We start from the raw sequence: 71,686 nt of genomic DNA on the forward strand, positions 1-71,686 counted from the left end.
ACGGAGTAATTTGCTATACGACGTAAACTATTATCTTTGTTTCTGGAACAATGTATTTCCTGAATGTGTTCTAGTGTATTCTCTATGCAGTTCATAAAACAGTTTCCAAAGTACGATTGTTGTAGCAAAAGTTTAAGATATGCGTCTTGCTTCAGACAGCTGTTTTCCGTCTGAAATAAGATGGACAACATGTTATCATTTTACAATAAAATGTTGCTATTTTCTGATAACATATTATTTTTCACATCATTTTCGGGGTAAAAAGTGACACCTCTAGTTATAACATTTTCTGGATTAAATGGTTACATTCTCTCTATGTTACTCTGACACTTCACTTAACTGCCGTGTCGCGTGTCAGACACATGTCGGTGTCCGACACGGCACGACACTTCGACACTTCAATTTAGACCACAAAAGAGGAAAATTAACCCCAAATAGCCATGTCCGGCACGTCCGAAATAAGAATTTGCGAAGAAGACTTCTTTTTTTTTGGTTAAATACTCATTTATTACTATCAATAAATAATATAGATGGTGTAATACATAGCCATATTAGTCAAAACGTCGTAGTTGTAGTAAGACCACCTTACACAAGTATTTGTATATCATGAAAACGCTGTCGTATGAAAAAGGACTTAACTTGATAAAACCATGAAATTCGAATGGTGCTCTATGAAGGCGGAATTATTTTGAGATTGTTGTCTGAAGAGGCAGAATACTCTCTATTTCCTGTCGGTCAGCAGCAGCTGCTCTCTCTGAAACTACTTTTGACATTCTGAACATCTGATCATAAGAACAAGAAGAAATTAAAGGGATTAGAGTGTATAAATACATGAACATCGAAAACAAATAAGCAAGAATATAATATAAGAATACCGACCTTCTGAATGGTCTTTGTAAAGCATTCCTTATGTTCATCCATGGAAGCATATATAAACTCATCGATATGCTCCTTTACATCCTCTAGGAAAGTTGCCTCTTCGTTTTTCTTTTTTCGACAGGAAGTTACCGTTGGAGACGGGGCAACAGTTGATGAAGTCGGTTTAACTTCTGTTTGCTCACTCTTGGATTCCATTGTCTGCGACCTTCAATAAAGATCGTAAAGTAAAACTTAAAGTTCACTCAAAAATCTCTAATTATTCCTATTGTCTAGTAAATAATTGTTCTCGAAAAGTGGGGAGAATAAGAAGGAAATCACAATCCTCGGACTACCCAGTGCACGAAAAAACTTGACTGTGTAAGCCGATGTATACCCGACACACCATCTAAAAGAAACTAGGTTTAATGATATAACAAACAAATTCATAAGTAAACAGCCGAAGAAGGGAAGTCCCACATCAACATGGCCAACATATAAACCTTCAAGTAACAGGAAGCGATTACTACTCCAAGTAAGACCTCTTTGTAGGAATAAACCCCTCCCCAAATTCCAAAAATTTCGTTGATAAAAGAAAGGAGGAAGAAAGCAGCGTTAAAAGAAGAGGCTCGAGCTAAAGAGTTAAGACCTGACTTAAAACTATGCACACAGAGACAAATTGCATAATATGAAATACTGATAACCAAAACATCAAAATCATGTTTGGCCAAGCTAAACAAAGTCGAGTGACTCGAGTCTCATTTTAAAATATGAGTCAGCAAATTTGGTTTAAAGGTTTAATCAAGGTGTCAATATGGCGGTTGAATAGCAATTAGCATGGTGCATTCATGCATTGGAACTAATTCCTAATTCCAAGCATCTATATCTTAGTTAATCAAAGCGTGCCTAAGCCCATAGTTAAGTGTGGCACTAACCATATGCCCATATCGCGACGCCTTGTTGGGCCTTAGGCATGCCTTGTAAATAAGGCGCAACTAGCGAGTTGCACTATTGTGCAATTTTAATGCCTCTTGGAAAGCATATTTTACCACAAAATAGGACGGAGTATATTTGTAGTTTAAAATAAAATTGTGTTTGCAAAAAAAGGTCCCCTTGTGTATATGAGCACGCGTCTTGCACCACGCCCTTTCTTAAAACTAAGATATGTATGTGTTAGTGTGTACCTCTAAGCCTTCATTTCATGCCTTGATTCCTTTTTGAAAGTTTTTTTGGTCAGTGTAACACTATTGCCCCAGCATTCCGCATAATGCGTTCATGTGGCCTACATAGATTAGAAGCGAGGAATTTATATGTTCAGTTTTGGGGTAGACAAGGGTTACAACACACTCGTACATGGGTTAATCAATTCCGGTACTGAATAAACACGGCTCTACAAATCTTCGGGATTGAAGGTTTCATCACAATACTACAAGTCTACAAGCATATCTTCCTCCTAGTTGCCTAATCTTGGAAATACACCTCTATAATACATCCAAAACTATATATGCATCAGAAATTACCGCGAAACAGCCTCGCAACGTCTTAATTCAACAAAAACAAAACAAAGACAGATATAAGGACAATGGAAGGGGAGAAAGCCCAAATAGGATGTTGATAGCAGCTCTGATAAATCAGTTTTTCTACCAACAATCATCATCCATTATTCTCCTTTAGTAATGCAGCTAACCTTAATATAACCGTAGCGAAATCGGCACCGGGTTATACAAACACAGGGCAATCATCAGTAATTAACACAATACTTCTACTTCTAAATTCCTCAATTTCATTCCAGACTAAACTAAACTAACATTTTCTTGCATCAAATGAATTAACATCACATCTAAACAACCCAATTAGATCATAAACATGAAATTTAAACAAAAAAATGCAAGAATTAAGAAAACCCATTACATAATTAAACCTAAATACACAGAAAGATTGAATCTTTTCATCAAAGATTGTAACTTTAATAATCCAGAATCATAATGACAATCAATTACTAATAACCAAAATCAGATTCTAAGAAAAACGAGAGGAATGAGAGATTGGAAAGCAATAATGAGAAAATTAAAAGAAGAAGAAGAAACCTGAAATAAAATGTGAAGAATTTTGGCTGCTCAAATTCTTGTGCTATGTAATGTTTTTGGTTGACAGTCAACTTTGAAGAGTTTTCTCCAAGTTACCCGTTTTTTTTTTTTTTGGGTACGTCTAGAGTCTAGACCTGGTATACGGGTCAACTGAATCAGTATTTCGGATTGGCAATTGTTCGGGTCGAGTCAAGTCATTTTGAGTTCGATTTGTTATCAAGTTATTTATGGATAATAATTAGTTTGCAACAATATACATTCAGGTCAAATTATATGAATCAGATCAAAATCGAGTCTTGAGTTCGGTTGTCAGATCGAGTTAATTTTGTCAGGTCCGTCCTTTTTTTTTCGGATTTTAATATATACCAGTGTTTTTCAAAATATCCCTAAACTCGATGATTTGTTTTAAAAATAGACAAATGATTAGAGCTTGGTTTTTTAAGGGTCGGATTTCATCGCTTAAAGTTGTCTGTTGATGAGTAAACAATAACGATGATGATATACTCGATAACTCTCAAGTTTTTTTTTTTTGTGTGTAGATAAGTCTTGCTCATAAACGTTGTAACTTACTACGAATCGGTGTTATGCACCATCTCCCAAAAACGGTGTTGCATTGAACAATTTTATAATCTCGCTCTAAATTATTCTCATTTACTACGGTTGTAAATGAAAATTAGAGGTAAAGTTGATAAAAGTCTATATGGGCCATGCTAAGACGCATAACTTGGGCCAAATATTATGCCCCTCTATGTCTAAGACGTACTGTCTTCCTTGGGCCAAACATTATGCCCCTCTATGTCAAATTGAGTAATTGAGTAAACTATTTTACACTCTCGTTCTAAATAATTCTCCTTTGCATTTTCTTTTGTTTCGTAGATAAATGAGTTACGCATGTTAGGTTGTGACCGTTTTGTTTATGTATTTAACCAAAGTCCTAAATAAAAACTTATGATATACTTCCTCTATTTTTTTATATATGACTTTCTTACATTTCGAGACACTCCCTTCTCTCTTCAATATCTCTTAAAATATAAGACTAAATATTATGATATGTATACTCATATGAAAGAGTTTTTCATAAGGAATTTAATGGTACCATTTTTATATTTTTTGAACAAATATATTTTTGTAAAAATTAAAGTCAAAGACTTACCTCGTAAATGCAAAACGTCATATATAAAAAAGTGAAGGGAGTAAAATACAAAGGTGTTTAGGTTCACAAATCAAGATATGTGAGTTCGGTTAATCGGTTGATGAACTATATGTAGCTGCGATAAACACAACACTAGTTTATTAGCTACTTAAGAGTTAAGTCTAAAGTATTGTTGAGAAAATTAAAATTTACGATTTACGATGCCCGGATATTTGAATGAATCTCAATTGCCCTAAAATTTCAGTCTAATAATTTGCCAATTTTGATGATCGTTTTAATTCGGATATTTAATATTAACTTGGTACTCCGTATTTACAATTTCTATTTAATATTTAAACCTAGTTCATCTCTCTTTTTTCTCTCACGATAGTATGTGGAACTAATTTACCTTCTTTATTCCTCTCACAAAATTAAGTGGGATTACATTTAGAGTATAGTTTTCTTATCGTATTTTTCCTCAATCGACGCAACAGTCAAAATTTTAAACACTATGATAACGCAAAGGTGAAACCGTGAAATAATAAATGATCTCATCAAAGTAAATGAATCTCCATTTCTTTTAAAAAAAATGATGCATCCTAATTAGATCGCACGTTGTATTCCATATATATGTATATACTAGGTAGTACCAAAACAGATACGAGGTGGTTAGTTAAAAGGAGTGTCTGTGCTGAATAGGTAACATAATAATCAATTGGTCTCCCTTGTGACGGGTTACCATTTGTGACGGATATTTTGTGAGATAAAATGGTAACAAAATGGGTTAGTGGAGAAAGGGGACCACATGAATAGTGTTACAGAGAGAGAAAAAGTGGGTACATTGTGAGGTAAAATGGTATCCGTCTTCAGTTTGTGACGGATATGTCATGTCTTCAATGAGAATTTGTGCATAATAATATTGGTGCACCTATAGTAAAGGAAATAAGGTGTAAAGTGAGGTTAAAGCAACAATGCAATTCCTATAGTCCCTAATAATTCCATCACGTTTGTCTAACTTTTTGCTTCCCTTAAATTTTGCTTTATATGATTATTAAGTGTTGCTCTTTGGACCTTTGCTGTGACGCAACACTTGTAGGGTACTTGCCATTGCTAATGCCATTTTCCCGTAATTTACCTTCCATTATGAAATATGATATGCAAAGCAAACACGCACGTGTCAACGTGTACTATGATGTAAATTTAAGGTAAAATAGAACAAATAGATCAATAAATCAAATTATTCGGTTTTTCCGCGTTTTATGTTCTTTAAATTTCTTTTTTCTAATGTGTTACACATTAGAAAAACTGTAATAAACAAAAAATTATACTTGCAAAATTATCGAAGTATGGAATTTCTTAATTCGCTTTTCACTAGTCTCTATGTAGTTGTATAATTTTTTTAGGAAGTTTTCCAACATATGATTAAGTAAACGAGTATTTAACGAATTCAAGTAAAATAAAATTGTCATTCCTATACGTGAGCTCAGACATTATTTAGCTTAAGGTGAAATTTTGCTTAGACTTTACGTAATGTACTTATGTGCATGTGATATACAATTAAGTATTCCTTTTATTATACACATGCATGTTTCCTTTGCATATCCTAAATCCTAATTAATTATTGGAAGGTAAATTATCAAATTAATTTAAGTGTTCGGTGGAACAATGTGCCAATTATGTAGATGATCAAATGTTTATTATTATTCGTATCGTAGGGGTAAATTAGGGGCATCTAAGGCCGTATCCAGCCACTAGTGCGGAGGATAAAACATACTCCCTCCCATTCAAAATAAACATCCCTATTTTTTTTTCCGTCTATTCACAATAACCTCCCTATTTCCTTTTTTGGTAAGTGTTTGTGTGGTCCAAATTTAATTGTATGGTGGGGTAGTGTATTTGTGTGGTTCAAATTTAATTATATGATGGGGTAGTGTATTTCCTTAATATTTGTGCCAAAATGAAATGGGAGGTTTATTGTGAATGGGAGGGAGTATTTTATTTGGTGATTATAACATGACTCCTTTTGTATCAAATTAAAGGTTGAGTGGCTATTAATTAATTAAACTCAACGCATAACTTAAATATTCGTATAAAGAGTTGTCACGAGACACGATGTAAGACTAAACCTCTCATCCTGCTATCCCATCTCTAAAGTAGTCTAACTTATTAACCCTCTTGTCTATGAGCCAAAAATCCATCATGGACAAATTTAATCACATCTACCGTCGACAATTTTATTATTATGTATATTGTATACGTTACTCCATTTGTTACTTTATAATAATGCAAATAATTGGTGGTAAATGATACTCGTATCATACAAGACTTGTTATATAAACATAATTATCTTTGGTGCAAATTAGTTATTATGTGATTACAATAAAAAGTTGACTGAAAATTGAAGGTCAGCGGTCAAATGTTGCACGCTTAGGATAAATAACGCAGGTAAACAACTTCAACAAAACTTGTTTTCTAGTCTTTATCGTTTCTGGAAGAATTTGACTTTTTCAAACCTTATTTCTCCGTCCTTAGACTTTAAGACTATCCCTTATACATCGTCTTTACTCTTTCCATCACGGATTCTTCTATTCTTTCCAAAATGTGGATATTTGCGGAGTAATTTGCATTAGTTTATTGTTTACATAGTCAATTAGGAAAATTCATGCTTGTTTAGGGGAATACGCGTTGAGATCATTCCAACACCCATTTTAATGCACTTACATTAAATATTATGTAGATTCTTGTCACGACCAACTAATGACCTAGAGCTCTTCGCATACATATCAAGTTATAGAATAATTTGTCTATATATGTCAGCTAATTTAACTGGTAATTAGTAAAATCATGAGAATAGGTATAACCTGAGGGCTGAGAGTCTGAGACCTTTAAATTAAACTACAAAAAAATTTGATATTTTTCATAGAATATTGAGCTTGTTGTATTATTACTTTTCGAGTAGAAAGTTATTGATTCGCGATTAGAAATACTGAAATAGTACGAAGTATGTTGGAGTAACTTAAAGTAGTGCAGTAGATATATATCATATTCATTAACACAAATTCTTATATATAAGAGTCAGAACCACAATATAGTTTTAAAATTTTCTTATTTCATCTTTTTTTCCTTTTCTATTTTTAACATTTATAGTGTATACTTCTTAATTTATTTGTCTCTCATTATCCTAGTGGGAGACGGTTTCTTAGAAAACTAAGTCTGAATCACAATAATTAATCACTGATACTTCGTATATTTTAAGTCGGATGATTCAAACCCACAAATTAGTGATTATTCTTCTAGTAGAAGTATGAGGTATCATAATCCTTCTTGTTCCGGGTGTAATTCCAGAGCAGATATTCGTTACCACTCGTAGCTTGTAGAATGTCGTCTTTGGTTGAATCCTTCTTTTCTTAATTGTTCCTCTCGGCCTCTCCAGATGAATAGTTTCTTTTAGGTTAAGTTCTGGATCCTTTCCTCAATGAAGGTTGAGGAGTATTTATAGACCTTTCACCTTTTGTCACGTAGTGGCCAAGTGGCCAAGTGGCTAGCGGTGGAAAGATCGATCTACCCGGGTGAGGGACCTATGTCGGCCGGCGGGCCTGTTGACTCACCGCCGAGGGATCTTGGATATGAGTACGCGGGTATGTGCCCCGCCGGGCAAGTTGCCATGCCGAGACCAGCCGACCGGCCACGGGTCATTGCATCGGCAGTTGTCTAAGCCGTTGACTTCTTTGTGGATATCTTTGACCTTGCTCAATATGTTGACTTGGTCGGCGGTGCAGAATATGCCCCATCAATTTGCCCGGGCGTAGTCTATCTTAGTGGTATGGGCCCGATGTACGTTTGAGCGTATATTCTGCGCAAGTAATTTGTAAAAAAATTTCGATCGGCTCTTCTGCGGCGGCTTCTTTTACCTCGCTGGTCTTTCTTAGGCCGTACCATATCCCCCTCCACATGGATGCGTAAAGGGCATCCGATGTGGAAAAGAAAGTGACGCCGCCGAGACCGGGGTTGAGTGTGCGGTTGTTTTTGATTGCCCCCGTGGCGCTACCTAGCTTGGTTGATAGAGTGGCCGGCGGAGAACAGATGCTTGGGAATTTTGTTCAGGAAGGTGAATAGGCGGAGAGATATGAATGGGCGTGTTGAAGACGCTTGGTCACTGTTGCATTGATTGACGCCCAACTGTTGCAACGATTGACATCCCGTGGTTGCATGTCCGACACGTGTCTGCACGCTGATTGGTTGACGCTTCATGGGTCATTGTTGATTGGTCCTTCTTTATGGGCTTTTCCCTATAAATAGGCAGTTATTCCGTGAAATTGGCCACCAATTTCATTCTCCAAAATTTTTCTTCTCTCTAAACTTTCAAGGGCTTCTTTGTCTTCTAATTTTCAGAGTTGTTACTCCGGCGAGTGTTTTTCTTCAAGGTAAACAAACAAATTTCTTCATTTTTTATTTTGTTAAATAATTATTGTTATTATGTCTTCTGCTGACGCCGTGACTAGCACTTCTGCGCCGGAGGGTTCCCCGTCGCGTCTTGATGGGGAGGGGATACTAGATGCCATTCCGATAAGGTTTGGGGGCCCTAGGTCTCCTGGGCGGTTTCCGCCGCTCTTGTCGGCGTGACAGTGTGAGCAGGCGTATTACTAATTAGGTCCAGGAGCATTTTCAGTTTTGCTACGTCAACCACATGTCCCATGATGGTGACCTGGTTGGCGGGCAGTGGCGTGAACCGGGGTATTATTGGCATCCCGAACTCCGGTTGGATTACTCCGCCGGTGGAGGGCTGCACGACTCCAGAATTGTTGAAGGTATCATCTTGGTAGAGTGCGGTTTCGTCGGTCACGACTGCGTCTTGTTGTTTCGACATCTTCTTAGCTTTTTGGGTGGGTTTTTGTTGTTTGTTTTTTTTTTTTGTTTGGGAATGAATGTGACTAGCTTCTAGTAGCGATTTCCCACAGACGGCGCCAATTGTTCCGAGTGTAATTCCAGAGCAGATATTCGTTACCACTCGTAGCTTGTAGAATGTCGTCTTTGGTTGAATCCTTCTTTTCTTAATTGTTCCTCTCGGCCTCTCCAGATGAATAGTTTCTTTTAGGTTAAGTTCTGGATCTTTTCCTCAATGAAGGTTGAGGAGTATTTATAGACCTTTCACCTTTTGTCACGTAGTGGCCAAGTGGCCAAGTGGCTAGCAGGTGGAAAGACTGATCTACCCCTCGACTGAGGGACCTATGGCAGGCCGGCGGGCCCTGTTGACTCACCGCCGAGGGATCTTGGATATGAGTACGCGGGTATGTGCCCCGGCTGGCAAGTTGCCATGCCGAGACCAGTGACAGCCGATGGTCAGATCGGCTAAGTTGTCTTTTTCGCCGATTGACTTCTTGTGGATATCTTTGACCTTGCTCAATATGTTGACTTGGTCAGCGGTGCAGAATATGCCCCATCACTTCTTTTCACTCGTAAGCTTCCTCCTAAAATTCCAAAGTGAGGACATAATTTCTAAAGTGAAATCATGCAAATAGTTTGGTAGATCACAAATTCTCCCTTATGACGGCATGTATCCGTCGCAAACTTGCGACGGTACCATATCGTCTCACAAAAAACCCATAAGGGTGAGAGAAGGAGCACATGGGGTGGGTGTCCACCTTGTCCCCTCTACCCATTTTCACTCACATAATACCCGTTACAATATCCGACCCGTCGCAAGGGAGACCTACTGTTGGTAGATATATCAAGTATGATGCGAGCGAGTACTACTAAAATTCGACTATTTTCTTGGAATTGACTTTGAATCTATGTTTGTAACTAAAACGGGACCCTCTTCCTTTGACATGTTCTATGACTCGTATTTACTATTTTGCTCCACCCATATTGTTTGCATCCCAATTGTTCATCAAATATTCCCTTCACCAACTTTGTTATAAAAGTAATTTATACTCCCTCCTATTCTCCATTTTCTTCACTTTTTCCTAAAACGGATTATTCAGGTTTTCTTCTCCTTTCCTTTTTTGAAAACTTTTAGGGTGTGCTTGGATTGAGTAATTTGGAGGGAAAAGAAAGGGAGGGAGAGTATGAGATTTAAAATCTCTTGTTTGGATAGCAAATAAGGATGGATGGAAATAAAAAGGGAGAGATTTGGAGGGATCCATTTTCCCTCCTTCAAGGCAAATCAAAATCTCTCCACAATAGGCAAGATTTGGAAGAAAATTTTATCCAAACACTCACTCCCCATTTGCCCTCCATTTCCCTTACCTCCCTTTCTCTTCCCTCCTTCCCCCTCCCCTCCCTTTCCCTCCACTTTCGCTATCCAAACACACCCTTAATCTTATTTTATTCATTCCTCTTCCCTATCACCAAACCTCACACAACTCACAATTCTTTATTTATTCATTTCTCTCTCATATCTCCAAAGTCCACCCAACTCCAATTCCTTATGATGGGGCATATTCTGCACCGCTGACCAAGTCAACATATTGAGCAAGGTCAAAGATATCCACAGCAAGTCAACGACTTAGATAGCCTAGCCGATCGACCCATCTACTGTCACTGGTCTCGGCATGGCAACTTGCCGGTAAGGGGCACATACCCGCGTACTCACATCCAAGACCCCTCGGTGAGTGAGTCAGGCCCGCCGCCGCCATAGGTCCCTCGGCCGAGGGGTAGATCAGTCTTTCCACCTGCTAGCCACTTGGCCACTTGGCCACTACGTGACAAAAGGTGAAAGCCTATAAATACTCCTCAACCTTCATTGAGGAAAGGATCCAGAAAATACACAACTAAGCCTAAATACACTATTCATCTGGTAACATCTTCCTTATCTCTCTACAATATACATTCAGCTAAGTAACAACTTATCCTTTAAGTTTACTGACTTGAGCGTCGGAGTGAGTACGCTTGGCACAAAGCCAAGCCTCGATTCGTTCATTGTTGTGAGAGGCCGAGAGGAACGATTAAGACCAAAGGAGAATCCAACTCAAGACATCATTCAACAAGCCACGGGTGGTAACTATACTTGCTCCGGGAATTACACCGGAACAATTGGCGCCGTCGTGGGAATAGATACTAGAAGCTAGTCACATTCATTCCCAAAAAAAAAAAAAAAAAAAAACAACAAAAACCCACCCAAAAAGCTAAGATGTCAAAACAACAAGACGCAGTCGTGACCGACGAAACCGCATTCTACCACGATGATACTTTCAACAAGTCGAGTCGCGGCCCTCCACCGGCGGAGTAATCCAACCGGAGTTCGGGATGCCAATAAGGCGGACACGCCGCGCCCCAACCAGGTCACCATCATGGGACACGTGGTCGACATAGCAAAACCGAAAATGGTCCCGGACCTAATTAGTAATACGCCCGCTCACATCGTCACGCCGACAAGAGCGGCGGAAACCGCCCAGAGACCAGGGCCCAAAACGTGACTCCGAGAAATTTGAACGGAGCATTGGGAGAAGCTGACCCAACCAAGTCGCCGGGGGAGCCCAAAGTGGGCGTGGTAGACCTAAGTCCTTCCCGCACTCATGGGAGGACAGCGTCCCCGCAACACGAACGAGGCTTACCCCGAAGGAACCAGAGGAGTCCGACTCAGCAGAGTTGGAGAAGAAGTCCGAGTCGAAGAAGAAGTCCTTCCCGCTACGAGGAGAGGAGCCGGATTAGGAATGCGAGGAGCCGATCGCCGCGTGTCGTTCGACACGTGGTCGACAAACCCCTCAACGCCACGTCCTAGAAGTCCGGTGCCAACTAAGCTCAAGTTGCCACCCCTATCATACAAAGGAGATAGTGATCCACCCGACCACGCTGAGGCTTTCGAGTCTTACATGTCGGTATGGGAGCGGCCCGATGAGGTGCAGTGCCGAGTCTTCCCAACAACTTTGCATGGGATGGCTCAAAGTTGGTACAAAGGGCTTCCCGACGGCTCGGTATACTACTACGCCGACCTAAGGGACGCCTTTCTAGCCCAGTACTCTTGCAACAAGAGAAGGGCCGTGGAGACGTCGGACCTCCTAACTATCAAACAGGAGGGGGGCGAGTCTCTGCGAAGCTATGTGAAGAGGTTCGACGGAAAGGTCCAGCAGATTCGAGAAATTAATCCCGAATTGGCGGCCTTCGCGCTGATGAAAGGCCTCCCAAGGGGAGACTTGAAAAATGAGCTCATCAAGTGCGGAGGCCTAAACTTGGACGCCGCTAGGAAGATGGCCGACCAGGCCATCAAGGTAGAGGACTATCACAAGACCTGGGTAGGCCCCAGCGAGGCCGAACACTCAGAAAAGAAGAACCGCCGGGAGGACAACCCGGATGAAAGGCGCCGTGACAACAATGGATCACGGTCCGATGAGAGACGCCGTGACAATAATAGATCACGGTCGGACAAGTCTGCCAGGAAACAGGACTCGACAGGCGCCGGGTGGAGTTCGGGAATGTACCACCAGAGGCGGTATAGTGATAAAACCCCTCTCGTCGTATCAGCCGCCGAGGTCTTCGCCCGAGCAAAACGAGGGCCGGAAGTGGGAGAGACCCCCAAGCCAAAAAGTGACGGTGACATGAGCCGATCGTGAGTACCACGGCCACACCGGCCATTTAACAACGATCACGAGCATCGAAGAATGCCATTGAAGAGCCGATCCGGAAGGGGAGCCTCGGCAAGTACGTCGCCAAAGGCCAAAAGACCGACGCCGACGATTCGGGAAAGAAATCCGTCTTCGAACGGATAGGGGTAATTCATGTTGTCATCGGGGCAACGAGAACGGAGGGTCCGCTCATGGGCACAAACGGCACCTGAACGAGCTATATCAGGCCATCAACTTTGTGCCCAACACAGCGATCCCTGCTTCCAACATCCCCGATATAACCATTGGAAGGAAGGACTACGAAGGAGTCATCGCTCCTCACAGCGACCCACTTGTAGTCAATTTGGACATATCCAACCACCTAGTCAAGAGGTGCCTGATTGACACATGCGCCTACACGAACATCATGTTCGGGAGTGCTTCCTCGGCCTACCGAAAGTCAAGGACTTGAGCCCCGCACCAACCCACCGTACGGCTTCTGCGGGGCGGCCTGGTACCACTGGGATCAATCAGACTCCCGGTGACATTCGGCGAAAAGAATGCGGCTAAAAATCTCCTAGCTGAGTTCGTGGTCATCGACGGCTCGTCCGCCTACAACGTTCTTATAGGCCGAGTCACCCTGAGTGAGGCTGACGCAGTGATGTCCATCCTGGCCCTAACACTGATGTATGTCTCGGACCGGGGGGAAGCGCATAAGCTCGTCTCCAAAGACGAGAATGACGAGGTGGTCAACGTCCAGATAGCCGCCAGAGGATGCAACATGCAATCCCTCAAAGTGGCAAAGAAATCAGAAAAAGGGAAAAGTCTATCCTTACAACAGGAGGACGACCTCATGGATGTAACTAGCGGCTGACTAGGACAGTGTGCCCTTGATAGGCCATTAGGACGCTGGTAATCTCGGGAATACTCTATGTAGCGGCGGAGGTGTCCAAAACAGCTGTGGGCACCCCGACGCATGTTTTTACCTAATGAAAAATCGTCCAAGTCTTCCGTCAAAATGTTCATCTTCCCCCTAGTCACTAGGAAGCAAAGACGCCTGACTCACTGTCGTCATACCGACAAGAGCGGTAGTCTTTATCGATAGCGATATGTCGGCTCACACACGCCATACCGACAAGAGCGGCAGTCTCCATGAAGAAATAGGCGTCGTCGCAGTCACCCCAAGTAGTAGACGCCACGGCAGTCACCCCAAGAGGTTTGACGCCGTCGCAGTCACTCCAAGTGGTAGACGCCACGGCAGTCTCCATGAAGAAATAGGCGCCGTCGCAGTCACCCCAAGTAGTAGACGCCACGGCAGTCACCCCAAGAGGTTTGACGCCGTCGCAGTCACTCCAAGTGGTAGACGCCACAGCAGTCTCCATGAAGAAATAGGCGCCGTCGCAGTCACCCCAAGTAGTAGACGCCACGGCAGTCACCCCAAGAGGTTTGACGCGTCGTCGCGATCACCCAAGTGGTAGACGCACGGCGATCTCCATGAAGAAATAGGCGCCGTCGCAGTCACCCCAAGTAGTAGACGCCACGGCAGTCACCCCAAGAGGTTTGACGCCGTCGCAGTCACTCCAAGTGGTAGACGCCACGGCAGTCTCCATGAAGAAATAGGCGTCGTCGCAGTCACCACAAGTAGTAGACGCCACGGCAGCCACCCCAAGAGGTGAGACGCCGTCGCAGTCACTCCAAGTGGTAGACGCCACGGCAATCAATAACAAGAAGCGGATGCTGGCTCACACTGTCACACACCGACAAGAGCGGCAATCACCACCAGGAAGCAGACACCTCGATGGTAACGACCAGCGCAGGTGATACTCGCAGCGTTCAAAATGCCTCGAAACGTTAACACATTGAGATACGCACTCTAGGCCGCCTCGGCCAAGCCGAGGCGGAAACAAAAGAGACACTCAATTAATAACGTAAGGAGACAACCCAGGCGAAGACATAGACGCTGAAGTACAATTGAGACGCTCAAATACTAGCGCAAGAAAAAGAAGTGAGGTAAAAACCTCGGCCAGGCCGGAGGCAGAAGAAACGAACTCTTATTAAAAATGTTCAATGAATTACAAGAAATTACAAGGGTAAGCCAAAACACAAAAGGCTACAGATATCATCTCCCTATGTCCGTTGTTGCTCGCCATCAGCAGCGGCAGCGGCACCTTCTTTGATGGGTAGCCCAAAGAGCTCCTCCTTAGCTGACCTCGGCTTCGGCAGCCTCGGCCTTAGCCTCGGCGCCTCGTTGCCCTTGCCCGATCGGCTTCCTCCCGGCCGCTTTAGCCTTCTCAAGAAGAGTCGCCTTCTCCGCGGCCGCCTCCTTCTCTATCTTCGCCCTCACCGCCTCCTTGGCCTTCTCCGCCACGGCTTTCTCCTTGGCTTCAAGCTTGTCATCAAGCAGCTCGTCATATCTGCCCCACGGAAAGGAACCATCAAGAGGGAAGAGCTCCCCAATCACTTCCCTAGCAGCTCCTTCGGCCAAATCCCGGAATTCAAAGCACACATGTTAGGGAGCATGACGGTTTGGAGCATCTCAATGTCCTTCTCCTTTTGCCTGGTGACGGCCTCTTTGCTCCGAATCACCTCCGCCCGGGCCTTAAAAAGGTCCCCGGATTCGTTCCTCGCTGGAGGTAGAGGTCGGCGTGCCTCGAACAAGTTTACACTTCTCCCAGCCTTCGTAGCCGGTGCCGCGGCCTCGGCCTTGGCTCTCTCAAGAAGGACCTCCTTTTCAGCGTCCCGCTCGAGTTTTCTTTCACCAAGAGAGCCTTCAAGATCTCCCCTAAGCCTCGCTCATTGAGAAGATCCAGCTTCGCCTTCGCGGCCACCTTCTTAGTGGCATTTAGCTCAAAAGCGGATTGAGCCACGGCTTTCTCCTGCTCAGTGATACGAGCACCGGTAAGATCGTTCCACCTCGCCAGCTCCTTGATCAGCTCCGTGCCTTCCTCTATAAGCTGGGAGACGGAAACCTCTCGGGATGAGGGAACAAGTGGTGACATTTTGATCACCTACCAGCCGGGAGGGGAAGCCTTCTGGGATGAAGAAACAGTGGTGACATTTTGATCACCGGCCTGTAGCTGGGAGAGGGAAGCCTTCTGAGATGAAGAGACAACGGTGACGTCTTGATCACCAGCCCACACAGAATTCCCCTCCACTTGCTGCCCAACAAGAGCGGCGGACGACTGCGGCTGGTCTACAAAATTTAAAGTAAGCATCAGTATCAACATACACAGACATGCCGGAGAGCCTGTCACCGGCAGCGCCTAAGGAACCGGCTAAGTCTGAGCCACAGGATAGATCAATACCGTGCTTGGCCTTCTTGGCCGAAGGGCGCATTTCCTCGTCAACTGTCTGCTTTCTTTTACGGACAAGGGGCGACCCCTCCTCTTCATCGGAGTCATCCCCATTGGAGATATAAACGATCTCCACCGTCTCCTTCTGAACAGGGGGGGTGGAAGGCGGAGCCGATGTCGACGCCATCACCGCCGAAGGCTTTGTTTTTCGCGTGCGGCGCGGCATGTTACTTACAACCCTCGCCAGGCCTCCACCACATTCAAGCTTTTCACCGCCGATCCATAAGTTCATTCGGCGACGTCCTGCGGTCATGGGCTAGAGCCTTGGGATGCAAGTTGGCAACGGTTTTATCTTTGTGCAGCCCCATTCTCCGGAGGATATCCTCATGTGTCCGGTCCAAAGTGGTCTCGCGAAAGAGACAGAGCAAGAGTTAAGTAGAAGAAATAAATCAAAGTTCAAGACACAATGAGAACGGTGATGGGCCTCACACCGACCCCACTCACCCTGCGCTAGGGCCGGTATGAGGCCGACATGGCAAAGCGGCTCATCCTGAAGAATGATCTGCGTTGGGGGGATCCATCTTTTCGGCAGCCCACTCTTGTCCAACTCAAAAGCCTCATCGCGACCTCTCGTCCTCCTTAAGAAGGACCTGCGGCATCCATTTTAAGCTTCTTCCGCCTGACCCATCCTGTCATGCTCCGCCTTAGTCTCACACCACAAATTCACTTGGTCCGAAAGGAGAGGGGCGCGGATAGTCATCCAAGCACCTTAACATACACCCACCGATTTCTCCAGTCTTTGCAAGAAGTAAGTTTGTCAACAGAGACATAACCTTTCTCCGTGTGCACACTGTACCAACCGACGCGCCAGAGATTGACTATTTGGAGATAATGAAGCCGGCGGAATAAATTTACCGTCGGGGCCTCCCCCTTGAAGAGACAAAGCCACACAAAGCCGACTATCGTCCTCATGGCCAACGGATGCAGTTGGGCCACAGCGACGTTCATAGCTTTAATAATGGCCATGACGTACTCATTCAGCGGAAACCGGAGCCCGTACTCCAAATGTCGCATGTATACGCCGGTATGGCCCGGCGGAGGGCAACAGACGGCCTGGCCCTCCTCAGGGATAACAATCTTGTATCCCCTGCCAAAGAAGAAGTGACCCTCGAAAAATTTCTCACCAGAACAACTGGCAAACTTATGTGTCCAAGTTCGGTAAACACGTATCTTGCAGACGTCACCGTGATCCATAACGTACCGCCTCACCTCTTTGGGACGAGCCTCTTCAGCATCATCACCAAAATCGTCTGCGTCATCATCGACATCAGAGTCATCCTCCCATTCCTCCAAAATTCGAGGATCGACTTCGGGAGAAGGAGACCTAGGGCCCCAGTGCCTTATCGGGGGCGTCCAACCTCTCCTCCTCATCAAGGCGCGACAGGGGAACCCCCGCGTCGGTTTGCTAGGCCCGGCATCAGAAGACATGTTTACAATAATAACTTACGAGTTAAGAAATTGGAAAGTTTGTTTACCTTGAAGAAAAACACCACGAGTAACAACTCGAAAATTAGAAGACAATGAAACCCTTGAAAGTTTAGAGAAAATTTTGGAGAATGAAATTGGTGGCCAATTTCACGGGATAACTGCCCTATTTATAGGGAAAAGCCCATGAAGAAGGACCAATCAGAGAACAGCCCATGAAGCATCAACCAATCAGCATGCAGACACGTGTCGGGCATGCAATTACGGAATGTCAATCAATGCAACAGTAACCAAGCGTCTTCAACACGCCTATTCATATCTCCTCGCCTATTCACCTTCCTCAACAAATTCCCAAGCATCTGTTCTCCGCCGGCCACATGATCAACCAAGCTAAGTAGCGCCGGCCGGGGGCAATCAAAAGCAACCGGCACACTCAATCCTGGTCTCGGCCAGCGCCACTTTCTTTTCCACATCGGATGCCCTTTACACATCCATGTGGAGGGGGGATATGGTACGGCCTAGAAAGACCAGGCCGAGGTAAAAGAAGCCGCCGCAGAAGAAGCCGATGCAGAAATTTTCCGCGAAACACTTACGCAGAATATACGCTCAAACGTACATCGGAGCCCATACCACGGCATAGACTACGCTGGGGGCAAATTGATGGGGCATATTCTGCACCGCTGACCAAGTCAACATATTGAGCAAGGTCAAAGATATCCACAAACAAGTCAACGACTTAGATAGCTAGCCGATGCAGCCCATCGGCTGTCGGCACTGGTCTCGGCATGACAACTTGCCACCGGGGCACATACCCGCGTACTCACATCCAAGACCCTCGGCGGTGAGTCAACGGGGCCCGCCGGCCTGCCATAGGTCCCTCGGCCGAGGGGTAGATCGATCTTTCCACCGCTAGCCACTTGGCCACTTGGCCACTATGTGACAAAAGGTGAAAGCCTATAAATACTCCTCAACCTTCATTGAGGAAAGGATCCCAAAAATACACAACTAAACCTAAATACACTATTCATCCCAGTAACATCTTCCTTATCTCTCTACAATATACATTCAGCCAAGTAACAACTTATCCTTTAAGTTTACTGACTTGAGCGTCGGAGTGAGTACGCTTGGCACAAAGCCAAGCCCTCAGTTCGTTCATTGTTGCAGGAGAGGCCGAGAGGAACGATTAAGACCAAAGGAGAATCCAACTCAAGACATCATTCAACAAGCCACGGGTGGTAACTATACTTGCTCTGGAATTACACCCGGAACACCTTATTTTATTCATTCCTCTCTCTTATCACCAAACCCCATCCAACTCACAATTCATACTTTATTCCCTCCTTAATTATTGTGCCCCCAACAAAGGGGAAGAATATGGAGAATAGGAGGGAGTAAAATACTACAAGTTTAAACTCGGTAATGTTCATTGGACGTGAAATGTGGATTCACTACATGCCTTCCATACGAAATGCTGATACTCTAATACCCGTGACTTCTTGGCCACACTAGCTATAAATATGTCATGTGAAGAAAAAATCTCAGCCAAAATTAACAGATAGTTAAAATCCTATGATCGATTTTATATATTAAGGCCATGTTTGGTACTCAACAGATTAATAATGGCAGAAGCAGATTATAAATGACCGATTGAATTGACATGTTTGACCAGTATGTTTCAATTAGCAGATTTAATAATAGTGTTTGGTAATTAACGGATTTAGGTTAATAGATTGTTGTATCTATATGTAAATGGTGGACAGATTCAATTTTCCCAAACTACTAACGTGAATATGCTGGATCGAACAACATATTGGAAAACAGTAGATTGGAGCTCAATCTACTGTTTCAATATACCATTTACCAAACACGTAAATTAGTAGATTGATGAGTCAAACATGCTAAAAGGCTATACTGTTTACCAAACACCCCCAGCACTACCAAATAATACGACCCTCTTCATAAAATAAGAATCAACTAATCAAAATCTCCAATTTTTTTCTTACTTGCTTACCAAATTTGTGTAAAAACTATCACTACTCACATCAACTAATAAACAAAAGAGTGTACTTTTCATACTTCCTACCAAATATTAGAATATAAAAAAAATCTAACCCCCTCTCATTATATTGACAACACCCCTTAATCTAACTTTTATGAATCTTATATAATATAAAAACCCAAATTAAAATACATTGTCACCAACTCCTTTATACACCTTCATCTCTTCATTTCTATACCTCCCTTCATTCATTTTTTGATCATACCATAAAATTCAAAAATTCCAAAATTAATCGATAAAATTGATCAAAAAATATGGGAAATTGTCTTGCATGTATAAACCCACAAGAGCTAGCTAAACAAAAACCTCCTACCCCTAGAAAAAACAACGTTAAAAAAACTCGACCCAACCCGTATTCACTAACACAAACTCAACCCGCCCCGATCAAGGTCTTAAAAGACCTACCATCGACCGGGCCACGTATAGGTGACAAATACGTAATAGGACGTGAACTTGGACGTGGCGAATTTGGTGTTACGTATTTATGTACGGACCGGGAAACTAAAATAAAACTCGCGGTTAAGTCAATTTCTAAAAGAAAATTGCGAACCGCGGTCGACGTGGAAGATGTAAGACGTGAAGTTGCTATTATGAGTACACTTCCGGTTCATCCTAATATTGTCCGGCTTAAAGCGGTTTATGAGGATAATGAGGCGGTTCACTTGGTTATGGAGTTATGTGAGGGTGGAGAGTTGTTCGACCGGATTGTTGCTCGTGGACATTATTCGGAACGGGCCGCCGCTACCGTGGCGAAAACCGTTGCTGAGGTTGTTAGGATGTGCCATGAGAATGGTGTTATTCATAGAGACCTTAAACCGGAGAATTTTCTTTTTGCTAATAAAAAGGAGAATTCTCCTTTGAAGGCTATTGATTTCGGTCTATCGGTCTTTTTCCGGCCTGGTAAGTATTTTATTTTTAGAACTTTTGGTTTTTTTTGGTTGGAGTAGACTAGTAAAGTATTTTGAGTTAGGTCGTTGTTTGCGAGTTGTGTGTGACTTTGATTTGGTATTTTTACTGTCCTGTTGGCCCATAAAAAGTAAATTAGTTGGTATTTACATTTTTTTTTTGTAATCGGGTGTCTTAATCATTTCTTTATTAATTGTCGTTTTAAATCTATATAAGTTGGCAATTTTCGCAATGTGTAATTGCGTCAAAAATACTACTATAAAATCAGTTGTATAATGAGTATTGTACAACCCTATATATTAATTCGAGTTTATGTGTAATTTTTCTGAGTTTTGTAAGAGAGTATTTTTTTTATGTTTAAGTGTGTGAGTTCAAAAACTTTACAGCATAGCTCAGATTCTTTTAAACAAAACTCGAAAACTTTAGTACAAAGCTCGGATTCGACATCATACAGCTGCATACAACATGTTGTATAATCTACTCATTGTAATTGCGTATGTGTTTAAATTTTGTATTTTTGTAAACATGTATGAACTTGGTTTTCGTGATTAAAGCAAATATAAAAATTTGATCAGGACGAAGGGAGTATAACACAGTTTAATAACAATAGACTCAATTATACATATCGATAAGCTAATTTTCATGACGATGGTCGACATATTTAGGTACGTTGTCATCATCAAAGACTTAACTATTAATGCACATAAATATTGTCATATATTGAGTTACCTTTTATTGAAATCGTGTCACAAATTATACTACAAACGTGTTCTGTAAGAGAGTTGTTGTAATCGACAATGTAGAATTAGGTTATTAATCTATAGTCTATACTATACACAAGTGTCCATGAAAACCTCAAAGCTAGTGTTAGTGGGTGATGGGTTGGTGAAGATCACCTTTTTTTTTTTTTTTTTTTTTTCATGCAATCATTAGTATTATTCCCTAATAATTGTACCCTTAAATTGTGTTAATGTAGTCATATTTTATGATTGTTTGGTAATTCGGATAAGTGTTTGTTGTAGCTTATCTTTGGGTTAGGGAATTTTGAATATTCAATCAAATTTATTGGTGGGGTGGTTGGTAAAAGAGGACTTATTAGGTGCACCTAGGGGACTAGAAGTATACCATTGTGTAGTTCAACTAATTTTATAGGGTTGTGACTACTTTGTGTTACATAAGTGGAGGAAGTGTGCTCTTAGATACCTAATTTGTAAATATTAGTAAGTCCTTCTTGAGACAGACATATCTGTTTTCCAATTAAAACGTGTTAACTAGTATCTACTAATTTTAAATAAATATGATGATAAAACTTTTGTTATTCTCTAAATGAGTATTACTTAACCCGTTTTAATTATAAACTGGATACGTCTGCCTTGAAAACAAGAATTTGTGAATATGTTAGTACATGGAGTAACAATTTACAAGCATGCACAATTAGTCAATGGTAGATATGTTTTGTGGGTTTGAGTCAAAATTCAAAGGGTTTACTTTACCATGGTTGATTGGCTGTCAACACATTGAATAGGTATGGCAAAATTGTAAGGCATTTGTTTGTTTATGAATTTTCTAGATTCTCTTTGAATAATGAAAATTGAAAACAATTACACATGAATTTTAATATTCTGAGGTCATTGACCAAATCCATTTGTAAAATAATACTTCTAGCAATATGTAGTTCTAGATGATAGGAGTAGGTGCAAGGACTTGTAAACATGACCAGTATGACACTCGCACATTTCATTTGGATGTCACAATCGGCCATACTAATATTTAGAGTATGATTTTCGTTATTTTGATCGGGTCAAATCTATTCACCTGGCTGTAGACTGTCGATTTTTTTTGACATTATGTGACATTGATAGATTCATTGTTGTCTTTCGATCTGATCCCTTTACCTCGTCATGGAAACGAGCCTTAATGATTAATGAATGACCCTTTTTACCCCGTTATGTGAGATAATCTTTAAGACACTCGAGTAATCCTGTTGTTATCGATTAATTTATTCCGTCTTTTGAATAAATGTGGTAATGATTTTTTACAGGGGAAAAGTTCACAGAAATAGTTGGCAGTCCATATTACATGGCCCCAGAGGTTTTGAAGAGGAATTATGGACCTGAGGTGGATGTATGGAGTGCAGGAGTTATTTTGTACATTCTTCTTTGTGGTGTTCCTCCTTTTTGGGCTGGTACTTTTTCAACCTTCTTTTTCATCATGTTCACTACTACATTCATGTTCAATTGCCAACTTTTCGAAAAAAATATGAATTTAATTTCCTTACTAAAGCGACGACAAATGACAATTTTCTTTCTGGAACAATGAGTCTTGTATGAGACGGTCTTACCTGTGAAACCAACCAATTTCTCAAGTATATTAGTCTAATGGGTTGGTTTCACATCTAAGACGATTCTTTTTGGAAGGACAATGATTCTTGTATGAGGCGGTCTTACCTGTAAAACCAACCAATTCCGCGAGTATATTAGGCTAATGGGTTGGTTTCACATTTAAGACGATTCTTTTTGGAAGGACAATGAATCTTGTATGAGGCGGTCTTACCTATAAAACCAACCAATTTCGCGAGTATATTAGTCTAATGGGTTGGTTTCACATCTAAGACGATTCTTTTTGAAGGACAATGAATCTTGTATGAGGCGGTCTTACCTATAAAACCAACCAATTCCGCGAGTATATTAGGCTAATGGGTTGGTTTCACATCTAAGACGATTCTTTTTGGAAGGACAATGAATCTTGTATGAGGCGGTCTTACCAGTGAAACCAACCAATTTCGCGAGTATATTAGTCTAATGGGCTGATTAAACTCTTTGAATGTACAGAGACGGAACAAGGGGTGGCTTTGGCGATTTTGCGAGGGAATCTAGATTTTAAGAGGGAACCATGGCCTCAAATCTCTGATAATGCTAAAAACCTTGTAAAACAGATGTTGGAACCTGACCCTAAGAAGCGATTAACTGCGCAGCAAGTTCTTGGTGAGTCTTTATATTTGCTGTTTTCTCGTTACTTCGAAGTATAAACTTGGTCAGGCGCCAACGTGCCAGTGTACTCTATATTGACTGTTTTCTCCTCATTTTGTAGAACATCCGTGGATACAGAATGCAAAGAAAGCTTCGAATGTGCCTTTAGGAGATATCGTGAGGTCAAGACTTAAACAGTTTGCAGGAATGAACAGATTCAAGAAGAAGGCACTCAGGGTAGGAATTTAATTATTTCGCATCAACAGCACGATTACAGTTCTGAACAAAAAAACTGAAGTTACAAAACAATGTTTTGTAGGTCATAGCCGAACATTTATCAGTGGAGGAGGTAGAAATCATCAGAGATATGTTTACCCTAATGGACGTCGACCATGATGGGAAAATAACATATGAAGAATTGAGAACTGGACTAAAAAAGGTCGGTTCTCAACTAGGCGAATCTGAGATTCAGCTTCTCATGGAAGTGGTATGTTCTCGCAACTTACTGCTAAATTCAGAATTTTAAATAAGACAGTCTTACATTCGGGTTGGTATAACATCAGAAACCGTCTCATATGTGCAGGCTGATGTTGATAGAAACGGGTACTTGGATTACGGGGAGTTTGTAGCAGTGACAATCCACTTGCAGAAAATGGAGAACGACGAGCACTTCCAAAAGGCATTCCTGTACTTTGACCAGGATGGAAGTGGTTATATCGAGCTAGACGAGCTACGAGATGGCTTGGCTGATGAATCAGGGGAGACTGATTCCGAGGTTCTCAATCAAATTATGCATGAAGTTGATACCGATAAGGTAAGATGACTGACATTACTTAACTAACCACTAGGCGAAGATCTCATCCGCAGGCTTATGACAAATTGTGTTGTACTGTTTGTTGTGTATGGCAGGATGGTCGCATAAGTTACGAAGAATTTGTAGCAATGATGAAGACAGGAACAGATTGGAGAAAGGCTTCTCGACAATACTCGAGGGAAAGATTCAAGAGCTTGAGTCTTAACCTAATGAAAGATGGATCATTACAGTTACAAGATGGGATGACTGGCACATCTGTTGTGGTTTGACAGGACTAACCCAACATTTTTCTTTCTTTGTTTTTTCATACTTCTTGATTTAAGTATAAACCAAGCAGCCTGTCATCAGAAGTTGATATAACAGATTCCATGAAATGGGAATGGATATCGAAACTGTAAGCAGCGATCGGAAATTGAGTCGAATTTCGTTGTTTATTGAGAAGAGATCATCAAAGTGTGTTTGTTAGCAGCACAGAACCTTTATGAGGAGTGCTGCAGGTGGTTTCTTTCAGATTATGTTTGCACAGAAGTTCCAATTTTTATTGTATATCTTTTTTTTTTTAATGATTTTAATATATAGTTTTTTTTTTTTTTTATTTGTGCATAAAGATTCAAGTTTTTTTTTTTTTTTTTTTGGCATGTGTAACAACGTAAGTTTATTTGATGTGCTCTTCAAGTTAAATATAACTTGATCTCATTTTATGTCTTGCTTATTTTGCTCATCTCTTAATCATCAATTTAATGTTTCATAGTTACATGTTCAACCCTGATAAAAGATAGAAAAGTACTCGGTAATATAATGCTAAAAATTAGGGATGTCAGTGGGGCGGGTATAAGCGGGTACCGCCCCGCACCCGTCCCAGTTGGGGCGGGTATAGGTACAGCTTTTGCGGGTGATGGGGTGGGTACGGGTAGAAAAATTCCACCCGCCATAGGTGGTGGGGCGGGGATGGGTTTTACCTCCTACCCACCAAATACCCGCCTACCCACCAATTACTAAAAAAATATACTCCCTCCTATTCTAAATAACTGTCTCATTTGTCATTTCCGTCTATTCACATAACTGTCACATTTGCCATATTTGGACATGGTTTTTTACCTTCCTACCCTTAGCTCTTTTCTTTATTTACCATCCCAACCACCCATAACCCATCATATTCAGTACTTTTCATTATTTAACTCATATATTCTTACCCATATACAATAATTTTCATTATTTTAACTATATTCCTTAATTTGCGTGTCATTGTTCAAATGAGACACTTATTGGGAATATGAGGGGTATATTTTATTATGACTTTCGATAATGTTATTTACTAATTTTATTGAAAATCTTAAATTAAGATTATAAATATGAAAATTTACGGAAATTCATAGTGATTAAATTACATTTTATTTTAAAAAGTATCGACAAAAAATTATGACATAGGTGGTTGTTAGGTAAACGGGGCGGGTACGGGTCTAGATTTTCATTTGGTGGGGCTGGTACGGGTATGGAAACTCGTACCCGCCATGGGTGGTGGGGCGGGTACGGGTATGGGAATTGCTTAGTGGGTACGGGTACTGGGGAGGCTATATCCACCACCGCCCCGCCTCAATGACATCCCTACTAGAAATAGAGGTGGTAATCACGTCACTTAAGTCAGTTATGAATCGAGTTAAAGCGGGTTGGTCAAATCGGGTTCTGCTTGTGTTGGGTTGATGGCGGGAGGTCGGTTATGTTGCGTAATTATTAGGTCGGTCATCATGTGGTGACAATATGGGTCGAGCTGATTCGGGTCGGTACTAGGTCAAGTTATCGAATATATTTTATCTTGTACAGAGTATATACTTGATAGGTAATTTTATAAAACAATGTATAGATGTATTAGTTGTAGTTTAAAGTGAAAAATAAGTAAAAGATAAATGTCAATTTAGTTTAAGTTGTACTGTTATTAAGCTACTTCGTTATATGGTCATACATGAGGTTGATTCAATATCGAATCACGGGTCGGGTTCAAGCTGAAAGAAATACATTTGCGGTCAGTTATTGTTGGAGTTTGAGGTTGCTCCAAATTTATGTGTTTAAATTGTCCACCTATGGAATAGTGGGGAACTAGGGATGTCTTCTCCTTATATATGGAAGTGCTCTCTAGTGTTAACTAGATTATAGAAAAGGGACTGTAATCTCCTACGCTCGTGCCGCCACTGCCGGCCTGCTTGTGCTCGTGTCACGCGCGATGGGGCTCCCTTTTTGCTGCTAGTCTGAACTCTTACATGAATTCTTTACTAACCGTTAAAAATTTTTAAATTTTATTACATAATAAAATACTCTATGTACTTACTATACGATTTTATTACCAATTTCATTATCAATAAATATGGTATCTCTTTGTGAAATTAGAATCTTTTTACTATTATAAAATCTTCTCATCTTCTAAAATTTTAGGGTATAGAAGAGTAAATAGATTTCGAATTCAGATTTAAACGATTATAATATGCATAACTGTTAAAGTGAGGCTTAGAGTCGGGCTCGGGTATAATCAATAGATGACAAAAACGAGAGGCCGTAACCATCACCCGAAGTCCCGAACCTTTCATTTCCTCTCATGTCTCCTCCCCTGTCAATTACAAACCCCCACGTCTCCTAAAATTTTCCCCAAATCAAACAAAAACCCTAAATCGAATGCAATTCCACCCCCAAAAATGGGGGCAGATTACTACAATATCCTCAAAGTAAACCGCAACGCAACCGAAGATGATCTCCGTAAATCCTACCGTCGTCTCGCAATGATCTGGCATCCGGATAAAAACCCTACCAATAAACGCGAATCTGAATCCAAATTCAAACAAATTTCCGAAGCTTACGACGTTTTATCCGACCCGCAAAAGCGTCAGATCTATGACCTTTACGGTGAGGAAGCGTTGAAGTCGGGTCAAGTTCCGCCACCGCCTTCCGCGGCGCACGGTGGTGCTAGTGGGCGGAGACGGCGGCAAGGGGAAGCGACGTCGTTTCGGTTTAATCCGCGTGATGCGGATGATATTTATGCGGAAATTTTTGCGGAGGGGAGTGGAAGAGCGGAGAGTAGAGGGAGAGGAAGAGGGTTTTTTCGGACGTCGAATGGTGAATCAAGTGGAGATGGTGGCGCGAGTTCGAGTGCGAGTGCGAGTGGGGGGTTGAGGAAGGCGGCGCCGGTTGAGAATGGGTTGGCTTGTAATTTGGAGGATTTGTATAAGGGTGCTAAGAAGAAGATGAAGATTTCTAGGACTATTACTGATTCTTCTGGGTATGGATTCTATCTGTTTTTCTACTCGTTTCGCGCAATTTATAGGATAAGACGGTCTTATAGTGTGAGACAGGAGGTCATTTTATTGGTTCAACACTGATTTATTACTATTAATGTTTGTTTCACGCCTTTTGTATTAGACTCTTTTGCATTAGACTGTCTTATACAATAATTAATGCTTGTTTCGAGAATTTAAGGTAGGAGTAATAACTAATAAGGTAGCATAGGATATATATAGGTAATATTAGCAATGGAAATTAGGAGTGTGATGGGAATGTACCTTTGATATTATGGAAATAGTTGTGGAAAAGTGGGTGGTGATTCTAAAACCAGCTAATAGCGGAGAATGGAAGGTGTTTTGGACATTTAGGAAGTAGGTATATATGTATGTTATGTGATATTTTCTTTAGGGTTGTTGCGGTGATCGTTTGAGAACCCTTAAGGTTGGATTTGGGGAGGAGGGATATGCAGGGGAAGAAATCTTTTTGTTAATGAGCAACATCACATGCTGGATAGGAGGGATTTGGAGAGGGAAAATCCAGTTTCTGTAGTACAAGCTAAATTAAAAATTTTGTTGGCGTAATTGAACATTTGGATCCTTTTTGATCCTGCTCATCCTTCTCTCCGCAATGTGTATTGAGACAAAGGACTCAAGGTTGATGTATGATAGATAATACTACGTAGGTGTTACGATTATGCGTGTAATGCAAGAGTGTGTCCGTGTAAGGAACAACAGAAAACAGGATCATATGACTTGAATTGTAATTTTGTCTATTGATGAAAGGTGGTACTGAAACGGAGGGATAGAAATGTATGTTCTGTGATATTTTGTTTATGTTTGATGTGGTGATCAATTGATAACCCTTAGGTTGGATTGGGGAATGTAGAGGGGAACATATCTTTTGTTAAGGTAGCAATTTAACATGTTGGATTGAAGGAATTTGGAGAGGTGGAATACATTTTCCGTTGTACAAGACAAATTAGAATTATTCCACACATTTGTGATTTTGAATCCTTTTTGAGCTGCTCTTCATTCTCCTGTTCTCTCATCTCTTATCATCGATGTGTATCGAGAGAAAAGACTCAAGGTGGATGTATGATAGATAAAACGAGTAGGTGTTTAAGTTTATGGTAGTAATGAAAGAGAGAGATCCTTGAAGACACAACCAAAAGTAGAATTATAAATTTTTGAAGTGTAGCTTAGTCTATTGACGAGTTATGTAGGCTAAGTGCATGTCTAAGTGATTCCTTGACTTCGATCACCACGAAATCACCATTATGGTTGTCAACCACCACTAAGTGATCCACCTTCCTTTGATCTCCTTTTCGCCATTTCTAAACCAGTCGACCTATTCCCCTATCACGTATCAGATGGTGGTTTGATGGGCGAGATGAAATGGGTGGAACACAATAGAATAGAGGGACTAATATTTTTTAGTATATTTCTTCATTTTTAGGTTAAAAAACATGTTCTAGTACTGGTTTTTGGTCTTTTTAGTGCTAAATCTGGTGTTTGTGTTCACATATTATGAAACTTGTGAAAAATTGTGGCTTTGAAATAGTTGCTCATTTAATGGAGGCTACACCACTGCATAAGTTCTGGTTCAGTCGTAAGTCGTAACTTGCTCCTGGGTTTGTTAGTAAAAAAGTAGAATTAAAAGCCTATGATACCATCCTAGAACTTACGTTTCTTTTTTAGTTGGAAAAAATCATAACTCTCCCTTTTAAAACTATGTTTTCAAACTCCTGCCTTTGGGGGAAAAAAAACTTTAAAGCTCCTACCATATGCTTACCTTCATTCCAAAACTACTACTGATACGATTCCTAATGATGACGTATAAATTAATTAAGTACACGGGTAGGGATCGAACGCAGGTGAGCGAGTTCATGTAGCAGCATTCCTTGGACTCTAGTTAGTCAATTTAGACGAATAGAATCTAATCATTTGATAAGAATTAGTTAGTTAGCTAGTAGCTTATTGGTTAGGTTTAGTATCTTAGTTTATGTTATCTTATTTAACAAATAATATCTTTAGGGGATAGTTTGTGTGATTTGAAAGACAACCTTATTCGAGTCCTATAAAAGACCGAATAGCTGCCAATGTATTAGTCAGATTATGAATTTTGAAGTTTGAAATAAACAAAAACCGTTGCAAGCTTTTGATCATTCTCGATCAGTTGTATACAAAACTTCGAGATTGTATTTCGAATTGGCGTTTGAAGATTGGGCTCCAATCTCATCGTTATTAGCACCGGGTTCGAGGTAGAACTACGGACTAAATATCCCCTTAAGTTCGTTAAAATCCGCTACTAGCTTCCGCTTTTGTATTAACTACTTGTACTAGTTAACCTTTCCGAACAAAAAGTATGAAAAATGTCTAAAATACCCTTCATTATCGTATGTTTCCTTTACCCCAATTACACCCCCCCCCCCCCCCTCACCAATCACCAACCACCACCTCCACTGCTCACCTATGCGACATGCGCCAATGCGAGAGACAACCAATCATTGGCGGTACCACCCGTCTGCAACGTGCGTTCCCTCACCCCTATTTGAAGCCACCACCCCTCAAAATATAGAAAACCGTCCCCACCCTTGGGATCCCCTTCTCCAAACTTGAAAGTTGAAACCACCCAGTTGGGGTGTTTTCGAAGGTGATGAAGGGGATTCCGGGGGTGGGGAGGTTTTTTTTAGGGTTTGTGGTGGCGATTGTACGGTGGGTGGTGGTTTGAAATTGGAGGATGGATGGATGTTGAGGACGGCGTGGGGATGCCGGCGCCCGGCGGTAGGTTTGGGCGAATTAGCTTGATATTTGATGATTTTTATTTTGGCAAAGAGAACTTTTTTATGGCAGTTTTTGAGGAAGTTGGTAGAAGAGGTGGAAGTTCGAAAAATAAAATAATAAAAGGGGAGAGCTTTAAAATAAGGTATATAAAAGGTGAGAGTTATGAATTAATTCTTTTTTCGACAGTTCCAAGTTTACAACTAAACTGATTTGTACTGAACCAGAAAATTTGGTGAATTAATACCAAACTAATACCACAACATCGCATAGAGAGAATTTTTGTAATTCTGCTTCCACGCCTGCTGCTCTTGAATTTCCTTATATTTGGGATGCCCGCATTATATTTGGGATAAATTATGAAGCTTGATATTTGATGACTTTTATTTTAGCTAGACGACTTTTCGATGGGAGTTTTGGAGGAAATTGGTAGAAGTGGTGTGTTCTGAAAATAATAATAATACACGGTGAGAGCTTTGAAAGTGAGGTATATAGAAGGTGAGAGTTATTAATACCAAACTAATACCACAATCGCATAGAGAGAATTTTTATAATTCTGCTTCCACACCAGCGGCTCTTTCATTTACTTGTTCTATAATCTTTTTTTCAATTACAGTTGTCTAGGTCATCTGACTATAGGTCTCCATCTCTCTCACTCTATCTCCCGTCTCAGTTTTCTGCCCATTTGTGCGATTTATTATGAATGCCACTTTGTCTTTCCACTTCTGTTTCTCTTCAGCAGTACAAAAGTTCAGCTAGCAGAGAATGCAGAATGGTTGGTAGTTGCTATCTTTTGAAATTTTTGATACTTTAATGGTTGGGGTTGCGTGTCAAAAATTCTCTCAGGTGAAGTGATGGTTAATTGCGGTAATGCTGCTGAATATGCAGTGTTAGCAATGTGGCCTTTTCAATGTTAAAAGTATTTTTAGCCGTTGGTTAGAGCATGTAGTTGGTGCATTTTTCGACAAGAAAGTCCTGCAAGTAGAATACGGAGTATATCAAAATTTATGCTTTTCCGTCCGATTTTATAGGGTGTTCCATTCTGTTGGGTTTCTCTTTATTATCTCTGTTTTTATTACTTTTTGGCTTGTTTGAAAGTTTATAGTGTCTGCCTTTTATGCAGCAAGGTTCGGACAGTAGAGGAAATACTGACTATTGATATCAAGCCGGGTTGGAAAAAAGGTACAAAGATCACTTTCCCTGAGAAGGGTAACCAGGAGCCTGGCATCATCCCATCAGACCTTATCTTTGTAATAGACGAGAAACCCCACACCCTCTTTAAACGAGATGGAAATGACTTGGTTGTGGATCAAGAGATAACCCTCTTGGAATCCTTAACTGGGAAGAAGCTTGAACTGACAACCCTCGATGGAAGAAACCTCATCATACCCGTAAATGATATCATCAAACCAGGGTTTGAAGTAGTGGTTCCTGATCAAGGGATGCCAATCTCAAAAGAACCTAACAAGAGAGGAAACTTGCGAGTTAAATTTAATGTCAGATATCCAACAAGGCTTACCGAAGAACAAAAGGCTGATCTGCGTAGAGTTTTGGGTGGAGTCTCGTGAAATAATACCAGTTACCACGCATTTCAGAGTAAAGCTACCACTAATTTGCTACTGCATGTAAATACTGAAAAGATGCCAGTTGTGAATACTAGCATGACGGTGACTGAAGTAGTAGGATTTCCACCAAGAGAATAGGCTAGTAGTCTCGTTGGAGGTGGTTTCATAGAACGATTGGGATTAGGGTTTATTCTTTTACCACAATTTTTGTGCATTTGGGCTTTGCAGTAGTTTGTGTCCCTAGCCTTCTATACCCAGAACATATTTTAGATGGGTATGATACTATGATTAATGTTATTGTTTTATAACTTAGGACACGAGAACTTGCAGCCATAATCATATTTTGTCGTGGACATTGAATGTTCATCGTCAGCTTTGTTCGTCTGACGTAAGTTTCTTCTTCCTTTCCCGTCTCCCCATTGTAATATTGGTTTAGCTCTCTAATTGAAGAGTACGACAAAGGGTCTAGCCGTCTAGGACTATGATTTCATTTTTTCCCTTTTTTTTCTTGATTGGCTTCTGTTGGTTATCTTATAACATGATGCAAGTAATTGTAATTTATATATAGTTGTTTATAGTGTCTTCAAAAAGCTTAAACGGCCTCGATCGTTTACCCATCCAAACCTCGCCTGCTTATCGTGTGGGCCACGGAAGCTATATCAAGTCTGGTATGTGTTTATGTTGTATAACATGAATGGCTATTTGTACACAATTGGCGAAGTTGATGGAGAGGTAGTAGATGGTGATGGACGACCTTTAATTGCATCACAAAATCTCATTATAGACGGAACATATCCGTCTATAACTAAAGACGGGTCAAATACAATACCACATTCCTAATAGGACAAACAACAAGTGGGGTGGTGGGGGCAAAAAATATTACCACTTTCAAGCTATTTGACATGTCTTTGGCTATAGACGGATATAACAAGACTAGCTGTAATTGCATACTCAAGTTCTCGGTCAATTCGGAACTTCAAAGAACAAGCCTCATTAGGTTTGAATAGTTTTATGGGTTGTAAATAGGGTTGGTTACCGTCGACAACAGAAGTAAATCAGTAATCTTTTTAGGTGCTCTTAAAAGAGTTAATGCACTGGCCATGAAGTCTCCTCCATTCTCATTGATATGGATTAAATCCTAATGTCATGGCTACGAAAACCCTAATGTCATGGCTACGGAATAAGGTGAACAACTAGCATACCGAACTGACTTTCTATGTTCAATCTATTCCGGATCATTTCGAACGGGTGACATTTTGAATTCTAGTCACTTATGGAAGTGTTTTAAAACAGTGAAATAGTATTGTGACAAAACCTAATCACATGAGATAGTAGGTAAGCTGATTGGGGAATGATGAAAAATAGCAATAAAAAATGTGCAACTAATGCAATTGCTTTCAGTACATGACATTTGGTTCCATACAATGTTGTAGAGATTGTTAGGAAATACGATTGCCTACCAATAATTTAACAAATAATTCACCATCAAAGTTATACAACAAAATTAACAAATAAAAGTACAACACGTCTTATTATGCCTACCAATTTCTAAACTGTTGTAGACTTGTAGTAGTGATTGTCAAAGAAGTAAGAGCCACGAAATCAACTCACCATTAATCCATTATCATGAAAGATCAACACAATTTTGACAAAGAGTTTCCTTTAATTGCTTAGGCATTTTAAATCAGTGTAATTAGTTTGGTAGTGTGTCTACTATTTTAACTAATTAATCAAGTCATTTGATGACTAAGATTTGGTATTGTGTTACTAGTTTGGGTATTAAGGCCCTGTTCTTTTCGGTTGGAAAGAGCTGAACTGAACTGAATGAGGCTGAGTTAAACTGAATGGAGCTGAGCTAAACTTAATAAAACTGAAATAAGAGTTAATTTGGGAAGAAATTGGCTAAAATGAACTGAAATAAGTTGAATTGAACTGCAATAAGTTGAAATTAAGCCAGGAAGAACATAACCTAAATGAGGTAGAGGGGACAGGATTTGAAGGAATCAATATTTCCTCCGTCAAATCTAAATCTAGGGTGGTGGAGGTCGAGTATGAGTGTTACAGTTATGATGAGGAAGAGTCATCGGGTTTAAGTGAGATTTTAGGTGAGATGGATAGTGTAAATAAACCTGGAACTGGGACGATGGACTGTGGTGATTAGAGAATAGGATGGTCCTAACTCTTAATGATGCCAATGGTAGGGATGTGGGAGTTTCAGCAACGTTGGCTGGTTTGGTTCTAGTTGGTGGGGGGAGCGAGGGTTTGTAAATTAACACCGTCATTGACACGTAGTATTTGCAAAGTTTCAATGACATTATTTACATATAAAGTTTTTATTTATTTTATTTTATTTTATTTTATTTTATCTTTAGCAAGTGGATCAGTTACACAAATATGTTAATACTTTATCTTATATATAATGATTCACGCACTATGTTATTTTAAGTTTTAATATAGAGATAATGCAGTAAGGATCATCTGTCCCACTCTTGTGTCTCATTGTGTGTGCCACTCCACTCATCTTTTGACACATCACTTGTTGTAAAATAAAATATTGCAATAATTATATTAATTTGTTGATGTGTTAGAAGGTGATTGAAGTGGCACACAGATTGGGACACCAAATGGGACAGAGGATCCCCACTGAAGATAATGATATTTCAGTTATATGTCCTATTTTAGTATGAAATTAAGAACAATGATCTCATTACCCTAATTGTTTATGTAATAATGTTAATTCAAATTGCAAGAAATCCCATAACAAAATCACTAATTAACATCTCACTAACTTACACTATCTCTACGGTTTTGGAATGATATTTCTAAATAAGATCATTGTTCACTATCAAAACTTTTAGAATATTATCTATAGCCATAATTGATAATTATTTTAGAATGAAACTTTCTATGTATATTAAGATGAAGAAGATAAAGGATATTGTACCACAAATGGAGTACTAGTTAAACACGTTTAAATGTGTCTAAAAATATACAAAATGCACTAGTATGTGAAGATACTTGTGTGAGTGTGTTATCCCTGAATTTTATTTCATTTGATGTATCTTACGATTTCTATATCCATTTTAAATATAAAACGGGTTAAGTACTACCTCATATAGATGATGTGACAAGTTTATTGTTAGTTTCCACGCATTTTAATTTTTATCTTATCTATCTGTTTGTAACTTCCCGACCTAACGTGGAGCGAAAGCAGTTACTCACGGTAGCTCGCTAGGCTATGTACATGGCTCACACGTATCAACAAGGGTCTTGTCATGAAACCATTTCAACCAAAAGTTTAAGCTAATGGTTGAAGTTCCAAGATCGGTTTTATACTCTAACAACTCTTTTCCATCGTATTTTGTCCTCACTCATGCGCATCCCGGGAATCATCCATGAGTTCACTCATCCTAATACTACTCTCGATCAAGCAATTATGAGTATTACTTTCAATATCTTTAAGCACTAGTCAGTTAAGCTTATCTATCGTCCTTTATAATTATCTTTACAATTATCGTGGGGTGTTATACTATTTGATCCGTTTTACATTTAAGACGGAAATTTCCGTCTCAGACAATTAATGCCACTTGTAGTTGCATAGAGAGTACGGACAAGTAGTACGGGTGGGTACGATGCTAAAATGAGAGTAAATGTGTGAATTAGGTGGGGACTCGATTTCATGTGGTGTTGTAAATGTGATAGTCTGGCATTTCTATCATTTTTTGAACATGAATATTGAATAGTTTCAATAGTGGAGCAAGATTTTCCTAATCTTTACATGCAGCCAAACACATTGTCTACAAACTTACATGTACATGTGCCCTCCTTTTGCCATTATTAGGTGTATTTCCACTCACTTCATCACTTTCTCATTTCTATACATCATACCTTTAATCACAAATTCTCCTTTAAGACAGTACTGTTCATTTTAAGCTTAAAACAGGTCAAAATCCAAGTAAATTACATGGCAAGTTATCTAGAAAATACCAAAATGTTTGTCTTTATTACCTCTATGTGATGATATTTGACATATCTTAAACTTAATGTATGTCCATCTTAAACAAGACTAACTGATCTTTAATAACGTACCTTAACAACAACTACGATTACGTAGTCCTACAAATCTTAGTTTTCATGTAATTTTACAATAACATCATCCAACAGAGGTATGGATAATAGGTCTCAGGTTCGAATTACCTTACTCTGTATTGTAATGAAACTAAGTGCGCGCTTCGTTAAAAAAATAAATTAACATCATCCAGCTATAAGATCGTTTTTAAATTCCAATTTTTTGTTTAGAAGGGAAATTGGAGGAAAGAATGAAAGATTGTCTTTGAAGGGCAAGTCTTGTCAAATTTTTTATAACCAAAATATTGTAACCAAATCATATAATAAAAATAAAACCAGACTTTATGTTTATAAATTTTTTGTGTAAAATCGTTATATACAATAATGGATTATTAATAATCAAATACTCCGTATTTGCTACATTTGAGGGAAAAATTGTCTTTGGAGGAAAAGTTTTATTGAAAATGTTATTCGGTGTAAGTTTATTTATGTCAAAAATATTATAATCAAATCATATAATAAAAATAAAATCAGACTTTATGTTATTAAAATTAAAAATCTTGGGTAACACCGTTATATGCAATCGTTTGTATATTTGGTTAATGGATTCTTATTAATCAAATATTATACTAGTTAAATGATTTGATATTCCAACTAGTTGATTTCACGACTCTGCTGTACTTTGTACGGATAAGAAGACAATGGTCACCAACAAATCAACAATTGACCATTTATGCGTCATTCTTATTTATTATATAAAGTATATAGGTAAGTCTACTTTAAGATGGTATTTTCTATTTTACGCTTAAAATAGGTCATCAAATATTATACCACTTGTGTAGTGAATAATGCATAGAGAAAAGTACTCCGTAATTCATTTGTGTTATATACACGAATATATTTGTATTATAGACACAGTTGTATAATATTTGACCCGTCTTAAGCTTTTAAATTTAAAATGGATAATACCGTCTTAGTAAGAGTTTGTGTTACGTGATTAATCCCTTAACTTTTAACACCACTTTTTATTCTCTTCAGGTTAGTCTAAATTAATTAATTTATCCAATAGTTCTTTTTGGAGATTCTCTATAATTCAAGCAAAAAAAATCTAGTTAAAAGTTAAAAGTTAAAATTTCAAATTTTAATTTAATTTATCAATATTATAAATACAGCTCTAAGGGCTGTATTTAAGAAGTCAAAAGAGAAAATTAATCTTTAATATTGTTGTTAATTGCATCATTTTTTGTGCAATTTTGTCACAAATTCCTTTTTTAATACCTAAATTAGAAGGTTTTAACTCCTTAAATACAGCCCTTAAGGCTGTATTTAACATTACCCTTATATTATATATAAAACAAAAAAAATGATATTAATTCTAGAATGAAGTGGATTCAATTGGGCCTTTATTGAACAAGAGTAGAAGCACATGGGGTTTTGGTGGGTTCATCACTCTCTCAAATTTCACTCCTTTCATTAATTATTATTTTAATAATAAAAATAATATATTATTTATAAATATAAATATTATAGAGGAAATTTATTGTGAAGGGAAGATAAGAGAGTAAGGAAGGTAATGTAATGTTATCAACTGTTACATAATACAGTACTAAAGGTATCGTTTCGTAGTCTGGTAATATTGATGGGAGATTAATTCCGTCATGGCAACCAAACGACACCTAATAAAAGTCGAATAAAAGTGTGTTTTCAGTTGCTAGGAATTCTGGGTTTTGTTAAAGATTTGTTTTTTTGAATTGGGTATTCCTTAATTTGTGCTACTTTCTTGCCAACCCTAACTAATTTTTACTAAAGATTGGATTTTTTTAATTGGGTAATCTTTAATTTGTTTGTTAATCTGCTATATTTCTGGGGTTTTGTTTGTTTATTTTTCTCATGGTCTTTCTGTTGCAGTTATTCTTTTCCTTTCTTTTCTTTCTATGATCTAAAGTTTTGGTATTTTAGGAGAAGAAAAAGGAGGAATCTTTGAGGTTATAGAGAGAGAAATTAGAGAGAGAAAGTCGAGTAAACAATAATGGCTGCTGAAAACCCTGAAGGTCTTGAAGCTGTACTGAAAGAGGCTGTTGATTTGGTGATGAATCTTTGCTTTTTACATCTTTTTTTGTATTTTATTTTGTTATTACTCGGGTTATTTACCTCGCAATTTGCGGGAGCCATTGAGGCATCGGGTAATGTTGTTGTTGTTAAGTTATTTTCTGATTTTGTTATTTTTGTTTGACGATTTGTGGGTGCAGGAGAATATACCAATTGAGGAAGTGTTTGAGAATTTGAGATGCACCAAAGAGGGTCTTACCAGTGAGGCTGCTGAAGAAAGATTAATAATTTTTGGGCCCAATAAACTTGAGGAGAAAAAGGTTGTAATTTTATTACCAATTTTGTTTCATTTTATGCATTGCAATTTGAAGTGTCGATTGACGGTTCCAAAGGATGATTCATGTTGGCGGAACCCAAATCATTAGGGATTAACGGTCTGTGATGTTGTTGCTATTTTTTCTGCAGTGTAACATTTCAAGTCTCAACATTTTGCATCCTTGTAAATTTTGATAGAAAGTTTCGAAATTGGCAGTTTTTTCATCTTGGGGATGTCTAATATTGTACCCATTTTCATTGTTAATGTTGACTGGTAGTCCTTGAAGTGTCAAATATGTGAAAATATCTGCTGCAAATTGTAGAAGATTTTCAACTTTGTTGGTGATGTTATATACAGTAATAGAATGTGAAATAAAAATATTGACTGTCTTGTAAAACATCTTATTTGGGTGTTGCAGGAGAGCAAATTCTTGAAATTTTTAGGGTTTATGTGGAACCCTCTATCATGGGTCATGGAAGCGGCTGCCATCATGGCGATTGCACTTGCTAATGGAGGGGTAAGGATATTTATTCGAGTGTCCTTTTACTCCTACACTAATTGTTCTGTTGTCGTTAGTGATGTTAAGTTCTGTCTTATTGTGTTCAGAATAAGCCTCCTGACTGGCAAGACTTTGTGGGTATCATTACCTTGTTGATCATTAACTCAACTATCAGTTTCATTGAAGAAAACAATGCTGGTAATGCCGCAGCAGCTCTTATGGCTCGTTTGGCACCAAAAGCAAAGGTATGCATCACCTACTTTCAGTGAGTCTTGTAAGAGACGGTCTCACGTACAAGAGTAGCCTAAATTCTTATGTATTCTGATTTATTAAGAGGCCTAGTGGGTTTGTCTCACATGTATGACCATCTCATATAAGTGTTTGTGATTTGCTTTATAAATTGCGTGTTGTGGTCTTTAGTATTTGCAGTTTTCGATCCTTATTTGTGCTGTGTGTAGATTTTACGTGATGGGAGGTGGAGCGAGGAGGATGCAGCAGCCTTGGTTCCTGGTGACATTATAAGTATTAAACTAGGAGATATTGTTCCAGCGGATGCTCGTCTCTTGGAGGGAGATCCTTTGAAAATTGACCAGGTAGATTAATTACCACTATCAAAAGAGGTATCAAATACTCATGACATTCTAAAGATGTCTTTAGTTTACTGAAGTTGTAACGTTTGCAGTCTGCTTTGACCGGGGAGTCTCTCCCAGTCACAAAAGGCCCTAGCGATGGTGTTTACTCAGGCTCTACTTGCAAACAAGGAGAAATAGAAGCTATCGTCATTGCAACTGGGGTCCACACATTTTTTGGAAAAGCTGCTCACCTTGTTGACTCAACCAACCAAGTTGGTCATTTCCAACAGGTAATGAATTTAAACTCATAAGTTGGCTACTTCTCTGGAATTCTGGATCCCCATTGTATTCATTCTGAAATGTTTTGTTTCTATGCAGGTCTTAACAGCTATCGGGAACTTCTGTATATGTTCTATAGCTGTTGGGATGTTGGTAGAAATCATTGTCATGTACACTATACAACGCCGTGGATATCGTCCTGGAATTGACAATTTGCTTGTCCTTCTCATTGGTGGAATTCCTATTGCCATGCCCACTGTCCTGTCTGTTACCATGGCTATTGGTTCCCATAGACTCGCTCAGCAGGTTGTTTTTTTCTCTTAGCCCCAATGGTATTAAGATGCTCATTGCGTCTTGTATACGTCCTTCTCATACTGAATCATACTTCCCTTGCCCCCATTTAAATATATACATTTTTCCAAATTCCCCTTGTATTTTGAAAACATATACAGTCAAATGGAAGGTTGAAAATATGTGAGACCAACCTGAATCTTTTTTGTATTCCTTATATAATTATAGGGATAATGAGTTGATTCCACATGTAAGACCGTTTTATATGAGTTTGTGTGTAAGGTTTTTGATGTTGAGGTCTAAAACCATTTATAACTGTCTTTAGGGAGCTATCACCAAAAGAATGACTGCTATAGAGGAAATGGCTGGTATGGATGTGCTGTGTAGTGACAAAACTGGAACTTTAACATTGAACAAGCTCACAGTGGACAAAAATCTGATTGAAGTAAGTTGTTTGACTTCCGACTTCTATCTATCTCACTTCTAGCGCTATTCTATTAAACTGTAGGCAAACTCACTTGCAGGTCTTTGCGAAAGGTGTAGATGCCGATACTGTTGTTCTAATGGCAGCTCGAGCATCTCGAACAGAAAACCAAGACGCAATTGATGCAGCCATAGTTAACATGTTAGCGGACCCTAAGGAGGTTAGCTGTTTGGTCTGTTATTTTTTTAACAGTTTACTTTATCTTACTTGTGGCTTGATTTATGTGTCTTCACATTTTGTAGGCTCGTGCTGGCATTCGAGAGATACACTTTTTGCCATTTAATCCAACTGACAAAAGGACAGCATTAACTTATTTTGACAGCAATGGTAAAATGCACCGTGTTAGCAAAGGTGCTCCAGAACAGGTACGTTGTAAATCTTATTCTCCCTTTGTCGAATATATTGTCACCATTTGACTTTGGGGTCAGACGATGTTGACCGTGACCGATATTTCCTCACAGTATAGAATAGTTACAACTTTTTTAATGATGATATGAAAATTGTCATTTTGATAAATGCAGTATGAAATTTTACAATGTGGAGTAATTAATGGTGAAAGTTGACATTGGTTAAACACAAGTTACATGGGGAATAAATTTTGGATGGAGGTAGTCATATCTTGTTTTATAATTTGTACTTCTGCTGTTTGTGATTTGCAGATCTTGAATCTTGCTCATAACAAGTCAGATATAGAAAGAAGAGTACACGCTATTATTGATAAATTTGCTGAGCGCGGGTTACGTTCACTCGCAGTAGCATACCAAGTGAGCCTTTACAATCACATAAAGAACAGGAAATGTTGGAAGTTGATTACTTGTTTTGCAATGAGAATATTGATATGTGCTTCTGAATTCTCAGGAAGTTCCAGAAGGTGTGAAAGAAAGTCCTGGTGGCCCTTGGCAATTCATCGGCCTCATGCCTCTGTTTGACCCACCAAGACATGACAGTGCGGAAACTATTAGAAGGGCTTTGAATCTCGGAGTGAATGTTAAGATGATCACTGGTATGTCTCTTTTAATGTTGTAGGCACTTTTCTTCTTTTGCGATGTAAATGGAAGCCAATACCAATGGATACAACCTTTCAATCCCCGCTAAGAACTGTTTTTCTGTCATTAGGGGATCAGCTGGCCATTGGTAAGGAAACTGGTCGTCGATTGGGTATGGGTACCAACATGTATCCTTCATCTTCTTTATTGGGCCAAAGCAAGGATGAGTCCATCGCTTCTTTGCCTATTGATGATCTGATTGAAAAGGCGGATGGATTTGCTGGTGTCTTTCCTGGTAAATAACCTCTGTTACTTTTGTCAAACCTATTAAATGACTAAAACAAGGATTTCAGTTGGTCTGACATTTGAGATTGTTTCATACAACTCTACAAGACTAGCTGATTTTTATTTAAAATTCTGTTAGTCTGAAACTCTGAATGTGTTTTGTAGAGCAGGCAAATTTTAGTTTCTGAAATATAATTGACTGTTTTGACCTTGTAACACGATCCAGAGCACAAATATGAAATTGTCAAGAGGTTGCAAGCAAGGAAGCATATTTGCGGGATGACAGGGGATGGTGTCAATGATGCTCCCGCCCTTAAGAAAGCTGATATTGGGATAGCAGTAGCTGATGCAACAGACGCTGCTCGCAGTGCTTCTGATATCGTCCTCACCGAGCCTGGTCTAAGTGTTATTATTAGTGCTGTTTTAACCAGCCGAGCAATCTTTCAGAGAATGAAAAATTACACGGTAAGTTATCTATCTGATGGCAGAATACGATGGTATTTCTGTTTTCTTATGCAAGGAGGCGACTTATCAGTATGATAAATGTTTGTATTGTTGCAAAATATCAATCCTTACTTTTTCATTGCTAATTATTAATTTTTTATTTATTTTTTTGCCTTTTCAGATTTATGCCGTTTCTGTTACTATTCGTATTGTGGTAAGTTAGCAAATTTTCAACAATATCAATATGGTTGTTACTAAAACTGGTACAATGACATCAGACTACAGTCCTTGTGGCTGGTGTATACTGGCTATAAGCAGAATGTCTTATTCACTGCGTTTCTTTTTAAAATGGCAGCTTGGCTTCATGCTGCTGGCTCTCATATGGAAATTTGATTTCCCTCCCTTCATGGTGCTGATCATTGCCATTCTCAATGATGGTACTCTTATCTTCTCTTCATATCTTTACGGTTGCATATATCTTTATCTTGAAATGTTACTAATAGGTCTACGCTGAGACCTTGTCCTTTTGGTGTATACGCCTATACGGTCAAAGCTTATTCCCAAATTCCAACCACTTTTAGAGCCTGGTCTCTTATGTTAATGTTACTTAAGACACTCGTACTGGTTAAAACGACATATAGGCTCTATGCATTGGCAGATCTACCTAGGAGCCTCCGTAGTCGAGAGATACCCAAAAACCTAAATATTTTTGTGCATTTTACCCGTTACGTATTCCAAATAAAAAATGTTACTGTAACTTTTTCTTACCAAAATACCTCGAAATTTTTAGGGATCACTAAAGATTTTTTCCTAGATCAAGCCAATATAGTGCCCCAAGGCTTTAACTTGCTTTCCTAGTCTGATACTGTGATCATTGAACCACTGTTTTCCCAATTATATTGTATAACAATCTTGGCCCAAACGTTTCCTGCTTATGACATTTTTCTTTGGATTTTTTCCCATGAAAATTTCTCATACATTCTATCAGCACCTCAGTCGTGCGATTTCATTGTCATACCCTCCTACGACATTTGTGTATGATGTGTTCGTCAATTTACATGCATGTTGGTGTTGCAGGTACCATAATGACTATATCAAAGGATAGAGTAAAGCCATCTCCTATGCCAGATAGCTGGAAGTTATCCGAGATTTTTGCCACAGGAGTTGTCATTGGAAGCTACTTGGCCATGATGACAGTTATATTTTTCTGGGCTGCATATGAGACTGATTTCTTCCCGGTATGCAGATTTTCATTACTCAAATACTGACTTGGATGATCTGAGCCAGACTGCAGTTGTTGAATGTTGCAACTTGCTTTACTTGAATTAATGATGGTTTTGCACTGACCACCCCAGACCTCGCAAACTTGATCCAACCACTGACTAGTTTGATTTCTATATGAAGAGCCATGATCAACATGACCTGATTGTAGGCAAAATTACCTTACAATAACGCGCCTGAAGTGAGTCAGACTTGTAACGACTCTTCGAATCCGTTGACTTGTCTAAACTCACCTTTAAATAATTTTTGATTTTTTTTGTGCTATAGTTGCCTACAGTTTTTGTAGTAATTTTATAGCTGTGATGACTAATTTACTTCCTGGTTATTTTGCAGAGAATATTTGGAGTTGCACACTTGGGCAAGTCATCCGCTACAACTCCTGAGGCGAGTCTGGTTATCACACACAAGCTTGCCTCTGCAATATATCTTCAAGTCAGCACCATTAGTCAGGCTCTTATATTTGTCACTCGATCTCGAAGTTGGTCTTTCGTTGAACGTCCTGGCCTATTTCTTGTTGGAGCTTTTATTATTGCCCAGCTGGTAATTTCTCATACAATCTCCTTTTTCTTCATACTCAGAATAAATACTTTTTTTTTTAGTATTGTAAACTCTCAAAACAAGCGGTCTTATTATTGCGCAACTGGTAATCTCAGAGAATCTCCTTTTCCTTCATACTCAGAAAGAATACTTTTTTTTTTAACTATTGTCAACTCTTAAAACAAACCGTCTTATGCGGTATTTTTTTTTTGCCGGCCTATTTACATAAATCTAATTGAGGCCCCATTATTAATCGTGCTACTCGCAATTTCTGTATTTGAGACTGTCTCTTACGTGGATCGTCCACTTTGCAGATTGCTACTCTCATTGCAGTATATGCAAATTGGGCTTTCGCAGCTGTTGAGGGGATCGGCTGGGGTTGGGCTGGTGTGATTTGGCTGTATAATCTCATCTTCTATATCCCACTCGATTTTATAAAGTTCTTCATTCGCTATGTTCTGAGTGGAAGAGCTTGGGATCTTGTAATTGAACAAAGGGTATGTGTTGGTTTAATTGTCTCTACTGTGAACTTCCACGGTTTTGTGACCATTTTAACTAATTTGTCGTTTCTTTAGATTGCCTTCACTAAGAAAAAGGACTTCGGAAAGGAAGAACGTGAGCTGAAATGGGCACACGCACAAAGAACCCTTCATGGATTGCAAATGCCTGAGGCAACAATGTTCACAGAGCGGACAAGCTACCATGATCTCAACCAAATGGCCGAGGAAGCCAAAAGAAGAGCTGAAATGGCCAGGTACTGTTTGCGCTCCTGTCGTCTCAATTAAATTTGGCTTCGTGGCACTAGTTTTGCTGGTCGGGCTTCTAGTGCAACCCGATCCAATAGTTTATCCTGTAATGTTTGGGGTACTATAATCACCCTCTTTCTTTCTGACAAAAAAAAAAAAAAAAATTACTCTCTTGTGCGGTCAATCCATTTTGCATACAAATCGTCTTGTGCTTACATCTCACATAACTTGGCTTCTTATAGGTTAAGGGAGCTTCATACACTGAAAGGGCACGTGGACTCCGTGGTGAAGCTGAAGGGGCTTGACATCGAGACAATCCAAGGAGCATACACAGTCTAAGTCCTACGCGGAGTATATGATTGCTGAGGGTAAAAATTAGTTCAGCTTGTAGTTGTGAGTTAGCTTTGCAAACAACTTTCTCGTCTTCGTTTTATATGCTTTTGGTCTTTTGATACAAAAAGTTTGCATGGGTGCCGATATTCATCATCCACTTTTCACCGATGGCCAATTGCATATATTGTATAGGCTTATTATTTATTACGGAGTACAAGGCAAGCTATTAAACCTTCGTCTATTTGTCATTGTTATGCCCTAGAGGAGTTGTTCATGGACCATCCCGCCCCATCTTGTCCTGCCCATTTTTTTTAGCGGGATTGGGCAAGTGTTTTATGCCATAACTTCTCATAGGCTTTGCAATATTGGTCTCATTTTCGATATTTGACAAATTTAAGCTTTTGGTGTTTTTCTCTAAAATTCTTTAGGATATTTGTGAATATTTTTCCTATCGGTTGCAAAATGAGAGCAAGATTTTCATTGTTTTCACTCAATACAATCGCCATTAGTCATCATATGTCGCGGTGTCTTCCATTTTTCCGTGTAGGTGAAGCTCTCGTATTTCGATAATAATACTCCTCAAGCAAGATTTGATCGTGTTTTCTCGTAAGTCATGGGGCAGGAGGGTAGTTTACCACAAACTTCGCTTTGGACGAATAGGCAGATGGGTCAGGTGGCCTTGAAGGTTACGAGTTCAACTAAAGTAGCTTACGGGCTTGTCCGAAAGACACAGTAGGGTATGCCGTCGTTAGGAGCTCAAGCTTCCAACTGTAAGCTAAATCTTGCAGCCAATTATTGGATTCGAATAAGCCCAACAAAACGACCCGTGTAAACAAGGCCGAGATTGGCCCATATTATACAACAAGCCCTATTTAGACAGATTTGGGTTGTGGGCTGGTGGCTCTCTGTGTTACACATACTCTATCCCCTCAACCATCTCAATTATACTTTCGTTTTGACACAAAGATTAAAGGGAAGGGGAGGGAGACGTTCACATTTGACAGGATTCCATATTTGGAAGACACGTTGAGAAAAATTATTCAAAACAAGTGATAGAGCTATCTTACACATTAAAATAACCGAATCAAAAAGATAAATGTTAAACCGAGTTGCTATTTCCGAGTATTGACTCGCCTCTTCCCGAGCAATTCAGACCTTTCATTATAATTTGAACCCGTGACCTAGGTCACGCTGACTCTCAACCCATGTCAGAATACCATCTTAACCTAAACCGTAATATAATACAGTTGAGACCCAATCAACGATGTTTTACCTTAACAAGAACGAATGGAGTAGTTAAATTTGGAAAAGTCTAATTGCAAAATTGCACATAAAATGACATAAGCACCTAAATCACAGGTGACAAAACGTGAGACCACACCTTGAATTATAAGGTAATAAAATGGCATGAAACAAGCAAAGGTCGACTTCTAGTAAATGAAATGGGGCATTTGCACTTGGTCTCTTAAGTTGTTCCTATGGTTTTGGTAATGGAATCTCATTAATCCTTACTTATTCCTTATGTTTTTGCCTTGTCTTTGACCATTTATTTAATTATATATCATCACCAATTCCACAAGGTATGAATTCAACACTAACAATGTTTAATTAAGATAATTATGATGATTATTGAAATACTATGTCAAATGTTTTATCGAATACGTAGTCATCGTCGTACGAGTTATACGTAACTTGCCACTACAAAACTATTCTGATGGCGGCTAACGATCTCAGACATCCAACCTCGAAAGGACCCATCATATTCATGGCATCCAACTTGATTAGGGCCCGCCGGATCAAAAGTTCTAGCACACAAACGGTTTTTAGCGTACCATAAGACTTATGGCGCCTTTCATCCAATTTTCCCTTGACCACCCCAAGCAAGGAGTTCCATGCACCTTCAAGTCTTGACTCGATGCTTCACCGACGCATCTCTAACTCGCGAATGATATATGTTTCGCTCTCCAAGCTCTCCACCATTTGTACGTTGTAACGCCTAGGCCCTTTTCTCCCGGTTTTTCTACCACGTTTCAGGGGTCCTTTCAGAAATTACCGTGTTCAATTTCAGTCCCAAATAATTAGTATTAAACTATTTAACGAGTACCCGATTTCCGCCCGAGACTAGTTCATCGCACACTGGCAGCCTCAAACAATGTCCACTGTTCTTTCTCAAATTTGAGAGGTCGCTTAATCTGATCCGAGAAATTGTCCTTATGATTTACAGACATATTTGTTCTGAAACCTTGGAATCTCGAAACCGTATATTATAAACTTCAATTTGATCTGAGAAACTGTCCTTGTGATTTACGGTTTTTCTACCACGTGTTCAGGGTCGTTTCAGGAGTTACCCTATTCGATTTCATCTCCAAATAATAAGGTATTAATCCATTTTTAACGAGTCTCCGATTTCTGCCCAAAACTGGTTTATCGCACACCGGCAGCCATAAATGTCCTATGTTGCTTCTCAAATCTTACGAGGCCGCTTTGTCTGACCCTAAAAATCATCCGTGTGATTTACGGACATTTTTGTTTCGGAACCTTAGACTCCCGAAAAACGTGTATTATTATATACTCCCTCTGCGCCACAACAAAGGTACTCCACATTTACTATAAATGGACGTGCCATACTAAAGGTAAAATTTCTTATTTGGCTCACAACATTACCAAGTTATCCTTATACCCATTTGATATTTACACAAAATGTCACTACATACTCCACCTATCAACCCACAATTACATATTCTACCTATTTTTTCTCTCTTTACCCTTACTTTTTCCACCTTTCTTAAATACTCCATTTTTCCTTATGTTACCTTTGTTGTGATACGAAGGGAGTACACTTCAATTTGAGACATTCGAGAGGCCGTTCCGGGTCGTGCTTCTTTTTCTCCTGATTTTCTACCACATGTCCAAAGTCGCTCCAAGATTTACATTATTCAATTTCAGCACCAAATAAATACTCCCTCATATTCACTGTTTTCTTCCCTATTTCCTTAAACGGATTATTCAGGGTTTCTTCCCCTCTCTTATTTTGGAAACTTTTTACTCTTATTTTATTCATTCATTTCTCCTATCACTAAACCCCACATAACTTTTACTCTTATTTTATTCATCCCTCTCTCCTATCACCATACCCCACATAACTCACAATTCCTTATTTAATTCTCAATTATTCATTCCTCTATCCAATCCACAAACCCCACCATCTTTCTTTATTCATTCTTTAACTACCTCCTTAATTCTTGTGCCCCAAACAAAAGGAAGAAAACACTGAATTGGAGGGAGTAATATTAAACCATTTTAAACGAGTATCCAATTTTCGTCTCTGACTTAATTATCGCGAACCGGCAACCTCAATTGTCATCCGTTATTCCTCAAAATTTGGGAAGCCGCTTTATCGGACCCGAGAAACCGTCTTTGCGATTTTCGGACATTTTCGTTCCGGGATTCTGGAATCTCGAAAACCGAGTATTATACACTTCAATATATAGTTCAATTTGAGCCGTTCGGGAGGCTGTATCGGGTCGTGTTTCTATCTATCCCCGTTTTTTTACCACATGTCTAGGGTCGCTTTAGTAGTTACCCAATTCAATTTCAAAACCAAATGACAAGTATTAAACCAATTTCAACGAGTATCCGATTTTCGCCCGAAACTGGTTTATCGCACATCGACAGCTTCAAAAGTCATGAGCTGATCCTCAAAATTTTTGAGGTTGCTTTGTCTGACACGAGAAATCGTACATGTGATTTGCGGAATTTTTTGTTCCGGGACCATAAAATCCTGAAAACCGTGTATTATACACTCTATTTTGAGCCGTTACGAATGTCGTTTCGAGTCGTTTTTCTTTTTCTCCCGGTTTTTCCACCACGTTTCCGGGGTCACTTAAGAGGTTACCCTATTCAGCCCCAAATAAAAAGTATTAAACCATTTTGTAACAATTATTCGATTTCGGCCCCAGACTTGTTTATCGCACACTGGTTGCCTCAAATGTCCAGTGTTCTTTCTCAAATTTGTGAGGTCGCTTAGACTGATCCAAGAAACCGTCCTTGTGATTTACAGACAATTTTGTTCTCAGCCCTGGAATCCTGAAAATCGTGTATTATACATTTTAATTTGAGTCGTTCGGGAGACCGTATCGGGTCGTGCTGCTTTTTCTCCAGGTTTTTCTACCAAGTATCCAGAGTCGCTTCAGGGGTTACCCTATTCGATTTCATCTCCAATATCAAGTATTATACCATTTTTAACTTGTCTCCGATTTCTACTTAAGGTTTATTGCACACCTGCAGCGTCAAGTGTCCTCTACTGCACCTCAAATTTTGCGAGGTCGCTTTGTATAACCCGAGCAATCATCCGTGTGATTTATGGTCATTTTTTTTCCGGAAACTTAGAATCTCGAAAAAAGTGTATTATCTACTTCAATTTGAGCCGTTCGAGAAGTCGTTCTTGGTCGTATTTCTTTTTCCCCTGATTTTCTACCACGTGCTCGGGGTCACTTCAGAAGTTACATTACTCAATTTCAGCTCCAAATAAATAGTATTAAACCATTTTTAACGAGTATTCGATTTCCGTCTCTGACTTAATTATCGCACACTGCAACCTCAAATGACATCCATTATTCTTAAATATTTGTGAGGCCGCTTTATCTGACCCGAGAAATTGTCTTTGTGATTTACGGACATTTTTGTTTCAGGACCAAGAAATCTCGAAAACCGTGTATTATACACTTCAATATACAGTTCAATTTGAGCCGTTCGGGATGCCGTACTAGTTTGTGTTTCTATCTCTCCTGATTTCTCTACCACGTGTTTAGGATCGCTTCTGGAGTTACCCTATTCAATTTCAAACCAAATAGCAAGTATTAAACCAATTTCAACGTCTATCCGATTTTCGCGCAATACTGATTTATCGCACACCATCAACCTCAAATATCATAAGTTGTTCCTCAAAATTTTTGAGGCCTCTTAGTCTGATCTGGGAAATCGTTCTTGTGATTTGCCGACATTTTTTGTTCTAGGACCCTGAAATCCCGAAAACCGTGTATTATACACTCTAATTTGAGTCGTTCAGAAGGCCATATCGGGTCATGTTTTTTTTTTCTCACGGTTTTTGCACCATGTTTCCGGGGTCACTTCAGGTGTTATCCTATTAATGTTCAGCCCCAAATAACAAATATTAAACAAGTTTTTAACGAATATCCGATTTTCGCCCGAGACTTTTTTATCGCACACTCGCAGCCTCAAATGTCCATTTTTTTTCTCAAATTTGTAAGATCGCTTAGTTTGACCCAAGAAACCGTCCACGTGATTAACGAACATTTTTGTTCCGGGATCTCGAAATCCCGTAAACCGTGTATTATACACTCCGTTTTGAGCCGTTCGGGAGGCCGTATCGGGTTTGTTTCTTCCTCTCCCGGTTTTCTACCACGTTTTCGGGGTCGCTTCAGGAGTTACCATATTCAACTTTAGTCTCAAATAACGAGTATTAAACTATTTTTTAACGAGTATACGTTTTCTGGCCGAGACTTGTTTATCACACAGTGATAGCCTCAAATGTCCCCTGTTCTTTCTCAAATTTGAGAGGTGACTTGTCTGACCGGAGAAACTGTCCTTGTGACTTAAATATATTTTTGTGCTGAAACCTAACATCCCGATAACCGTGTATTATTCACTTCAATTACCCTTCTATTTGCGCCGGTCAGGAGGCCGTACTGACAATGATTTAGCAGAAAGAGAGAAATGTAAGAGAAAGTTTCTGTATTTTGTGTGTTTTGAAATGCTAGAATTATAGGGTTTATATAGCTGTTAGAGACCTATAACAGTTACAAAAGAGTCATAAAATCTGGTGTTTAATGGCAATAAACCACGACAATGATTTGTAATAAATTTGTGTAATTAAGAACTATTATTGTGTATCAATTGCAACGGATGGAATCCAACGGCTAGAATCCGTGGAAAATATTTGACTAAAAGAAAAAAGGGGCTCACCGTCCACGTCTCACGAGCCGAACCAGACGCCGCGGCGGCGCGCGCGGGGGGAGACTATAGTCTCTCTTCTATAGTCTAGTTAACACTTGGTAGCATCCATATATAAGGATAACATTCCCCCTCTATTCTTTCTATGTGGGACAAATACTGTCATTTTTAGTTTGGAGCAACACCATACTCCAACATTACATAAAAAATTAAACAATTAAGAAGGAGAAATGAAATTTAGAGTAAGTAGACTATACCGGTTGTATAGAATAAAACCCGAGCTTTATAATGTGTTTACTTGAGCTTAGACCATAGATCACGTGTTTTATTTAAAAGAATTCGAGCTCCATTATATAAATATTGTACTTAAAAAATTATAATGAAACTCAAAAATAATTTATATATATGAGCTCAATTAAATTTTAATTTTTGAAATTAAAAAATCAAAATATAAATCAAAAAGTATAAAAGGTCCAAAAGAATACATATAAACTAAGTTAAATTGGTTATGATTGTACAATGCACTTGTACAATCAGTTGTATAATAATATTTGTGTGAAATTTAAGAAAGAGAATAACGAAAATAAAATAGTTGACTAAATGACAGTTTGAAGCCTAGGGCTTTATATTACATAGAAAATGACGCCCTCCTAATAATAACTCGTATTTGATTTAGCTACTTAAATCCTTAGTAGTAATAGATTAGAGAGAAAATTTAGGATTTCCACGTACTAGAAATTGGGCCAAATTGAAAAAATGGTAAAAAAGTAAGGAATTATGAATAAATTGGTAAAAAAAGTTTCCCTTTGTACAAATATGTAAATAAAAATGATGGGTTAGACAAATACACAAAAAAAAGCATTGAAAATAATTAAAAAATATACGGAAACTTACTAAATGGGTAATCCCGTATCCGGACATATTCCGATCGGAGCTGAAATCCCCGGTCGAAAACTGTACCTATGACGCGGAGTTGCGTCCGAATCGAAGCTGTTACTTCGGTTTGGTGATCTTCCAACCATTTTTTTTGTATTTCGTTCAAATAATGGTGATTATCATTGGGCGCCAGCCGCCAGCCGCCAAAGTACGCAATATATTGACATTACTACAATAGAGGAGCATAAATGATGAGTCCAAACTTAATTACACACTATTAGTATTCTCCGATTTATGATGGCGATAGAATGCAACCATTCTTAGAAACTGTCTCCCGTCTATGGGCTTACAATTAACATTAACTAAAACTTCTTTTTAAAATTTTCATAACACAGTTTTCATATTATGCAATCTTCATTTTACACGTTATCATCATCATCACTAACCTAGCGTAGCAGTTGAGGTTGAACTGGACCCAACAAACATGCCCCGTAAAAAAATACATTATATGTATGTATATTGTCACCAAAAATATATTTATATTATGTATATTGTCACAATTTACTAAAATTTTGCCACGATTGTTAGTATTCGCAACTATTGTTATGTTTATTAGTGTTATATCAAAAAATTTATTATTATTATTCTTACAAACGTTTTTCATTTTCGTTTTCTTATTTATATCGTTATAGTTATTACTGATCAATTTTTTTAAACACTGGTCCTCTTAAATACCATCTCCAGTGTTTACCATCACCATCGCCAACGACGCCCTTATACCACTTATTACCATTGATGTGTCTTATTTTTATATGATTTTCACCCCTTTTTAGCTCAATTGTACATGACATTGCACTTTATAAAGTGATTATGTATGTTTTGTTGCATTTTGTAAGAAATTGAGCTTTTGGCGGCTTTTTTCTATCGTTTTGGCATTCACTGATTATCACGAGACTATTTGGATCAAGTCTTGACCGCGTAAGGGGATTTTGGGAAGATTCATACGTCCCAAAGAAGCGAAAACGAGGTTTGATGAAATTTGAATGAATAAAACAAGTATAGTGAAGATACGAATAATTTATATGCGACCCCATAGCTAGATGTAACCCCTATCCTCTACCATTTGGGTCATTACTCTTGATATTTCAAGGGGAAATTTGCTCAAAATTAAAATCTTCACGACCTATATCGGGGTTGGTGACATCGGACCTCTGGAGTGACAAGCTAGTATAAGAAGAAAAGAGTTTAAGCTATTCCTTTTTTATATATAAGGCAATAGTTTCCGTCATTTGTAATCATACATTTCTTTACATTTCTTAGTCTCTAAAAATCCTAGTTTACATTTCAATAATTTACATTTTCTATCAACACATTGTTTAAGTAATTTCAAGTTCAATTTCCGGGTTTGTTTTAGCTTTGTTTCTTCAGGTTCTTGTTCTTATTTTCATTAGTTTGGTAATTTCTTTTCTCTTGCTTTATTTTGTTATTATTATTTCCAATTTCTTTACATAGTTGCAATCCTTTTTCATCTACATATTGTTATAATGTTATAATGTTTATGATATTAGAGATTATTGTTGTTCATTTTATTTCAAGTATGTGTGAGTAGTTTCTTAATCTAGGGGATAAGGAAGCCATGTATGTTTAGCTAATTATATTTTTTGAATTGGGATTTATTATAATCATCTTGTTGTCTCTATAATATGTTTGTGATGTTTTGTTAATCTTTAATTCTTGATCACAATTTTTGGTTAATTTATCGATTCATTTCCTAAGAGCGAGAGTCGGGATTTGAATAAGGTTAAGCATGTTGTAATAGTTTGATCTAGTAAGTGCGAGAGCTCGCTAGTAATCATCCTAATATTTGCACCTAAACCGATAGGCATTTGCTATATCAGTCTAGACAACTTTCGATTATTTGTTCTTCCAATTTGACATTTGTTAATTGTTAAAATTACAAGTGCAACCCCTTTCCTTTAGATCTTTTAATATCATTGATCTACATCTTGCTTTGTTATTTACTTGATAAACCAATCAAACAACCACTCGTTACCGACCTTGATAAGATTCTAACCATAGCTAATCATATTGCATTTACGTTCTCCCTGAAATCGACCTCTACTTTCCTAATTAACTACATTTGTTTGTTAGTCAAGCCTGGAATATCTTTGTTAGGTACGTGATAAGCCTATCAAATTTTGGCGGCGTTGCTGGGGAGCACGGTTTTGTTGCTTTGAGATTTATTGAATTTAATCTTGTTTTTCTTTGTTTTGGGGAATGCTTGTTCTTTGAGATCGTTACTTACAATCTTCTTGTAGGTTGTTTGTCTTATGCCCGGGTCCTCTCGTATCGATGAACTACTTCCATTTGATCCCGAGCCCGAGAAAACCTTCCATAGAGGATTCCGCTTCCTTAAGGAGATTTCTCAAGCTACATCTCTTGAAAATCTTGAAAGGCTAGGAAATATTACATAGAAGATCTCCAAGCTATTGAGGAAGAGACCTCTAGTTCTAATCCATCAATCAAGAAGATAGTTCGTTTATACACTCCATTTTGAGTCGTTCGGGAGCCGTATCGGGTCTATTTCTTATTCTCCCGATTTTCTACCACATTTCCGGGGTCGCTTCAGAAGTAACCATATTCAATTCCAGTCTCAAACAACGAGTATTAAACCATTTTTAAACGAGTATACAATTTCCTTTCAAAACTTATTTGTCGCACACTGACAGTCTCAAATGTTCCCTGTTCTTTCTCAAATTTGAGAGGTTGCTTAGTCTGACCGGAGAAACTATCCTTGTGATTTACAACATTTTTGTTTAAACACCTAAGATCCCGAAAATCGCGTATTATTCACTTCAATTACACTTCAATTTGCGCTATTCGGGAAGTCGTACTGGGTCGTGCTTCTTTTTCTCACGATTTTTTTACCATGTGTCTATGGTCGCTACAGGAGTTACCCAATTCGATTTCATCTCCATATAAGAAATATTAAACCATTTTTAACGAGTTTTCAATTTCTGCTCAAGACTAGTGTATCGCACAACGGCAGCCTCAAATGTCCGATGTTGCTCCTTAAATTTTGTGAGGCCGCTTTGTCTGACCCGAGAAATCATCCCTATGATTCACGAACATTTTTGCTCTGGGACCTTAGAATCCCGAAAAACATGTATTATACAAATGAATTTGAGCCGTTGAAGAGGCAATTACGAATCGTGTTTTTTTTCTCCTTGTTTTTTTACCACGTGCCCGGGGTCGCTTCAGGAGTTACATTATTCAAGTAAAGCTCCAAATATATAGTATTAATCCAATTTTAACGAGTATCTGATTTCTGTCTCTGACTTAATTATCGCACACCGGCAACATCAAATGTTATCCATTATTTCTCAAATTTTGTGAAGCCGCTTTATCTAGCCCGAGAAACCGTCTTTGCGATATACGGACACTTTTGTTTCAGGACCCAGAAATCTCGAATACAGTGTATTACACTTCAATGTACAGTTTATTTTGAGTCGTGTTTTTATCTTTGCCGATTTTTCTACCACGTGTCTAAGGTCGCTTCTGGAGTTACCCTATTCAATTTTAACACCAAATGATAAGTATTAAACCAATTTCATTGAGTATCCGATTTTCGCCCGAGGCTTGTTTATTGCACACCGATAGCCTCAAATATCATCAGTTGCTCCTCAAAACTTTTTAGGCTCCTTTGTCTAACCCATGAAAACGTCCGTGTGATTTAGAGACATTTTTGTTCCGAAATCCTAAAATCCTGAAAATCGTGTATTATACACTCCATTTTGAACCCGTTCAGGTGACTGTATCAGGTCGTATATCCTTTTCTCCCGGGTTTTTTTACCACGTTTCCAGGGTCGTTTTATAAGTTACATTATTCAATTACAACCCCAAATAACAATTATTAAACCGGTTTTTAACGAGTACCCGATTTACGCACGAGACTTGTTTACCGTACAATAACAGCCTTAAATTTCTACTATTATTTCACAAATATGTGAGGTCGCTTAGTCTCACGTGAGAAGCTGAACGTGTGATTTATGAACATTTTTGTTCCGGGATATCGGAAATCCCGAAAACCGTGTATTACACTCCATTTTTTAGAAGTTCGGGAGGCCGCATCAGGTCGTGTTTATTTTCTCCTGGTTTTTCTACCACGTTTCCGGAGTCGCGTCAGGAGTTATCCTATTCAATTTCAATCTCAAATAACAAGTATTAAACAAATAGTATAGATCCCGGGCGAATGCGCAGTTTTTTAGTTAGGAATATTAAAGAAAATAACAATTATACAACTGATATTTAACTCAATTTGAAATTTAATTGTAAAATTTATTATTATCTGCATTAATCGGTGGAAAAAGGAAAGTTCAGTAAAATCCAATTGTAGATATAATATAATGAAAGCCCAATTACAGATATGATATAATGAAAGCCCAATTATAGCCAAACTCATTTAGGCGGGAAAATTAATTGTAAAATTTATTATTATCTGCATTAATCGGTGGAAAAAGGAAAGTTCAGTAAAATCCAATTGTAGATATAATATAATGAAAGCCCAATTACAGATATGATATAATGAAAGCCCAATTATAGCCAAACTCATTTAGGCGGGAAAATTTGAGAGATCTCTTATATTATTCTTTTAGTATAAGCGGGATTTTTAACGAGTAACCGATTTCCTCCCGTGACTTGTTTATCGCACACTGACAACCTCAAATATTGTCCAGTGTACTCTCTCAAATTTGAGAGGTCGCTTACTCTGAACCGAGAAATTGTCCTTGTGATTTATAGACATTTTTGTTATGATACCCTGGATTCTCGAAAACCGTATATTATAAACTTCAATTTGCACTGTTCAGGAGGCCATATCGTATCATACTTCTTTTTCTTACGATTTTACTACCACGTGCTTCAGGTGTTACTCCATTTGATTTCATCTCCAAGTAACAAGTAGTACAACATTTTTACCGAGTCTTCTATTTCCGCCCAATACAGGTTTATCGCACAACGGCAGCCTTAAATGTACTATATTTCTCCTCAAATTATGTGTGGTTGCTTCGTCTGGCCCTAGAAATCATCTGTGTGATTTACAGACATTTTTATTCCGACACTTTAGAATCCCGAAAAACGTGTATTATATATTTATATACACATCAATTTGAGCCATTCGAGAGCCCGTTCCGAGACACGATTCATTTTCTCCTGATTTTTAATCACGTGTCCGGGATCGCTTGAGGATTTGCATTATACAATTTGAGCACCAAATAAATAGTATTAAACCATTTTCAACGAGTATTCCGTCTCTGAATTAATTATCGCACACCGGCAACCTCAAGTGTCATCCGTTATTCCTTAAAATTTGTGAGGCCTCTTTACCTGACCTGAGAAAACGTCTTTGTGATTTTCGGACACTTTAATATACAGTTCAATTTGAGCCGTTCGGGAGGCCGTACCGGGTCGTGTTTCTATCTCTCCCCGTTTTTTACCACGTGTCCATGGTCACTTCTGTAGCTACCTTATTCAATTTCAAAACCAAATAACAAATATTAAACCATTTTCAACGAGTATCCAGTTTTCGCTCGATACTGGTTTATCGCGCACCGACAGCCTGAAATGTCATCCGCTGGTCCTCAAATTTTTTGAGACTACTTTGTTTGAACCGAAAAAGAACATGTGTGATTTACGGACATTTTTGTTTCGGGAGTCTGAAATCCCGAAAAGCGTGTATTACACTTCATTTTGACCCGTTCGGGAGACCGTATTGGGTCGTGTATCTTTTCATCCCGGTTTTCCACCACGTTTTCAGGGTCACTTCAGGAGTTACCCTATTCAATTTAATCTCCAAAAAAACAAGTAATAAACTTTTTATAACGAGTCTCTGATTTCCGCCTAAGACTGGTTTATCGCACACCTTCAACCTCAAATGTCCCCTGTTGCTTTTCAAATTTTATGAGGTCGCTTTTTCAGACCCGAGAAATCATCCGAGTGATTTATGGACATTTTTTATCCGGGACCTTATAATACCGAAAAACGTGTATTATACATTTCAATTTGAGCGGTTCAAGACGCTGTTTCGGGTCTTGTTTTTTTTTTCCTGGTTTCTAACCACGTGTCTGGGGGTCGCTTCAGGAGTTACATTATTCAATTTTAGCTCCAAATAAATAGTATTAAACCATTATTAACGAGTATCTGATTTTCTTCTTTGACTTAATTATCGCACGCTGGCAACCTCAAATGTCATCCGTTATTTCTCAAATTTTGTGAGTCCGCTTTATCTGACCCCGAGAAACCATTTTTACGATTTACAGAATTTTTTTTTCAGGACTCTAGAATCCTGAAATCCGTGTATTATTATCACACTTCAATATACAGTTCAATTTGAGGTGTTTGGGAGGCTGTACCGTGTCGTGTTTTTTTCTCTCCTAGTTTTCAACCACGTGTCCAGGGTCGCTTCTGGAGTTACGCTATTCAAATTCAACACCAAATAACAAGTACTCCCTCCGTACTACACCAAAGGCAACACTTACTATAAACGGACGTACCACACCAAAGGTAACATTCCTTATTTGACTTACAACATTACCAAGTTATTCTTATACCCATTTGATATTTACACAAAGAGTCGGCCATTACATACCCCCACCTACCAATCACAATTAAACCCACAATTACGTACCCCACCTATTTTCTCCCTCTTTAGTCTTTACCCTTTACTTTTTCCGCCTTTTCTTAAATACTCAATTTTTCCCTACGTTACTTTTGGTGTGCTACGGAGGGATTGCACATCAACGGCCTCCAATGTCACCCGTTGCTCCTCAAAATTTTTAAGGTCGCTTTATCTGACCATTGAAACCGTTCGTGTGATTTACGAACACTTGTTCTGGGACCCTTAAATCGTGTATTATATACTCTATTTTGAGCCGTTCGAAAGGCCGTATCAAGTCGTGTTTCTTTTTTCCCGGTTTTTATACCAAGTTTACAGGGTCACTTCAGGAGTTACCCTATCCAATTTCAGCCCCAAATAACAAGTATTAAACCTTTTTTTTTACGAGTATCTGGTTTTCGCCCGAGACTTTTTTATCGCACACTAGGAGCCTCAAATGACACTGTTCTTTCTCAAAGTTGTGAGGTCGCTTAGTCTGATCCAAGAAAACATATATGTTATTTACAGACATTTTTGTTCTGAGACCTTGAAATCACGAAAACCGTGTATAATACACTTCAATTACACTTCCATTTGAGCTGTTCGGGAGCCCATACCGGGTCGTGCTTCTTTTCTCCCGGTTTTTCTACCATGTGTCCAGGGTCGCTTCAGGAGTTATTTTATTCGATATCATCACCAAATATCAAGTATCAAAACAATTTTTATCAAATTTACGATTTCCGCCCAATACTGGTTTATCGCACACCGGCAGCCTCAAATGTCCTCTATTGGTCCTCAAATTTTGTGAGACCCTTGGTCAGACACGAGAAATCAACCATGTGATTACGGATATTTTTGTTCTGACACCTTAGAATCCTAAAAAAACGTGTATTATACACTTCCATTTGAGCAGTTCGAGAGGTTGTTTTGAGTCGTGTTTGTTTTTCTCCTGGATTTTTTACCACGTTTTCGGGGTCGCTTCAAAACTTACATTATTTAATTTTAGCTCCAAATCACAAATATAAACCAGTTTTAACAAGTATCCGATTTTTGCCTGAGACTTGTTTATCGCACACTAGTAGGCTCAAATGACACCGTTCTTTCTCAAATTTGTGAGGTCGCTTAGTCTGAACCGAAAAACCGTCTATATACATACATTTTTTTTTGAGACCCTGAAATCGCGAAAACCGTGTATTATACACTTCAATTACACTTTCATTTGAGCCGTTCGGGAGCTTGTACCAGGTCGTGCTTCTTTTCTCTCGGTTTTTCTACCACTTGTCCAGGGTCGCTTCAAGAGTTATTCTATTCGACTTCATCACCAAATATCAAGTATCAAAACATTTTTTATCGCATCTACGATTTCCGCCAAGACTGGTTTATCGCACACGTACAGGCAGCCTCAAATGTCCTCTATTGCTCCACAAATTTTGTGAGACCCTTGGTCAGACACGAGAAATCATCCAGATATTTTTGTTCCGAGACCTTAGAATCCCGAAAAACGTGTATTATACACTTCCATTTGAGAAGTTCGAGAGGCTGTTCTGGGTCGTGTTTTTTTTTCTTCCGGTTTTTTACCACGTTTCCGGGGTCGCTTCACGAGTTATCCTATTCAATTTCAGTCCCAAATAACAACTATTAAACCAGTTTTTAACGAGTATCCGATTTTCGTCCGAGACTCGTTTATCACACACCGACAACCTCAAATGTCGACTGTTCTTTCTCAAATTTGCGAGGTCGCTTAGTCTGACCCGAGAAACCGTCCTTGTGATTTACAGACATTTTTGTTTTGAGACCTCAGAATACTGAAAACAATGTATTATACACTTAAATTTCTCACACACTCCACTTCGAGCTAGGAGTTCCACCTTCGTCTTGACTCGATGCTTCACCGACGTTCCACCCATGGACTTGACTCGAGGGACAGATCGAGCACACGCGTCCGTGATTCTCGAATGCTATATGTTCCGCTCTCCAAGCTCTACCATTTATACGTTGTAGGGCCTAGGCCTAAGTTTTATCTTGGACTTTCCTTGGACTTTGATACCACTTGTTGTGCGAAAGCATTGACACCTCTTGTTGTGTCTATGCTGGCATCGATGTGTACGATCCACAATAGTACGACACTGTACCCTTTGAACCAAACCCTCAAGGTACTAATGATATATGTTCCGTTCTCCAAGCTCTCCACCATTTGTACGTTGTACTGCCTAGGCCCAGGTTTTAACCTTGGACTTTCCTTGGACTTTGATACCACTTGTTGTGTGGAAGCGTTGGCACCTCTTGTTGGGTCTCTGCTGCATCGATGTCCACGATCCACAATAATACGACTTTGTCCGCTTTGGACCAAACTCTCACAATTTTATTCTTAAGCTCCTTTTCAAAAAGCCTCATACTGTTATATGTTATAGACACTTATAAAGACGACTTTTAGCTTTGCACTATCGATATAAGACATGAGTTTACATCCTAATAATCCTCCCCTTAAGTAAAGACTATCATTTCACTTCGGACCTTAACCTTCATGAAGAACTCCCATACCACAGAGCCCAATCAATTTTTAAGCACCGCAAACATAATTGATTTTCTTAAATTTTAAAATTTAATCATAAATATCCACCTTAATATCTGAAGACTTATTACCTTAACAATAAGATTAAATCGAAGCAATTGGACCAAGTTGGACACTGGACAGTGAGTGACCTTACAACATTGGATTGCAAAATGACAAAAAGTTTATGTAGTTAAGCTATCAAAACAGAGGGATACGTGAATTTATTAGAAACCCTGATTGTTTTTCACATGGTCTCCTAAGTCCTACCAACTAAAAGTGTCATGCTTTTACAATTAATTAATCAAAATGAAGCACTTTTTTTTGTTGATAATAGTAAATTAAACCTTGTTCCAACCTTTATCTATGCGTAATTAAGTAAGATTTTGTGTCAACTCTTTTTATAATTTGTGTGCTAAATTAAGTAATCTAGTGTAGTGTACGGTTGAGTCAGACCTTACTGTGATTTCAACATAATTTTGTAATTTGTGATTATACTTGATTATATATTTTGGCCTCCCAAATGTTAGTTACGGAGTACATCTTAATTTTTAATGTAAAATTCCAAAGTTTACTCAAGGCAAAAAAGAAAAAAAAATGGTGTTTTCTATGTGATCCTTTAATTTTCGACTTTTTATGTTATATCCTTGCATTTTTCAAAACAGACGTTAATCTCGTGACATATCACACTTTAAATTATAAAATAGTAATAATTTATGCTAAATGGACTGTGTTTTATATGGAGAAATAATGAGATATGAGATGGAACTCAACAGTGGCGGACGCAAGATTTTCTTTAAGGGGGGCACAATTTTTTTTCCACCGTGGCAAATATCGGTTGAAAATATGGTCTCGAAAAATTCGATAACTAAACCATGAATTTCACGGTCGATTGCTAAAATCCTTCGTGCAAATTTATTATTTTTTGAAAATAAAATACAAGATTAACGTAATTAAAAAAACACTTTTATAGATATATTAGAGTTCAAATTCGAATAAGCAAAGAGTAATGAGTTAAACACGATATGAGTAACCTTGAATTGTGGTTTATAATAATTTTTAATTCCTCAAACATACAAAAATAAGAGTTGTCAAAGTGGTCTTATCTGGAAAATTTTAGGGGTTCGAATGTGCAGTAGGAATCGAACACAAAATCTCTTGGAAATAGTGCACCGCCCTTACCGCTGCGCCATATTCACTTAGTGATATTATTAGCTATTCCTAATACTTAACATAAATCTGTAGAATTTCATGGTGGACACGTGCCCACCTGGGCCACCCCCTAAATCCGCCCCTGAAACTCAATATGGGATAAATGATTTGAATTACCCCTAAACTATGTTACTAACTTTAAACTGTGATTATTAATAGTAATCCGTCAACGTTTTTCGTTTAGTGTTGACTTGGCGTAACATGTAACCTCATAATTGTATTATCTTGAAAAAAAAACGAGTTGAACTGAACTGAATTGTGTTAAGCTAAACTAAAATGAACTGAATGAAGTCGAGCTGAATTGAATGGAGCTAATATAACAATTAATTTGAATTAAACTAAGCTGAACTGAATGGAGTTAAGCTAAACTGAATGAAGTTGAGTTGAATTGAACTAAACTATATATAGTTGAGCCTAACTTGGACATTGGGTCGGGCTGGGGAGCGGGCTAGGTTGGGAGGGGGTGAGCCTTATCCCACAACACGGGTATGGGGTACGTGGGCTGGGCCAGGGGTGTGATAACCCTGAACCGGCCCAGCTAACATGGGGCCAGTAGGCTTGGGTTTTTCGGGCCGGGCTACACCATTCACAACCCGACCCTAACCCGATGGAGATCACGGGTTTACGGGCAAGGAGTCTGGGGTAGCTAGCGGGCTGAGGTGGGGTGAGGCCCGATGGCCGGACTGGCCCACACTGTTGTCCATGTTAGTTAAGCTAAACCGAAATATAATAAAATTAAGCCAAAAAAGAAAAGGACTTTAGAATTTCTCAATTTAGAATCTTTCATTTTATGCCACACATTATAAAATTCTTGTAACTTTATTTACCAAAAAGAGTAAATGTCATGAGAGTAGAAGATAAGACATAACTATCTCACGTAGACATACCAATAAGAAAACAAGTGATGATAGAAAGATCAATAAAAATACGACAAGTAGGAAAACATGCATGATGAAAGAGAGCTAGACATAATATCGTATAGCCACATGCTTCTTCTTCAAACTGACCTTTCGACCTTACTAAAAGTTCACACCACCATTCCTAATTACCCTTTCTTCTTCTTTTTAATTCTTCAACAGTCAACTTCCCATTCATATCTCTCTCTCTTTATAAAGGCACAATTAACAAGAACTTAGATTTGTTAACAAACAAAAAATAACCCATAATTTTGCAGAAAAAATTATCATTTTTTCAAACTTGTATATAGCAAAATATTGCATAAAATTATGGGTTTGCAAATAATTGCACAAAATAAAAGTTTATTGTTTTCTCCACAATTTTTATCTTGTTTTACCTCATTAGATTGCAAGATTAATGGGTTAAATTCATTGTGTTATAAGAAGAATAATGTTCATAATAATAATATTAATGAAGTTGGTTTTGGTGTGAAATATGATCCTTTGGTTAGAAGAAATAATAAGAAGAGATGTAATAATGTGGTGGTTGTTTCTTCATCAATTGGGAACGTGGGTGCACCTCTTTGGGACACTTGGTCTCCTGATAAAGCATCTCCTTCTCCTTCCTTAAGTGATGTTCTTTGGCCTTCTCTAGGTATGCATGCCTCTCCTTTTGTGTTTTTGTTTTTTTATAACATCTGGTTTAATTCGGATTTGAACTTGGTAGTCAGAATAGCATTAAATCGAAGGTTTTGGTTATGGGTGGAAATTTAAGGCTTTTATATATTAGGACGATTGCTTTGAGTGGCGGAGTTAGGATTTTAAATCATCAGATGGGATGGGCAAGTAATGGTACAACAAAAAACTCAAAAAATGTTCAAATAACAAACTTTTAAATTTTCATGCTCTGGCAAGCGTCTCTGCTAGCCCTCTTTAAACTCCATAGCTAATTGCCCTTACTAATCTCTTAGTTACGATATTGTTGAATAACGACTATAAACTAAGTTATCGTTCATGTGTTTTAACATTGCTATAATCGATTGTCAAGTGTACCCTCTTGTAAGAATTTCATTATTTGTATATATACCAACTTGGTTGATGTCTATATTCTAATTTTACACTAAATGTGCTTGTCGTTGTTACGTGATTTTTTATCATCTTGAGTATTGGTGCACTTTAGCGTACGTAATAAAAGCGTATGATTGTGTTGCAAATTGCAATAGTCAGGTTGACATTTCCGTTATTATGCCGGAATAGTCAATGCATAATTAAAAAGGGTTATTTATATGTTGACCTTAACTTAATTTGAAAATAATAGGGTACCCTAATTCATCTACTAGGTATTTTTTTAATACATGTTAGATTAAAATCTCTATTTGATTTGTTATTGGAGCATATTCCTAATTTTGTGTCATATGGAGTAATTGCTAGTATAATTTGATGCATGTTTCGGTCAAATGTAAAATATATGGACTTAAAAGGTTAGCGAGAATCAGGCCCCCTTTCGAACATAACTAAGGTCTTCAACTAATAAACACGAGATGGATCTGGCCTTACCCGCGGTGGAGGAGAGAAGTCTAACTCACAAGCCCAAGAATGCTCTTATCTCCCAAAACCAATTGGCAATGGGAGAAACACCCCTAGGCCTTATAAGATAGACAATCTCTCTCTTTTTCACCGATGTGGGACTCACAAGTGGATTTATACTCCAACATCAACTGATCCGCATGATCAATGCTAAGGGTTATTCAAACTCGTTCATTTCAATATTATAATCAAACCTATATGAATAAATCTCGACTTTGAAAAGGGCGGGTATTTGGAAACGTTACAAAACTATCATGACATCGTCTCATATAGAAATTAGCGATTTAGATTAATATAGTCCGCTAACTTAAAACGATGAACAGGTGCATTTGCGGCAATGGCGATGTTAGGGAAGATGGATCAAGTGCTAGCAACAAAAGGAGTGTCGATAACGGTAGCGCCATTAGGAGCAGTGTGTGCTGTGTTATTCATCACACCTAAATCTCCGGCTGCAAGGGTACGTTTTTTATTGTCTCTTGTTTTAATTTATGCTTTGGTCCCCCTTGTCTACCCAATTTGCACGTACTTTATCAACTCCATTAAGAAGGAGTATCTATCTTGCTCTTATTACAGTCTTACACTCTTACCACACATTTGTGGCTCTACCTTTCATCCATCATTATTGATGTGAAATAACTCATTGTTGTGTCTCTTTCCGTCATTCTTGACCATTTAATTCTATTTTACTTTTAGGAAGATTATATTATTCTAATCACACTTTTGGTGCTCGAGGGTCACATACTCGAAGTTTAGAAGGCACGGCCTCATGCTATAAATACTCCACAAGATTGTTCTTGGGAAAGCTTAAGCATGAGACCCTTAGGAATTTCACTCGAGTTTTAACCACTAACCTGTAGACTCTACTCTTGTGGGCACAAAATAACTTTTTTTTTTTTTTTTGTAAAGTTTAGTTGCCTATGAATTTCAATAGTACACAATCACATAAATTCCTCTATTACGTTGCAGAAATACTTTCTCGTATCAAGGTGTAAAAAGTACCGGATCTTGTTGGTTCTAATACATTATACTTGTTATAACAGTCGCGAGAAAGACAAATAAAGAACAATAAGAAAAGCAACAAACAGATTTACGTGGTTTACTTACAATGTCTTAAAAGCAACAAACAGATTTACGTGGTTTACTAACAATGTCTTAGCTACATCCACATGACAGAAGGGAAGGAGAAGGTTTTACATTCAGAAGTTATGATATGATATGCATAACTCCTAGTGTGAGGCTTAAAGAGTTTATACAGTAATCTCTAAGACCTAATACAAAAAAACTAGAAAGGCCAAGACAGAACCCTAACCCAAAACAAAATAGATAAGTGGTAAACAACCCCCTTAAGTTTACTTCTACGTGAGATTAAGCCCCTTAAGTTTGATTTGGAGTAAATACCTAATATGTACACCGATATGAGAAATTGGTGAGAAATTGAAAAATCCGGTGAGATTTTGGCCGGAAAAATAAAAGGGGCTTGATTTCACATTTTAGCAAACTTAAGAGGGTTGTTTACTCCAAATCAAACTTAAGGGGCTTAATCTCACGTTGAAGTAAACTTAAAGGGTTGTTTACCACTTTCGCGCATAGATTAACAATACGGACTAATATACAATACAATGGCTGAGCAAGATTATTACATATAGATAAAAAGCACTCTTAAGAGGATTAATAAATGGAATAGATAATAAGTCCTTAACATACATGGTCATGGTGGGACTGTGGGAGAAATCCCAAACCCTATTGGCTTTTTAAGGTCATGGTCCTTTTGGTTCAATGGCAGGAGGGTAGTTAATATTTCAAACACGGACTGGAGTAGACACGACTTCTGGCTCTTAACTAACTACACCTGATAGATGAACCAACTAAACCAAAACCTTAAATTGATGGTTGAGGTCCAACTATTATATTTATTCCTATTAACACCACTATATTTCAGGCGTTCCCTAGCTCAAAACAACACCTATGCATCATAAAGTATCCGCCATTATTACGAATTGATCAGGATACTTATTTAAGTATTTACTATTAGCAAGTTATTTATGTAATTTTTCTGATATATTATGCAGAAATACAACATGTTCATGGCTCAGATTGGATGCGCGGCAATAGGAGTGTTGGCATTCTCAATCTTCGGCCCAGGTTGGCTTGCCAGGAGCACCGCTTTAGCCGCATCCCTCGCTTTCATGATCTTCACCAAGTCCACTCACCCTCCCGGTATTTTCCTTTTACTACTACAAAGCCCATATTGTTTTATTTATTCCGTCTATTTTCCCTTCTTGATTTTAAATTGTTTTGTGTTTGAATATGTAGCTGCAAGCTTACCATTGTTGTTCATCGATGGAGCGAAATTTCACGGTTTGAATTTCTGGTACGCGCTATTTCCAGGCGCGGCAGGATGCCTCCTCATCTCTCTCATTGTAAGTTCTCACTTGACACTTGACATTACATCCCGCCTTCATTCATTTAGGTGTCTCATTCATTTATTTACCTTATTATATGCGATGAGCTAGCTAGTATGGGTCCAAACAACAATTTTATACCTCAAGTAGTTGAGTTACTATACCTATACAAATTGCAGCCAGTTTAAAATTATTAAGGATATTCTATCGTATACCCCTTAACTTTTTCATTTTCCAAGATGTATCCCTCTTTTTTTGCAAAAAAAACTTTGACCGTCAATAACTCTTTGCTACAAGTTCAGAATACCATAAACTTTATTTTTCAAATTAACCGTCTTTAAGAGGTCTTCAGTTTGAAAAAGAATTCACCGACGTCTCAACTCGTAGTTGGGAATTATGGTCGGTCAAAGTTTATTCGTTAAAAAAGTTTTAACCAACCATAACTACCGTCTACGAGTTCAAAAAGCACTGAATTTTTTTTTTTCAAATTCAAGGCCTTGACAAAATAATTGGTTTGAAAAAAAAATTTACCGTTTTCTTTACTCGTAACAGAGAATTATTGCCGGCAAAGTTTTGTGAAAAACGAAAGGTAGTAGAACTTAGAAAACGAAAAAGTTGAGGGGTACACGAGAGAATATCCGAAGTTATTAAATGGCATGGATAAGCATTTAAGCAATATGCCCCCTAAAAGATCAATTGCTAGATTATACAACCAGTTGTATGTAGTTGTACGGTGTACAATCCGAGCTGTGTAATAAAGTTTTCGAGTTTTGTTTAAAAGAATCGAAATTTATCTTTGTCAGAAAGTTTCAACTCACACACTTAAACATAAAAAAATAAACTCTTATAAAACTCAGAAAAATTACACATAAGCTCGGATTAATGTATATGGTTGTACAATGCTTATTATACAACTGGTTGTATAGTAATATTTGTGCCTAAAAGATAGAGTAGCTTTTGCTTAAATGGAAAGCTTTGCTCCATAGCTCCTTGCCTCCTAGTGGGAATCGTCGAATCGAGGATCGTTTCATGAATTATGACTTCTACAGTCTATACAGAATTGAAAATTACTTGGTTGAAGACTTTCGAGCATGTCAAGGGGTTTCTAGCTTCCCCTTTATTCTAATTTCAATTTATTTTTCAGTTTTCCGGCGACCACATGTCGAATTGGCTAGATTATTAGTATAGGTTTTTGACTTTTTAACCTAGCTATTAACTATAGAAATCATTATTTTACTTCTTGATTAGTTTTCCTCCTATGTTCATTAGGCTATAGATTAGTTTAAGCTTTGAACTCTTTGTATCATATAGCTAATTAACAATGCATAAAATTCCTTGGATGAAAAGCATAAATTTTACTCCCTTCGTCCTGGTCATTTGTTGTCCTTTGGTTTTGGCACAAAGAACAAGGGAAGAAGAGAGGGTCAATTACAATTTGACATGAACTGGTGTTTTCACTATAGTTTTAAGGCCGCCAACATTCTTTAACCTTTAGGTTATGTTGCTCAAACTCTGTTAGAAGTATCTGACATTGATGCATGTCCAAGTGTCAGATTCGGCTGTTTTTGGAGAAATTTGTTTTTTTTGTTGGTCTAAAATGGTATGTCCGAGTGTCCTACCCATGTCCGATTCACACTTGTCCAACACGGGTACCATGCAAGGTAATATTGAAGCGTCCGGGCAACATAGCCCTTAGCCATTACCCTTCTTGTTTTGGATACTTTCACTGGCTTTCTTCTTCATCTAATTTAAATGCAGAAGTTTTTGAAGTATACAAAATGAACAATTTTCATTCTGTTTGATGACATTGCAGCAAGAGATAGTATTCTACTTGCAGCAGAATTTCAAGTTCTAATGACCTCTCAAGGCGATCTATTTTCAATTAGTTCTTCCGACTTAAGCAAGCGCACTACGAGATATTTTTGTCAACAAGAGTAGTTATATTCATTTTTGAGACACACTCCAAAGTCTTCAACAAAATCAGGAAGATGATGAGTTTCTGGTATCGATCACATTGTTAGAAGGGATGTAATTATGCAAATATGAAGCTTCTACTGTACGAACGTACAATATGTACAGGAAATCGGTCATTTAAGCATTAGATGTAAATCCCTTATGTTTATACTAATACTATATATTTTTTTGTATAGAAGAGTCCAATGGAAGTTGTACTCGTTTCTACTACGTAGATAATCACATGCTTCAAATTCGATTTTGGGACAACTTGTGACGGTCCGCCGTGCACCCTGTAATACGACTTAAAAAAAATCGACCTTGGGGATCCAAAAATTAAATAAACGTGTTGGCCTTGATGTTTTTTTTCGAAAGATAATAGCATTACAGACTTACAGTTTACTGGTGTGTGATTGTAGAGTTGCAGCCATAAAAAGGATTAATAGATATCTGAAGGCAGAAAATAAAAAATGTGTGGCTGCTGGGATTCGAGCCCAGGTCTCCACGGCCACAACGTGGAATTCTTACCACTAAACTACAGCCACTTTTTTGAAAGTTAATAGCATTATGAAGTTACAGTTAGTGGTGTGTGACTGTAGAGTTGCAGCCAAAAAGAGGATTAATAGAGGCAGAAAATAAAAAATGTGTGGCTGCTGGGATTCGAGCCCAGGTCTCCACGGCCACAACGTGGAATTCTTACCACTAAACTACAGCCACTTTGTTGTCTGGATATGGTAAAAACATACCTATACTGAATGAAATATATTCTATCGTGGTTTTCACTCCTATCATTCCTCTTTGTCCTAGAATACATTTTTGAATTTAAACAGTGCTATTTATATTTATAATAATGGTATTAAGCTAGCCATTAAAAACTTTCCACATTATATAATTCTCTCTCTAGAAAATCTTACATTGATTTTTATCTGTTTACAAGAAAATCTTACATTGATATAATTCAATCTGGATCATTAAAAGTAAATGAACCTTTATTATTTATTATGAGAAATGGAGAGGAGAGGAACCTTACTCGGTCGTGACTCATGACACCCCAACCACTTCTTAAGCTAGCTAGTTGCTTGCGCCTATGTTATCATACGCCTAAACAAATGAGAAGTCTTATATTTTTAATTCTGGATATATTTAGTTGTATACTTGTATATAGTAAATTTTGTAAATTATATTATTATTCTCATTGGTTGGGGACTGGGGTGTGTACGGTAACATGATACATTCGTTGTACTCAAATAACTCCTTATAGTGAGTATTATATTTTTGTAATTTAATACTTTTTGTCGCAAATATGATGTACATGTAGGCATGTAGCAAGTATTTCCTAATGACGCACTTTATAAATTTCTTAGATTTATGATATTCAATAATCCATAAACCATCTAAGTACCAATAGAAACTCGATATAATTTCTTTAAATCTATAACGCCATCTCATTTTCTCCTCCAAGGACCAATAGATCAAGATTGACATGTGTAAATAGTACCCAACACATTTTTTTTTTTTGAAACAAACCCCAAAAGGGCTCAACTAGCATTAGAATGATCAACCGAAGCAAAAGCCTCAATGTTTAATGGAAATACATTAACCCAAACACGCTTCCCAAAAGACAGAGGTCTCACATGAGCAAGCTCATGGGCAACCCTATTACTCGACCGCCTAACATAGAGGAATTCAACAGAAGTAAAGAAAGAACATAAGGTAAAGATATCATCGTAAATAAGACACATATCACTTCGTCCTCGCTTTTTCTTGCGCAAGTCTTCAACCACGGACAAACAATCGCTTTTGACTTCAACCTTTGCCACTCCCTTCTTCTTTGCCTCGGTAAGCCCCAAAAGGATTGCTTCCGCTTCCAGTAAAGACGGGTCCCGAATCTCCTCTTCCTGCAACGTAACACCCCCACAAGACCCTCCCTTCCTCATCTTGACAAACCACCCCCAGACCCATTCCTACTCCCTCGAATCTTCCCGCGTCTACATTAATCTTAACCTATCCCGGTTTTGGCGTCTTCCACCCACGATCCTCCTCACCATGCGCCTTTCCCCCTTCTACTGCAATCCCCCTCATCTCACTAATAAGCTCCCTAGCCCTTTGTATGACTCCATCCGCACTCCATCGCGCCCCCTCGAATATGACCTTATTGCGCATCTCCCATATCGCCCAACACCCCGTCATGAGCTCTACACATTCCTTTACTCCCAATTCCCTCATCATAGCCTCCGCCCACTCCCTCACCCGCTCAAACCCAACACATTATTGATTATTGAGCATAAATTCTCATTTAAGACGGAGGTAACATGTATAAGCGGTACCCACTACCCAGCACATTATTGATTGAGCACAAGATGCACTAGGAACATTGACACTGCGGCCTGCGCCAATCCTCATATGCATGTCTAGTATCTACCGTTACTCAAGCACGCTGTTCTAATAGACACACGATACATTATTCCAAATTCCTCATCATAGGGAACAAGTAACATTTTAACCCAATTTTATCCTCTAATCCAACATTGAGTATTCGGATTCCATCTAAGTATCAGCAATGCAAAATACTCGTACATATGCGATGACACAAATCATATTTTTTTTTAACAGGAAAAAAATAAGTCATATTTTAATTTTACAAAGAATCGTATAAAAT

At 38.6% G+C, this 71,686-nt stretch overlaps 4 protein-coding genes, 1 long non-coding RNA gene and 2 other non-coding genes across 14 annotated transcripts in view; 4 read left to right on the top strand and 3 right to left on the bottom strand.

The window, feature by feature from the left end:
* LOC141652679 (uncharacterized) overlaps positions 1-3,053 on the bottom strand; it is a 3,559-nt gene extending 506 nt beyond the window's left edge. Inside the window, exons 1-4 of one of the 3 annotated variants that reach the window (XR_012547230.1) lie at positions 2,943-3,047; positions 2,040-2,137; positions 880-1,084; positions 468-782 (exon numbers count right to left, since the gene is read on the bottom strand). This is a non-coding gene — a long non-coding RNA (uncharacterized LOC141652679). Of the gene's footprint in view, positions 1-467; positions 783-879; positions 1,085-2,039; positions 2,138-2,942 lie in introns of those variants that run through there. The other 2 variants (XR_012547229.1, XR_012547228.1) reach the window with 2 other exon arrangements.
* A 16,407-nt stretch (positions 3,054-19,460) lies between these two features.
* LOC141652680 (calcium-dependent protein kinase 10-like) lies at positions 19,461-24,854 on the top strand. Its single transcript, XM_074460242.1, has 7 exons — positions 19,461-20,354; positions 22,402-22,545; positions 23,192-23,344; positions 23,451-23,566; positions 23,649-23,816; positions 23,913-24,143; positions 24,239-24,854. Exons 1-7 carry the CDS (start codon positions 19,709-19,711, stop codon positions 24,410-24,412), a joined length of 1,632 nt encoding a protein of 543 aa, XP_074316343.1. The 5' UTR covers positions 19,461-19,708; the 3' UTR covers positions 24,413-24,854.
* A 1,844-nt stretch (positions 24,855-26,698) lies between these two features.
* On the top strand, positions 26,699-32,158 carry LOC141652682 (uncharacterized). Its single transcript, XM_074460249.1, has 2 exons — positions 26,699-27,408; positions 31,314-32,158. The coding sequence occupies exons 1-2, from the start codon at positions 26,828-26,830 to the stop codon at positions 31,756-31,758; spliced, it is 1,026 nt and encodes a 341-aa protein (XP_074316350.1). The 5' UTR covers positions 26,699-26,827; the 3' UTR covers positions 31,759-32,158.
* A 4,706-nt stretch (positions 32,159-36,864) lies between these two features.
* Positions 36,865-45,161, top strand: LOC141652681 (plasma membrane ATPase 1). 6 transcript variants are annotated; one of them, XM_074460247.1, is made up of 22 exons: positions 36,865-37,260; positions 37,783-37,909; positions 38,073-38,192; positions 38,607-38,705; positions 38,795-38,932; positions 39,146-39,280; positions 39,370-39,549; positions 39,638-39,844; positions 40,155-40,274; positions 40,354-40,473; positions 40,556-40,678; positions 40,973-41,077; positions 41,172-41,316; positions 41,430-41,594; positions 41,811-42,049; positions 42,210-42,242; positions 42,384-42,465; positions 43,106-43,266; positions 43,643-43,849; positions 44,161-44,343; positions 44,422-44,600; positions 44,835-45,161. In XM_074460247.1, exons 2-22 carry the CDS (start codon positions 37,853-37,855, stop codon positions 44,929-44,931), a joined length of 2,895 nt encoding a protein of 964 aa, XP_074316348.1. In that variant the 5' UTR covers positions 36,865-37,260; positions 37,783-37,852; the 3' UTR covers positions 44,932-45,161. The 6 variants fall into 6 exon arrangements, with proteins under 6 accessions (XP_074316348.1, XP_074316345.1, XP_074316344.1 ...); XM_074460244.1 differs by having other exon boundaries at positions 37,252-37,393; XM_074460243.1 differs by lacking the exon at positions 36,865-37,260 and adding an exon at positions 37,311-37,435.
* Positions 45,162-63,140: 17,979 nt separating this feature from the next.
* On the top strand, positions 63,141-69,291 carry LOC141652683 (uncharacterized). Its single transcript, XM_074460250.1, has 5 exons — positions 63,141-63,740; positions 64,996-65,129; positions 66,742-66,889; positions 66,986-67,092; positions 68,888-69,291. Exons 1-5 carry the CDS (start codon positions 63,416-63,418, stop codon positions 68,927-68,929), a joined length of 756 nt encoding a protein of 251 aa, XP_074316351.1. The 5' UTR covers positions 63,141-63,415; the 3' UTR covers positions 68,930-69,291.
* Positions 69,292-69,500: 209 nt separating this feature from the next.
* Positions 69,501-69,572, bottom strand: TRNAH-GUG (transfer RNA histidin (anticodon GUG)). The gene has a single exon. It is a non-coding gene; the product is annotated as a tRNA-His (tRNA).
* Positions 69,573-69,672: 100 nt separating this feature from the next.
* TRNAH-GUG (transfer RNA histidin (anticodon GUG)) lies at positions 69,673-69,744 on the bottom strand. Its single transcript has one exon. It is a non-coding gene; the product is annotated as a tRNA-His (tRNA).
* Positions 69,745-71,686: the final 1,942 nt, after the last annotated feature.

The sequence above is a fragment of the Silene latifolia genome, chromosome 4, assembly GCF_048544455.1.
Source record: "Silene latifolia isolate original U9 population chromosome 4, ASM4854445v1, whole genome shotgun sequence".
NCBI classification, from domain to species: Eukaryota; Viridiplantae; Streptophyta; class Magnoliopsida; order Caryophyllales; family Caryophyllaceae; genus Silene; species Silene latifolia.

Coding starts and splice junctions, on each gene's coding strand:
- LOC141652680 (XM_074460242.1), top strand. CDS start 19,709: ATGGGAAATTGTCTTGCATGTATAAACCCACAAGAGCTAGCTAAACAA. Junction 20,355..22,401: donor ATCGGTCTTTTTCCGGCCTG/GTAAGTATTTTA, acceptor GATTTTTTACAG/GGGAAAAGTTCACAGAAATA. Junction 24,144..24,238: donor ATGAAGTTGATACCGATAAG/GTAAGATGACTG, acceptor TGTGTATGGCAG/GATGGTCGCATAAGTTACGA.
- LOC141652681 (XM_074460247.1), top strand. CDS start 37,853: ATGGCTGCTGAAAACCCTGAAGGTCTTGAAGCTGTACTGAAAGAGGCT. Junction 37,910..38,072: donor TGAAAGAGGCTGTTGATTTG/GTGATGAATCTT, acceptor TTGTGGGTGCAG/GAGAATATACCAATTGAGGA. Junction 39,281..39,369: donor ATCCTTTGAAAATTGACCAG/GTAGATTAATTA, acceptor TAACGTTTGCAG/TCTGCTTTGACCGGGGAGTC.
- LOC141652683 (XM_074460250.1), top strand. CDS start 63,416: ATGGGTTTGCAAATAATTGCACAAAATAAAAGTTTATTGTTTTCTCCA. Junction 63,741..64,995: donor TGTTCTTTGGCCTTCTCTAG/GTATGCATGCCT, acceptor AACGATGAACAG/GTGCATTTGCGGCAATGGCG. Junction 65,130..66,741: donor CTAAATCTCCGGCTGCAAGG/GTACGTTTTTTA, acceptor TATATTATGCAG/AAATACAACATGTTCATGGC.
- LOC141652682 (XM_074460249.1), top strand. CDS start 26,828: ATGGGGGCAGATTACTACAATATCCTCAAAGTAAACCGCAACGCAACC. Junction 27,409..31,313: donor ACTATTACTGATTCTTCTGG/GTATGGATTCTA, acceptor CCTTTTATGCAG/CAAGGTTCGGACAGTAGAGG.